The sequence below is a fragment of the Stegodyphus dumicola genome, chromosome 9 (genome assembly GCF_044657685.1).
Source record: "Stegodyphus dumicola isolate Sdum_Otavi_A_Nest chromosome 9, ASM4465768v1".
Classification (NCBI taxonomy): Eukaryota; Metazoa; Arthropoda; class Arachnida; order Araneae; family Eresidae; genus Stegodyphus; species Stegodyphus dumicola.
In genome coordinates, this window is record NC_140776.1 from 86,403,671 (window position 1) to 86,456,291 (window position 52,621).

General features: G+C 33.0%; 1 protein-coding gene across 1 annotated transcript; it reads right to left on the reverse strand.

Annotated features, from left to right (window-relative positions):
- Positions 1-22,864: 22,864 nt before the first annotated feature.
- Positions 22,865-36,183, reverse strand: LOC146995405 (uncharacterized). The gene is made up of 4 exons (XM_085823110.1): positions 34,588-36,183; positions 25,709-27,290; positions 23,850-24,143; positions 22,865-22,939 (listed from the first exon to the last, which is right to left on the reverse strand). The coding sequence occupies exons 2-4, from the start codon at positions 27,263-27,265 to the stop codon at positions 22,865-22,867; spliced, it is 1,926 nt and encodes a 641-aa protein (XP_085679236.1). The 5' UTR covers positions 27,266-27,290; positions 34,588-36,183.
- Between the last annotated feature and the right edge of the window lie 16,438 nt (positions 36,184-52,621).

Below are 52,621 nucleotides of genomic sequence, written 5' to 3' on the forward strand. Positions count from 1 at the left end.
CGTTCGACTGCTACTAACGATTGAGAGAAAACTGGTATCCTCAAGCACCTCTACTGTGCGAAACGTTAAGGCTTTCGCCGATCAAAAGAGGTATTAGCTCTCCTTCGCACCGCCCACATTTTGACGTCAAACGATAATACAACAACCAATGAGAAGACTTGTTAAAAAGTAATCGTAACTTTATTTTTTTTTTTATTTATTTTTATTTTTATTTTTATTTTTATTTATTTTTTTTTTTTTTTTGTAAACAGATTTGTAAACAACGTATCTTTTTCCATCACTTTAGAATAAGCCGTCATCCCGGATAACTTCCCGTCAGTTAGAGACACTTGTGTCTTTCATAGAAAAGCACCATGAAAGATACCATTTTATACACATCACACACATGCATATTTATGTATTATTATTTAGATTTCTGTTATTCATTTTCAACCTTGACTTTTCTTTCAAGAAATTTAGGATCATTAAATAACTAAATTTTGTGTAATCTTGTTCATTTGAAGTTCTTTAGGCAGTTTTAAGTTTTTTAATCTAAGATGTACAAAATAATTTGTTTATTATTCTTTTTTTTTTTTTAAGGGGAAAATCTGCCTGATTCATACACAAATTTTTAGTTTAGGTCAGTGAATTTAGATCACGTTTATACACTTTTTGTTACTTAAAAATATCTACATATTTTTAAACAGATCTCAGAATAGAAATTCGATTATTTATAGTTTTCATTAACAGCAATATCTTGCAGCACAATCTGAACATATATTCCAATAATTTATGTATAATTTGAATGACTAAAAAATTGAGGCTAAAAATATATCATTTAATTATGAATTCTTAAATTGAAATGCAAGTTTTACATGTAAGGCAACTTTAATAACTCTGTTGTGGGTTGTTTGCTAGAGACTCTGAATCTATTGTATTCAACAGAATGATTCATGTGTTTGGACAAAACAGAAGCAGATGTTCAAGTAATATGTTATTAGAATTTGCAAATGTGAAAAAGATGATGTTAAATGAAAATGTACTGAGGAAACAAGAAAATATTAAATACTGAAGAAATCAAAAATTAGAGTAAGTGTTAGAAGATAAAGTATGTTTTTTAAATACTTAAAAAAATAACTCAAAAAGTTTTCAAGGTATATCATTTTAGTTTAGTACTTTTTCTAGTAAAGTAGCTAATATAAGAGACTTATTTCATTTACATATATCTTATTAATACGTTAAGAATATAGCTTAAGTAAGTTTTATGTGCATATGGAAAGGAGGGAAAAGAGGCCTCAAATTAAAGCTTGTTTTAAAGCAATAAGTAAATAAATAAAATACACTGGTTCTATTAACACCTCAAAAAAGTACTGTTATGTAGTCTGAAAGCAAATCCCAAATATCGCATCATGATACATAAAACATACTCTTACGGAAAAAAAAAAAAAAAAGAAAAAGAGAAGAAATATGTAAAGAAATTCTCCTTTAGAAGAGTATAATTCTTTAAAAGAAGAAATATGCGATTAGGAATATGCTCTTTTTATTTATTTGATAACAAAGAGTAAAACACATGCAACATCACATTATGAAAAATCTTGCAAGTCATTACAATACTATAAGACATTAATTAGCAAAGTAAACATCAGGTGAACATTCTTTTACAGTAGCAATAAATTTTTTATTCAAAATTCTTAATACGCCAAAACAAATTTATGATCGGTGCCTCAGATGTAAGGTCACACAAAAGTAAATTTGATTTAGCAGACCATGAGAAATTTATGAACAAATTGACTCTCTTCAAAATGTACCAGCAAATTTAACATTAACATTTAAAACACTAGTATTTAATTACAGTTACAGGTATTAAATGAATTTAATTACGCTTTTAAGAATGCAATTTTCTGGTAAATTTTAATTTTTATATGAAAATAGAACAAAATTAAGAAAAAGTAAGTTTCTAAACCTACTTAAAACATACTTCCACACAATGAAAACAAATTAAAAATAAATTTAAAGTAATTATAGTTAAAAGTACAACATGAAGATTTACAACTAGATCATGCATGATAATGGGATTAAAATGATTTGTCAAATATTTAAATTAATATTTTACTTCTTCAAAATACCTTAAAAATACAGAATATATTTATCTTACTATAAAGAAAAAGCAAAATCATTTATAATATAGATCATACTATCCAGTTTTTAACATTGGCACCAACTAACAGATTTGGCGACAATACACCATAATCAAAACATAGAATGTTACTTTAAATCACCAATCATATAGTAGAATTAAATAATAATAATAATAATAAAAAGAACGTCCCTTTCCTACGTGCTGTTTACAAAAATAACAATTTTACAAAGAGTATAAACTATTCGTGATAATAAAAGAACAATAGCATCACAAACAATATTAGCAATATTTTACTGCACAAACTCACACACTCCATAATTGATTTTATATTTATAAAAATCAGATGATCATCAATAAGTGGCAGTTAAATGAAAACATACATTTTGAAGAATTACAAAGAGTAATTTTTCTAACATTCTATGGAAAAATACCAAGCTGAACTCACCTCACAAATACACGCTCCTGGGCCGGGAATCTATTGAGCTTGACAAGAATTAATTATCCATTTTCTTCGTCTTTCTTTATTTCTCGGAAAACGTAATATCCTTATACTATTTTTAGAATGACTGGAACAATTTGGTGCAGCACATCCACCCATGTTTCTCAAAATTAGGTCGGAATCAATCAACAAACATGTCAACATAACAATGCTGATCCAATGGCGGATAGCAACAAGTGTGCTTTGTTGGCTACAAAATGGACTATGAGTCAGCTCCCTTTTATAGAAGCCCCTTTATAGCGTTGGGCTGTACATCAACACTCTGTGATGATGTAGGCAACGAAACCTTGATTTATGTACACCACTGTATCTTTCCACACAGTTCCTTGCTACTGCACGCTTTTGGTTATAATTTTCTTCTATATATGAAGAGGGATTTATATGTATGGTGTCAAAAGCCAAAGTTCCAACGGATAACCTTTATCACTTGAAATACAAAAAAATAAATAAAAAAAAAAAAAATTCCTTGTACAGTTGGAGAAATCTAATATCAGATTTCAAAAAGAAAAAAAATTGTCACCCATTACATTGCAAAATCATTTTAAACTCATTAATCCGAAAGATAAAATGCATAATTTTTAAGTACAACAATTTGATACATGGAAGATAGAAGTCTATAAAAGAATTGTCTTTTATCTGCATTTATTGAGAACACACAATTTTTTAACTTGCATGTGTATCCAAATGCATATAAATTAGGTACATTTCATGTTTAATAAAATTTAGTAATCTATTTCTTTCACATTCCACCAATATTTTAATTACTACTTACTGAAAAAAAAAGGGTATGGATAAATACTACTAAAGATTTAAAAATGAAATCATACTTTTATTAGCATATATCCACTCGCATGTTGATTACTGATAATATAATACTTAGTATAAGATACTGTATAAAATACTAGCACATAAAAAATTATGTTTGTTTATTATTTCTATAACAAGATATAAATAATCCATCTATAATTTGAAAGAATAATATTATAACAATAATATCAAATACATTCTAAGTGCAGACAAAATTAATCAAAACGTGCTACAGACTGAAAAATTGGTACTCTGTTATCGGGACTGGATTAAGGAATGCATATATGTATGCATGTATGTATGTGCCTATATGTGTACACATATACATATGTATGTACATATAATATACATATACATTCATTTCTGAATCCAGTTCCGATAACAGAAGAGTACCGAAAAATCTTATTTCAGGATTAAAAGAATTGAGGAAGTATTGATAACTGACATTCAGTTTCTTCCCTTGTCCCTGAAAAATACTTATTTGTGCTTCATTTAATTTCTCAGAATTCAAATATGTTTGACAAAATGTACTTATTTCCTTCCTTAAATAATTTTATTATAAAATTTTGGGCACATATCTATAAGCCAATATTTTGTCCCTCCCTGCAGTGCCAAGAAGTTATGAACTGCTCTGTCTCCATATGAACGTGTCATGAACACAAGAACATTTTGCATTTATTGCCAAGATCTTCATATTATAATCAGAAACCTGCAAAATATTACTGTCGTACATAAAGATCTTATCTAAAGGCTTAAACAAGAATAAAGGAACTATATGCTATCAATAACAGGAAATATAATGTTTATCAGGATTATAGAAATACATATGTTTGATTACTTTTAAATGCTTTGAAACTTATTAGCTAAATGATAATAATCTACTTAATATGATATAATATTCTACAATATAAAATTATTGAGGAGTGTTAATTAAAATCCTTGGGTTACTAATAAAATAAATTACATAAGCATTATACAAATCTCATTTCAAATTTATGGAAAGATACATGTTTATAACATTATGAAAGCTGAGTTATTATTCAAAACTAATCTTACTTCAGAAAATTCTCAATGTACAGTTTTATAGTTTTACATATATGTAACAAATATGAGTAGAATCTCGTAAAATTAACATAACCTTCTCATTTGTGGTGTCCAAAATCAAGATCCGAAAGAGATTAAAATGACTTGCTGACACCTACTAATTGTTTTTATAAGCTGTATTAATTTATCACACGAGAAACTTGCAATATTTTCACATGATGCTTCTAAAATAGCATAATAATATACTGGTAAAGTAAAATGGAGAAAAGAATATTCTTTTTTCAAACAATTTCATAACAACATATCCTTCATAAGAAGAAACAGGGTATTTTACATCAATAGGTAAAAAATTACAATCCCTTTTCACATGAATTTTTAGGCACTATAATTAGATAAAATATTAACAGATGATTTCAAGAATAATATCAAAATCTAAAATCCCAACAAATACTGTAATTCGTTTTTAACCCTTTAACTGCTTAAGACGTGTTTAACCCCTTCGCGCCGACTGTCACGTATACGTGCCAGCAACGAACGCACTTATCTACCAGCCGACACGCAGGCGTGCCAGAGGATTGTTGCGTTCTCTACCGACTGTCACGTATTTGTGCCAGTATTTTGGAACATTTTTCAAACTATAATTTCTGCCACAAGATGGCACTGTATGTCCATATGGTTTCAGATACATGTAAATTTAGACCTTCTACTCTAAATGAGAGAAGCATGACTCACATACACGTGTTTTTGATTATATAAACAAACGGGGAAATAAATGTTTCCGAATGGCGTGATTTATGACGTCTCTTTAAATCGCACTTTATTCGCACGTGGTAGTTGTTTACTGTAAGTAGAGAAGTTTTATTTGCTCTAAAGCGTTGGGTATTTCGGTTTGCAGTTCAGTTTTTAGAAAATAATTAAATCTTGTTAGACGTGAATTCTTTGTTTTTACCCTTGCAATGTCGAAGCGTCGAGAATGATTAACAGAGCATGAAATAGCAGAAATGATGCAAAATATTTCAAATATTGATTCTGAAATTCTGATATTCTGATATTGATTCTGAAAGATTAACTGAAAGACATTTTCCAAAACTTTGTTCAGAAGAGACTGATAAGAAAATGAGACGACGATGCTTCGTTTGTTCACATTCCCGGAAAAATCCTCCAAAACGGCAAATGAGTTATTACTAGTGCAAGGAATGTAACGTAGGACTGTGTGTAGATCCCTGTTTTCAAATTTTTCATACGAAAAGAGAATTTTAAGTAATATATTTAGTTTTCAGATGTATAGTTTTAAAAATTCATAAAATGGTGAGTAATTAAAATAAAATGTGTAAAATATGTATTTAAACAAGAAATAAGGTAATTACAGTATATATATAAAAATATTTATAAAGCATAAGCCGTTTAAATACTCTATAGAGCATTATTAAACAATGCGTTGATACTTCGGAAATTTCATGGATTTAGGCTTAGTAGCAAAAAAGCCCCCGGCCCTGGAGAGACGCTCGCGTAAGATACTGCCGGCCTCAGCGATAAGCGCGCGTTTTCGCTACCCGGCTCGAAGGGGTTAAACGTTTTTGGAATTTCTTTAAAAATGCTTAAGACGTCTTTACACGAATTTCAAATCGCACGAAAAATGCTTAAGACGTGTATACACGAACCTCGAATTTCGCGAAGATTGCTTAAGACGTGTTTAGACGACGCGATCTAGTCTTCCTTCCCCTACCTTTCTGCAGGCGGCTGTCAGTTGACACAAAGGTCTTAATAGGATGTGAAGTCTCTTTGAAAAGAGCACTTTAGGAAAAAGTCCTTAGAGTGAAGTATCTTTGTCAGACAGCAGGTATGTATTATCTGTGTGCCGACTAATAGTTTGCGAAAGAAGATAAATCGTTTTACAACTGTTTGCCTTGTGGTACTTTATACAAATGAAAGTCAAACAGGATCCGACGTTGTTATAGTACATTGTCGAATTTTAGTAGAAACAAGAAAAAATAAGAATTGTAACGGAGGACGCCTTTATGCCGATATGTTATAGAATCAAATATTTTATTTTTGTATTGAAAAATGATTACAATTTCTGATTCGTCAGGAAAAAATATAAAATGTTGCAACGAGCTTTCTTGTTCGTATTTCAAATGCGCGTTATTATAATGGTATATTTTTCTTTTTACATTCTTAAATGTTAAAACTGTGCTTTCAGCATGCCTGAGTTTTGTACTCGTATGTGTGGCTCTATGCTCTGTAGAAATGGCGAACTGACATATAAAAATTATATGAATGTTGAAAGGAAGATATTCTACTCGAAACGTCAACTAAATGGAATAAATGAATACGCCTAAGGAATTTCTAGAAATATTTGTTTTAAATATTTTACTATTAAGATTTTAAATCCAAAATGTTTTGAAATCTAAAGAAAAAATATGTAATCCTTGAAACATTTTTGGAAAGAAATCTATCGATATAAAATCTCTTAAAATTAATGGAGTGTAAATTAATTAAAACAGTTAGTGTACGGAAGGGTTAGATATACTCCGCACAAAAAATTACAGTCAGAAGATCAATTATTTAAAGATATAAATTAATTACATTAAAAGAATTTAAAATAAATTAACATCTGTCCAAATGTCAATGCTAACAGCAATAGCACGGATGAAAGTTATTCTTTAAATTCCGAACTTAATTCATCCGTCGGTACGCAATGATTGCTCTTTGCGATTACTTTTCATATAGATACTACAAAAGGCCGCCAACGAAGTAGCGGTAAAATCGTTGAATACTAAATAGTTTGAAGCGGCTTCAAATCCTGACGAATGGATTGCCTGCATAGCAGTTTTAGTGAATTTTTCCTGCCCATGTTTAATGTGAATATGAGCCAACTTCAGTTAGCTTTTCATGATGACGTGCCTTGACTACGAGTTCTCGCTCGGGTTGTGTTTGGTTTGGCTTGTTAGATTATTAAGCACGTGAAGGCGATCTATCTAAGGGGAGGTATGCTTTCGTGACAGATTTTCTAAGGGAAACAATCTCGCACTACAAAAAATTAAAACCATAAAAACGCCCATGCAATCAGCTTGTTCACGGGGGTTTGAATGCAGGTCAAACTACCAGTATGTTAAGAGAAGCTATTTCAAGAATGTTTAATTATTTTATTTAGTTTGTCATAAGCTAAATAAAATAATTAAACATTCTTGAAATCTCTTCACATTACTGAAATGGCAATAACTTCGAATTATAGTATGCTACCACTTTTCCTCTACTATGAAATTTTCAACTTTTCCGTTATCGGACAGTCCACCAGCGACTGAGCGGAGTCTAACGGAACAGCTGGTGGTTCTGTCCGGGGTTCGAATAACGGCAAACGGGCTGGTTGCCAAGATGATATTCTTAGTTTTCCATATCTGTAACATGTATGCAAGCCAATTTCCGTTAGGCAGTCCTCGAACGAAGGCATCCTTCACCTTAGGCAAATAACCATCGAGTACTTTGCCATAATCAAATAAACCTTTATTCATAACATGCTTCAAATATTTTTATGTTGAAAAGTTTATGCGCCAAAGTTGGGCCCCGTTGAATGAAGTATGTTGTTTATTTTTCTTTGTTTTTTATAACAACAATGTTCTTGTTTTCAGAATCTGAATTATCAATAAAATTCTTTTAATAATATGCGATTCTATTTTTTTTTTTTTTTTTTTTTTTTTTTTTGTTTAATGAAAAATTAATTTAAGCGACAAATTTCTTACATCTAGAAAAATTTTCAATTTTCGAAACGAGTTGCTGTCAAAAGCGCATCTTCTCGTTGCTGCATATATTTATTTAAAGCAAACTGCTTGGCGCGTGTGCTTTTATATTTGAAAAGATTCAGAGAATTTTCAACAGGGAAATAAAGTTATTAATTTTACTGAATTTTGTGGATTCTTTGTGTTTTGAGGTAAAAGTCAAACCATCAGATGTGTGACAACCTTAAAATAAGGGTATATATAATCAGGATTTTGCGGCCAGACATTCCCAGCGAAATACATTACAAAAAATTATCTATGTAGAATTAATGTATATTCTGTTTAGTATTTTAATTTATCAGTGTTATTAGACATCAGTTTATCAGTGTAAGTTATATCGAGTTTTAGTTGTGTTCGATATAAGAATTTTATTTGGTTTATATAAATCCGATTCGTTTAATAATATTATATTTATTAAATACTATTTATTAGGTTTCCAAATCTGTCAAGCCCAATCAATGGCCTCCTGGCTAAGATATCTGATTATCGCTATTTCGACTCATATTCGAACCCAAACAAACGAACTGGTTGAATTTTGTGATTTCCCCTATGTGTAACATGAACATGATACGTTTTACTTAGAAAGTCCTCCATGGAGACATTCATTGCCTTCGGCTGATAGATCTCGTTTCCTTTGCTATACTCAAAATCTAAAAATTTTTCAAAAAGACTAACAGATGCATATAACAAAATAAAATTAAGTAAATGCATATAATCAAATAAAATTAAGTAATTGCATATAAAAAAACTGAAGTAAATGTATATAACGAAAAAAAAATATGAGGTAAAAACAAATTTTCAATAATTTTTCAATACAGTAGTTTTTAAATTGCTTGTTTTCAAATTTTATTTCATTTTTATGTATGTACTAATATACAGTGTATGTGTGCGAAAGTGTGCTTGTTCGGCATATCCACATATATTAATTAAATAAATCTGATTTGAAAATGCATGCACTAACGCGCTATTCTCGTAATTTGAAAAACACTAAAGTATTGTCTGAGAAAAATATTTATAAAGAAAATTAAATTTCGTCTCCTTACTCGGTGCTGTATAAAAAAGTTAAATAAGCTTATTAATTTTTTTCTTCTTTATTGAAAACAAATTAGTTTCTTTTCATCTATATATGAAAAATAACAAAATCTTGCTGTCAGAATGGAAATTCTTAAAAATATAAAACTCGTATTTTTCGAACAAAAGTTTCTGAGAAATTTCTCTAGGTCAGCAGGTAGTAACAGGACCACTGACTGCTTTGTTTGAAAAACCCGATGAAGTGGATGATTTTACCTCCAAAAGGTTTTCTTTAACAAAGCAAATGCGGTCCAAATGGCTTTGCTGAGAAGAGTTCGTATTTGAATAGCTTGAAGCTTGAGTTGGAAGACTTATTGTTCTCGAAGCAATCAGTCAAACAGCAATAAAATTTGTTATAGATATCCCTCTCTCTCTCTCTGTGAGTTCTTGAAATCTTGTAATGGGTGAAAGTTTATTTTGTTTTACATATATAAGGAAACTGCATGTAAAGCAAAATAATTCAAGGCACCCATTGTATGTTAATCATTGTACGTCCCCTCAGCTCTTCGGTTGGGTATTAAGAAAAGAAATTCCTATACTGCTTTTGTATTACTTGTATAGTGAAAGATTTGAAAAAAATAGCTTCATATGAAAAGATTTTCTCCGATGAACGAATACAGCTGAAACATGTTTCTGTCTTCAAGTATATCCACAAAACATGAAATAGTATTGTACTTTTTTGTATTCTTTTGCATTTTTATATTACTTCGTGGTAAATTTTTTGATTCTTAAATTTCTCTCTCTCTTTTCTTATAATACACAAGTACTCTTTCAAATACGGCTGACCTATGAACCTAAATTTTTATACTATAAAATTTTATATAAAAATTAGCCGTAATCATTAGACACAGCTTTGTGTATATTATATTCTTGAATACATGCCTGCAATAAATACTAAGAATACTATTGATAAAATTCGTCATATATAAAATAATGAAAATACTGTTTAAGCTAAAAACCGATTTGAATCTTTTTTTCATTATAGGGCAGCATGAGCCAAACAATTTTCGTTAGAAATATACAATTATGCTAACTTGACACATCAGATAGAAAATATTTTATCGCCGTCATCGGCTATGATAAAAGATTTTTACGCTTAAGATTTTGGATTATGATAAAGCACACAGGACCTATTTGTCTAAGGAAAAGGAAGTCTTCGTGGTAGATTTTTTTTTTTTTTTTTTTTTTTTTTTGTGGGAAACAAGCTGTTAATTCACAATCAATTGTACTTATGAAAAACCTCTAAACCTCCCATGCAGCCGCTAGAATTTACCGGTGCTCAGCTATCTTACCGCTTGGAGACTAGTTGGCTTTCTGAACTTACGCAATATGTATCTGAATTTGAATATTTGCATAAAAAACGAGCAAAATAAAATGACACATTGTAAATAGTACACTTTACTGAAATCAAACTTTCTTTGAAAAAGGAAAATTAATTGTAAGGAATAAGATGGATGCATTTAATTAAACGGCGGGCAATAAGAGCGCTGATCATTTGTTTCGTATAAGAAATCATTTTCTTCGTGTTGTCGTATAACGGAAAATATCCACAGATTATATTTTACAGTTTTTAAGAAGTCATGGGTTATCTGCTTTAAGAGCACACCTTCGTGGGCAATTTTCTAAATAAAATTGGCTTTAATTCACGTTACGCATCGGGAAAATCATAAAGACCACAAGCAGCTAAACTGTTCAGTTGCCAACAACAAACTACCAACATCCAGCAATCTTATTCACTCAACTATAGTGAACTTAAACTAATGTAAGTATAATTAAGACACAATAACACGCCGAATAAATACTAATTCAGAAGTCAAACAATAAAAATCACCGTTATATTCACAAAATTTTCACAGGACTAGTTTCGATGGTTTTACCGAACCATCATCTTCAGCTGCAAAACCGCAAATGAACAAGATAGGAAATAATGATTAGATAAGATAAGAAAGCCTGGACAAGAATAAGCAAGTGGCGCCATCTGTTGGCGAAACCAGAACTAAAACATAATTTCTCTAAAAGCCGAAGGCAAATTTGGATTGGAATTAGGATCGTTAACTAGAACAGAAAGATTTTTATGAATGTGAAATGCCTCTAGAAAATCCAGTTCTCCAATGGAAAATGTTTTTTGAATAATTTTGGCAGCAGAAAAATTGAAAGTGTGATTTTCGGACCAACAATGTTGAGCAACAGAAGACTTCTGTGTTTCCTTTTTTCTAACATATGCCTCATGTTCTTTGACGCGAAATTTTAAGGCTCTCTTAGTTTGACCAATGTAAATTAAACCACACTGGCAAGGAATCCTATAAATACCCCAGGAATTCATATCCGGAATGGGGTCCTTGAGTATAGAAGTTGGAATTTTATTGATGGGAGAATAAACAACCCGAAAGTTAAATTTCTGCAAAATATGTGCAACTTTATAGCTAATTGATGGAAAGAAGGGAATGACAACAGAATTTTTATAATCTCCTAAAATAAGAATGTGGCTTTTAGTGTGTTGAGATGAAAATTTTTTAACTGCTTGATTAATAATGTTGGGTGAAAAGCCCCTGTCAATAGCTATTGCTTTTAAATAATTTAGTTCTTCATCAAGGGCTAGTTTGGAGGAGCAAACTTGAAGAGCACGGAAAACATAGGAATAAAATGAAGCTAACTTTTGTTTAGTCGGATGACATGATTTAAAGTGTGGTGGAAGGCAAACCGATGAAGATTTACGGTAAACTGTAGTACTGAAGTTGGATGTGTTACGTGTGACCAGAATATCGAGAAACGGAAGAGAATTGCAAGTCTCAAGTTCAAAAGTGAACTGAATAGCAGGATCAATAGAATTCATTGTTGAAAGAACTTTATTTAAATCATCTTTATTACCTTCAAACAGGGTAAAAGTATCGTCTACGTAGCGGAACCATGCCGGGAAGTTTAAAGTTTCAAACAATTTTGATTCATAATAATGCATGTAGATATCAGCCAGGATGGGACTGAGGGGGCTTCCCATGGCTAATCCCTCAGTTTGCTTGTAATATTTATTTTGGAAAACAAAATGTGTTTGTTTCAAACAGAGTAGAGTGAGAGAAATTAGCTCATCAATTTCGATGCAAGAGAAATGAAATTCGCGAAGTCTGGTTTCTAGACATCTTAATGCACCCTCCACTGGGACATTGGTGAATAATGATTTTACATCAAAAGAAACCATGAGTAAATTACTAGGAGAAATGTTTTTAACCTTTTTTACAAACTCTATTGAATTTTTTATGGTGTAAATGTTATTGTCTAATAGAGTGGAAAATCTAGAAACTAAATATTTAGCTAATGGATACGAGGCAGTACCTAAATTTGATACAATAGGGCGGAAAGGAATACCACTTTTATGAATTTTGGGAAGAGCATATAATCTGGCACAATTCGCAACAGATGGGATAAGCGAATGTTTTAAGTTGCTTGAAATGATTTGCGAAGATTTGATCGCAGTTTTTATTTTGGATAAGTATATTAAGTATATTATTAGTAATGTAAGTATATTATTAGTAGTATTAAAATAACGAAAATATTTATTCTAATAAAAATTTTTGTTTGAATAACCTCCCTAGTAAGGTATTTCCTTTGGTTGGAGATTTGTCAACAATAAATGCTATGTTCAAACAAGACATTTATTTAGAGCATAATGCTTCAAAAATGTATGCTGGGATCCCTAGGAAAAAAATATTGCCGGAAAATATATCTCCGAAAAAATATTTAATTATTCATATTCTTATGATTAATTATTAAATAATTAGTAACTTTTATAATTATTAAATGAAATGCTTATTTATACTTTACCAAATGTACAGCAACACTCTTTCTTTACAAAAATACCATATTGAATAAATTATATTGTAAGCAAATAAGTAACAACATTACATTGTTTAATTAAGAGACAATAACAAGCCGAACAAACATTAAATTGGAAGTCAAACAACAAAAATCAGCGTTATATTTTCAAATTTTCACAATCTAATTTTCATTATATCTTATCTCGTTCATTTGCGCTTTTGCAGCTGAAGATGAGGATTCGGTAAAACCATCGAAACTAGTCCTGTGAAAATTTGAAAATATAACGCTGATTTTTGTTCTTTGACTTCCAAATTAATTGCTTTGTTTGTTGTTAATATGTCTCATCTTTCCTATTTCAGATAAAATTTACTAGTGTTTCTTGGACAGGAAAACAAGAATTTTTAATTTGAATCAATAAATTTATGATACACTGAAAACGGTTTCAAGTTATAATTCCCTTTCTGAATATCTTGAATGTATATGAAAAAGTAAAATGCAAATTTAATATTAATATTATCACCCTTAAAAAACACCCAAATATTTCGTTTATTACTCTCTTAAAACTACGTAATAATTAAGGAAAAAAGAAATTATTTAAAATAATTATTAGTTGCATGCAGTTGAAGAATATAGGAAAATGCTGAAGGTTTTAAAGATTTTTAATTAATGACAAAAATACAGAAAATCGGAAATAATACGAAATGTTTCAGCAATATCTCAGAAGGAATGAAAGTTGCACCAGATATTTGTCAGAATATAATTTTAGTGATAGCAGTTTAATCAGTCTGCATTGAAATTCCGGTGATAATCAGTGACGAGATTTAGGTTACTTAGGTTAAAAATGCGTAATAATTTAAAATTTAACCGGGTAAATTTTAAAACCAATTTATTTGAAAACTAGCAGCTTCGCTGCGAGCCTTCGTCTGGCTTTTAAATGTACCGGGAAAATGGCTGAAGGGAACTCCAAACGTTAAATTTAAAAACTGCGTAGGATTTTACTCTGCAGAACAACTTCATAAAAAAGTTATTACGTATAACAAAATTACAATGAAATAAGCAATATCCCTTAATACAAATATTAATTATCCCAATAAATAAATTAACCAAATTCCCTTTGCAAATCTTAAGAACTCAAATGGTATAAAGGAGGTTAAGAACTTTGTTTCCTAAAAAAATCAGTCAAAACTTTTCAATATCTTAAAAACAGTGAAATGAGCAATAAATAAAATAAAGGAATGCAAAAAACAAAAAAATTCTGAAAAGCAAAGTATAATTAATGATATTTTATCTTATGTTTTCAAGGTAAAAAATTACAATGAAATAAACTATATCTCTTAATACAAATATTAATTATCCTAATTAAAAAATTAACCAACTTTCCGTAGAAGAACAAAAATCATGCAAAACTTTTCAATATCTTATAAACAGTGAAATAAGCAAAAAATAACATGAAAGCAACTCAAAAAACATAAAATTCCGCGCAGAATTTTACTCCACAGAACAACTTTATCAAAAAAAAAAATCAATAAAAATATATTATATTTATATAAAAATGACAATGAAATATGCCAATCTCTTAAAAACAGTGACATAAGAAATACGATGAAAAATTGTTGCCAAACCCATATTTCTAAAAGAATGACTATTCAAAATGATGCGATTTCATTAAAAATCTATCAACAACAATAAAACAGGAAAATTGTTGCCAAAATCACATTTTTAAAGATGTGAGATGTGAGAAGTGTACTCGGAAGCTTCATTTAAAAAATCTTTTAAAAATACAAAATATTATCATTTTTCCAAAATTCTTTTTGTAAAAGCATTCACAAGGATGAAAGTTTAGCGTGTCCAAAAATCAAAGAAAAATAAACTGTACATTTTTAAAAATAAACTTTTTTAGAAAAAATCCCATTGAAAAAGTGTTAAGCTCCCTTTGTTCAATAAATTCGTATTTAATCAATTTATTATTAACACGAAATTTAAGTGCCTACGTTTCATGACGATGTGAAAATGGAGTGTGTAGAGTAAAATCTCGCTTTCCTATAGCCCATTATGTTTCAAAATGACACGATTTCGTCACAAAACATGAAATAAAAAAAATTCGAATTCGAATTTTTTTTCTTCGAAGTGCTCGGCTCTTGTGTAGATGTACCTTTGTACCAAATTTCGTAGCGGTGGGTCTATTAGCTTACGCGCAGCGCGAACCAAAGGCACACACACAGACAAACTCTTTCTTTTATTATATGTAGAGAAGATATGTAGAGATAAGATTGTTTAAGAGCGTTTAATACCCCTTTCTCATGTCGATTTTTAATAACAGATGGCGCTACGAACGTTGAGCGCTAAAGACTCAAATCTGTAAGACTACCTACAGCCCGGTTACTATGGCAACGACGCTTGCCTTTCTCTGTACTCGTTTGGCGGGAAAGTGAGTAAGCCATAAAACACTTAAACACATCCCCTCAGTTGAACAAAAGGACCTGCTGTCATTTCTTCCGTCTGTGACTCAGACTGCAGGGTATGTTTTGAACAGGAATAGAACTTTTTCACTTTTGTGTTGAATGAAAGATATCTATGAGATACGTGCAGCAGTCGCTATTTCTTTTCGCAAAATTTGTTCATCACGCTTTTCAGTGTTGCGTAATGTTTCATAATTTTCCGTTATTCTGCGGAAGAAAACAGTTTTTAAAAATAACTAGATTTTTAAGTATTTCGGTAATTTCATCGCGACATAAAAATTATATATAAATGAATTTATACTTGATGATATGTGTATACATATATAGCATGCACATAATATTCCATTTACTTATCCATCCATAATATTCCATAAATATGTGTTAGCACTTTCCAAAGCTTTATATATATTTTTTACTTGTATTATAAAATCGTATAACACTCCTAACTATTATTTTTTTATTTCAAAAGTGGATAAATCATTATCAAATTTTTCTAGTACACGACACATTATCTGAGATCCGCTTTGAATGAAAACTACATAAAGTGTTATAATGAACAATCAGTTTCAAGATTTCACTTGATAAAATCAAATTGCGTTTCTATGTTTCAGGTTTATAAAATACAGCTGATAATTGAAGGGGTAAAGTACAAGCTGATAATACATGATAAGGGGGAAGAAATTCCTAAATTACAAAATTGAATATTATATTTTACTAAAGTAAAATGATACATATTATAGATATATCCTAAAAAACGATAATATATATATATATTGTATATCGTATATATATATATATTATATATTTATATGTATATGTACTCTTTTCCGGATGCAACTGTAATTACGTACTGAGCTGGTTTATCATCTTCCTGTAGCGACGCATTTGGATTTGCTGTAAATGAATTTGTTTCATTGAACAGGAACAAATAGGAAACAGAATATTGAAAATTGAATTTGTTTTAAGCATTAGTAATTTATATATGTTAGATTGACTAAAAAGAGTATATTCATGCATAACGTATAAATAAGCGAAGTGAATACTTTTTGGCAATCACCTTTCTAGGATGATCATTTTTGAAAATAACCAGTACTGTTGATAACATAAACACCGGTACGATCTATCTGCCTAAGGAAAAGGATGCCTTCGTGGAAGACTTTCTAAGGAGAATTGACTCCTATACACGTTACACAGGGTAAAACCACGAAAGCGCAGCCAGTCGGACCGAGCTACTCAAGTTCAGCTACTTTACTGCTTCGTGCCTTATTTCAGAGCGGATTCGCTATATATGAAACAGAGCAATGTGCTGTTACCGTATTTAGCAGCCTGCCTTTTTCCTTGACCTACCATAAAAAAATAAAATAGCAAAATTATAACAGCGTTTCTAAAAAGATGCTTTGCTATATTCTCATTAAATCTTTATCATTCTGCGCTACTAAAAACGAAGTACGATTATTTCAAATTCACAATTTTATAACATTACTTTACAGAAAGTGATCTCATGTCTTCTAAAAATGAAACCCCACATCTGTTTCTATCCAAGCGGCTTACTTTCTAGACAAAGTAATTTCAGTGTAACGTACGTTCAGTTTTATCTAACTTTGAACGAAAAAAAAAAAAAAAACTATGTACATAACAGGCAAAGATATTAACCAGCACATAAATTTACTCAATTATATTGGATTACCAGAGGAGGAAAAAAATAATCCGATGAGATAATTCTCTGAGAATTCATAAACGCTAAATTAAGAATAAATTTTATAAAATGTTTGCTAATGAATACATGTATTTGCATAGTAAGTTTCCTTTTTTTTAAATTTTTCCATCTTTATCACGTTTATCAGAGTGTCGTATTTAACTTCACAATTATGCTCCGAAATTTCATTGCTGTAGATTGGATGATTACCAATATATAATCCTACTAGTAACCAGGGCCAGTATTAGAGGTTTTTGCTGCTCACTACAATATCTGTGGCTCTTACTTCTGCCACGCGCCGCCAGTGGCTGAGTGGTTAAGAATATTGATTACTGGAAGTTAGACCTGGTTTCGGTTCGATCCCAGGCGAACCAGCTGGCTGCGTGGTTTGTTTTCCTGTTATGCAACATGAATACGAGCCAGTTTCCTTCAGCAATTAGGCTCACCCGCGCCCAAGCGGTTAAATCGTTGAACACTGGTAGTTCCGACCTGGGTTCGAATCAAGGCGAACGGGCTGGCTGTATGGGCGTTTTCATAATCTTGCCTGTGTGTAACGTGTATGGGGAGCTTTGCTATAAACTAAATTAAGCCTTCAGAAACTTCCTCCACGAAGGCATCTGCTATCTGCCACCTCGTGGCTTTGCTATATTCAAAGAGCCTAACCCAATTCTAGCACTCAGTTCCTCTCTAAATTCTAGCGGGCGAGCGCTAAAGTCGCCTATTACTGGTAGTTCAACCTCGGCACATTATCTGAGTTCAGCTTTGAATGAAAACAACATAAAGTGTTATAATGAACGATTAGTTTAAAGATTTCACTTGATACTGAAATGCATAAAATCAAATTGCGTTTCTACATATCAGATTTATAAAGTACAGCTGATAATTGTAGGAATATCAGGTTCATAAAGTACAGCTGATAAATACATAAGTGGGAAGGAATTCATAAATTACAGAATTTAATGGTTGTGACGAAAATTTTTAAACACGAACGTTCTTCATAAAGTTAGGAAAAAAAAAAAAAAAAACAGTCAGTATCTTTAGTGCGGGTAGTAATCACTACCAAAAATCTATGCTTTTCTGCCAATGTTTTGATAGTTTTTCAAAACCTTCGGCCCGGAAACTTGGTGGCCCGAGTCCAAACACAGGTCAACCTCCTTTCGACATCTTGTGCAGAAGTGAAGATAGGACCAGCAGGATGTAGCTGCAAGTGTGCAAGTATGAAAAAAGGTAGAAGTCCGAACGTGCGATGTCGGGGTTATATGGTGGGTGTGGTGAAAGATCCCTTTCGAGTCCGTACAGATGCCAGCCAGTGAATGCAGACACGTATGGTATTATCTTGATGGAACGTTACCTTTTTGCGCCAGAACTCAATTCGACTCTTTTCCTTGATAGCAGCGTCAACATGCACTAGCATCTCGTTGTATCCTTTACTGTCAAGGGTTTTACCTTTTTCCATATACTATTTGTGATTAATACCACGGCAATCCCACCAAATACAAAAGAATGATCTTTTTGTTAGTCAAATTACGCTTTACGATGCTGCCGACGGACTCACGGGCGCAGATCAACTAAATTTTTGGCTTATGTTGTTAAAATAAATTTATTTTTCAACACAAGTGACTATCTGGTCCAGAACTTTAATTCTGCGTTGATATTCGAGAAGAATAGTACAGGCTCAAACACGTCTGACCTTATCTGCTTGAGTCAGCTCATGCGGCGCACAGCTGACGTTTATGTGATGCATAGTGCGACTAATGGAGAGATTCATTTTTATGGGGCCCACCAGCGGCCGAGCGGTAAAGTCGCTGAACACTGGTAGTTCGGTCCGAGGTTCGAATCCCGCGAACGGGCTGGCTGCATGGGCGTTTTCGTGGTTTTCCCCTTGAGTAACGTGTATACGAGCCAGTTTCCCTTAGAAAGTCCTCCACGAAGGCATCCCTCCCCTTAGGCAGATAGCCCTAGTGTGCTTTGCCATAATTAAATACACCAACCATTTTTATGGATAATACCACGGCAATCTCACCAGATCCAAAGCATGATCTTTTCGTTAGTCAAATTACGCTTTGCGACGCTGCCGACAGGCTCACCGGGCGCAGACCAGCTCCCTTTTCGACCTGTATTGTTTGTGTAATTTTGTCTAACTTTGAACGAAAAAAAAACTATGTATATAACACGCAAAGATATTACAGAACATAAATTTACTCAATTTTATTGGATTACCAGAGAAAGAAAAAATACTCAGATAACTCTCTTAGAATTCTTAAACGCTAAATTAAGAATAAATTTTATAAAATGTTTACTAATAAATACAAGTATTTTAAATAATAAATTTTTCCATCTCTACATATACCATGTTTATCTGAGTGTCGCATTTGACTTTGACGAATCAGCTGGTTGCATTGTTTGTTTTCACCGTGTGTAACATGAATACAAGCCAGTTCCCTTCAACAATTAGGCCTTCCCGCGGTAGAGGAATTAAATCGCTGAACACTGGTAGTTCCGACCTGGATTCGAATCAAGGTTAACGGGCCGGCTGCATAGACGTTTTCATAATTTTCTCCATGTGTAACGTGTATGGGAAGCCAATTTCTCTAAGAAAGTTCAACATGAAGGCATCCTACTGTGCTTTGCCATAATAACCTAACCTAAGCCTTCAGAAAATTCCTCCACGAAAGCCTGCCATCTTAAGAAGGTAACCCTTGTGGCTTTGCTACATTCAAAGAGCCTAACGCAATTCTAACAATCAGTTTCTCCCTAAATTCTAGCAAGCGAGCCGCCGAACACTGGTAGTTCATCCGGAGTTCAAGCCTCGATGAACGAGTTGGATGCATGACCGATTTTGGTGTTTTCCAAATTCACCTGCTTTGGCGTAATCAAACTCTATAATTCTAAACAAACTGGCGTTCGGTTCGGCTCCAACAGCTCTAGCACCACGTTCCAAATTATAATTACAGCTCAACAAATAAATGTCTGGCGTATACATTCGAATAATCTAAGTAAAAAAAAAAGGGGGGGGGCTTTTTAATTTCTTCCTCAACCAAGCATGCATGCACATAAAGCAAATAAAGAAAAACTTATGGAGTGCAATAGGCTTCTAATCCATAACATATTTAGTTAGTGATCGCCATAATTGGGAGCTATAAATACGCTATATTGACGGGAAGGAGAAAATTTTACTTCCTGAGTGAGCTAATTCAGAACTAGTGTTATTTCATCTGTCATCTTAAATTTAAGATGCCTAGTTACGTGACTAACAAAAACCTAGTATTTATATGAAGCTTGATAAAAATCAAAGTTTTGAAGACGGTATATGTGATCACGTTCGGTTGATTACCATTATGATCAGCAAATAACAGCAATTTACTGATGTCTTTCTTATCTTTATATTCAGATGTAGTTTTCAGGGCAACTAGAGAAAATTTATTAATTACTTTTATTATTTTTGATACTTTATACGTACGAAGATACATACTTGTAGGAAAAGAGATCTAACTATTATATTCGAACAAATAAAAATAAATCGTGACGTGAAGACCCTAGAGATACGGCTTCTGATTGCTATTCAAATTTTTCGTATTAGTAGCGATATAATCGAATAATCTTTCAAAGATTATTGTTTACCGATTTTAGGTAACAACTAGAAAACATTTTTTCGAACTTATCCTCAAACAAGTTTGCTATTGGTAATGAATACTGCTGTATCATAAATCAGGTACGGCGCTATGCATTTTGCTGACTTTGTATGCAATAAATTCTGTTGTCAAGTGCCCTTCCCCCAAAATTCTAAAATTTTATTGCTTGATGCTTCGCTGAATTTTACAATTTTGCTGTACCTAAATTCTGCCGTACCGGCAGTGATCATGATTTCAAATCCCCCCTCCCCGAGATTTACTGTGTTATCTGAAAAACAGCTCTCAAGTTGCTAAGCCGTCTGTGGTCTGTGACGTCACGAGCACTAGGCCGTATAATATGAAACGGCGGAACTTCCGATAGCGATTTCTCCGTGCATACGAGTATGAATTTGCGTTAAATAATGAACTCTCAGAATAATCCAGAAACTATATTTCCGCAATAAAAAATTTATTTTACTATCGGAATATCTTTGAACATTACAATGCAAGAGCAATAAAACTCATTAAAGATGCATTAAAATTTCATATGTAATGTAATAAGATTTGATACTTAGTCCAGCAAAACTTGATCTTGAATATCGAATTTGGCTTTATAAAACGATTAGTAGATGCTGAATTTTCAAATCATTCAATTAAAAATTAGTTCTGAAAACCAAAACTCCTCAATATCTTAAAAATTTCTGATATGTTGTTTTTATCTCATCTATAGACATAATATCATGTTTTCATAAAATCATATTCCTTGAAAATCAGAATTTAAAATTTCATCAAGGAAAATTTACATTTATTAGTCTTAAATATACTCTCAAATGTGTGGAAATTATATCATATATATATATATATATATGATATAATTAAATACTCTGGCTATGTTAAGAAAGGATTGGTGGACAGACTTCTTGATTTTCAAGTAGAGGATCATAAGGCAATTTTCCATACATTAAATAAGATTGCGGGAATTTGGCAACACAATGAGGTGTATTATTACATTATTCAGTAACTTGAGGTAACAATTTTGTCCATGCAATATTAGCCTGATAAGAATTTAATTTACAGTTTAATTATATTTGTTTGAGTAACTCGTTCAACTTTACCATTAGTTTGAGGCCCGTTAGTAGTTAATAATTGTTTTACATTATGATTTCTTAAAAAGTGCTTAAATTTGGAAGAAGCAGCATTTCTATCACTTAAAATTTTCTTTGGTACTTGAATTTGAAAAATTTGTCTTAAACTATTTATGTAACTATCTGTAGTTACACTTTTAGAAGCAAAAAATCCATATTTAATGAGTAGCATGATCAATAATTAAGTGAATATACATTTTAATATAATTATAATAGTTTAAACCACCAACAGTATCAATAGATAATAATTCAAAAGGTTCACATTAAACCAAATCTCTTTTGTTTACTTTTCTTATTAAACTGACATACTTCGCAATGTTTACAAAAAAATTTTAGCATCTTGGACAGACAATTCCTGACCAATAATATTGACAAGATTAATATGAGCCTTTTAAAGTAATTTAGTACAAAGAGAGATTGCTATTATGATTTTGTATAATCCTTGCTTTTTAATAGATAACACATCATTAATTTCTTTATACTTAGGATTATATACATTATCTAAATTTTGATGCTCTTTAATTTCTTCTAATGAGAATAAATTAACTTCCAAACTTAAATGTTGACAAATAGGATTTCTAGTTAACATATCAGCTTCAATATTAGTAGAACTATTTTCATATTTTATATCAAAATCATGCATAGATAATTTTAAAGACCATCTAAATAACCTACCTGTAAGATCTTTAATGTTCTTAAGCCAAACTAAAGCAGCGTGATCAGTGTGTACAGTAAAATAATTACTGAGTAAGTATTAATAAAATTTATCTGCATCACCAATACAAAACATTCTAATTCAGTAATTGCATAATTTTGCTCATAAGACCTTAATTTTCTAGAATGAAAACCAATTTGAATGTAGGTTCCCATCCTGGTGCTTTTAACAGCTTCTTCAGATGCATCTACAAACACATAATTACATATGTAAGATATAATAAAATATGATGGCTATGTTAAGAAATAATTGGCGACCTTAAAATTGACTATCCTAAATTTTATTTTCTCCCCCCTCCCCAAGTTCATCTGTTCTCCCAAATTCAAGATCTTTCCAAATTATTCAATTATATTTCCGAATTTCTGGGTTTACGCATCCATATTTCTAACCCTGTGATTAAAATATCATGCATGTAAATATATACACATAGTACCTACTAAGTTTTCTCATCGTACAAACTTCTAATATATCACATATATATAATAATATACAAAGATTACTTAAAAGTAACATCCAAGCATACAGTTTATATTTTAAATGAAAAAATATTTTGATGTGAAAAACATTAACATAAATCTAAATTAATTGCTGGTATGTAATGGACAACTATTGCTGTTACCTATATAAAATAATACAGTACAACAAATGAAGTCTTTAAAATTATTTATTTATATAACATATTTAAATACAATTCCATGATTTTTAATATTTTAATACAGAAACAAGAAATTAAATTACAAAAATAATAAAATTACACATATATTTACTAATGCATGTTTAGAGAGCAATTAAAATTAAAAAAGTGAAATGCACTAAAATTATTTTCAGGCCAAAAAATTATATTGGTACATTTCTAATATATTCTTTGTTTGTTATGCTTACATAGTAAGTGTTTTTAGTTTTCTTTTATCTGAATATTTAGAAAAGCTATCATTTTTGAATTTACAATAATTGTTTAAAAGAGTATTTGTGCATGAGTATATAAGCAGTTGCATAATTTTACGTGACAAATGGTTTTTACAGGAAATAATTTTAATTTCCTTACACATAAGAATTTCTAATGTCATAGTGGATATTAAATTACGTTGGTTACATACTTGGAGGAAACTATTTTCATATTCAGGGCTTATGAGCTTCTGTATGACAATAAAATTATGCAGTATTACATTAATGACATCAGCAGATGGGTACTTTAACCCACCTCTATCACAATTATGAATATGTTTGAAATTGGGAGGAATTATTAGTGGTTTTTCAATAACTAAATTACCTCCACAGTCATCACATTTTAGCCTATTCATAACTGAGTGGCAACAATATCCAGCCAAGTATGCAATTAAAGGTAATTTATCAACCATAGTTTCAAGATCATTATCTGTGACATTAATATGCTTGAAATTATGAAAATATTTTACAATAGATTCATGGGAACTATCATTAATCAAATCAAAAGAGTTAGAAAAGTCATCGATAACAATTGTCCCTTTACTTTTCGATATCATAGTTAAATTTAATACAGAACATGCACGTAGTTTGTTTTCTACTTCAAAAACCTGTCGAAGTGATATATGATAATTTGTTCCAGCCATCCTGCGATATAAACTAAAACGATGTTCCAATTCATCTGTCTGAATTTTACCGGGCAAAAAATACGACATGTTGAGTTCACCTAGACTATACCTACACATTTCTATCATACACGTTGTTGTTAATATAAGAGCAGAAAGTGTCTCTTTTGTCAACCTACCCGTATCACTCTTCATTGGTGTCCGCCGATAACATCGCGGCAAAAACATCGCGGACGAAAACGTCGCGGAGAAAACAACGCAAGGCGAAAACGTCGTGCTACAAAACATCGTGGGAGAAAACATCGCAAAGAAAAAACATCGCAGTTCTAAAACATCGTGGTACAAAACATCGTCGTCGAAAATAAAGCGGTTCAAAAACTTCGCAGTTTAAAAACATCGCCGTCGAAAATATCGTGGTAAAAAATAAAGTATCTACAAATCATCGCATGACGATAACATCGCAGACATGCTTTTTTCAGGCTTTAATAACTGTAAATGGATATTCCCATAATGATTTGTGAGCACAAGATGTAAAGAAGGATAATATTTACTTTCATATTTTTTATTAGATATTAAATTTTTGCTGAGAAAATAAGAAGGAAACTTAAGCATAGAAATTAATGCAACTTATAGCACTTAATAGAATTTTAATCCTACATAGTTAACTAACAAAGGCCATTAATAAATCCTTTTTATAAAGTTTTTACTGGTAAATTTTCATAAAAAGTATAATCTATTAAGTTGCATTTAATTTTCTATGCTTAAGTTTCCTTCTTATTTTTTCAGAAAAAATTTATGAGTTAATAAAAAAACGTGAAAATAAAAATTATCCTTCCTTACATCACTTGCGCTCACAAATCATTATGGGAATATCCATTTACAGTTATTAAAGCCTGAAAAAAGGATGTCTGCGATGTTATCGTCATGCGATGATTTGTAGATACTTTATTTTTTACCACGATATTTTCGACGGCGATGTTTTTAAACTACGAAGTTTTTGAACCGCTTTATTTTCGACGACGATGTTTTGTACCACGATGTTTTAAAACTGCGATGTTTTCTCTTTGCGATGTTTTCTCCCACGATGTTTTGTAGCACGACGTTTTCGCCTTGCGTTGTTTTCTCCGCGACGTTTTCGTCCGCGATATTTTTGCCGCGATGTTTTTGGCTGTAACCCTCTTCATTTCTTTCCATTTCATCAACCAATCAAGAAAATTATTTAAAAATACAAACTTCTTGTCTGATTCATTCCATACTAATGGTTTACAGAAGTCATCACAAGAATGTACCCCCTTGTTTGGTGTTTTAACATTCATTATTGAAAACCACGACGAAAATATTTTAATATATGCAGATGTTTCGTGAAAATTTAACAAATTATGCTTTACTCCTAATTCTTTCAGGCCTTGTGATGTTTGATCGTTGAAAATTTGTAAAGCCAGTTTCACACTTTGACGTTCTAAATTTGTAGGCCACAGAGCTTTACGAGATATTGTATATCCATATTTTAACAAATTACCACTTTCAGCTTCATACATATTTTTTAAAGTAAGAAATGAAGAGGTACATACATTATTTGAAGACAAGTCAAAATTTGGAAAATACATAGCTTGTTCAGGGTTTTTCTGGTTTAACCAGTTGTTACGAACACTTTTAATAATATGAACAGAATCAACTGCATAAAACAATGGACGAGTTGCATCAACAGGATGAGGAAATACAAAATTTGATATTGGATTATTAAACAGAGATATACATCTTCTATTAATGGAATTATTGTCACTAACAACAACAATTACTTTGAAATCTATTGCTTCAAGACCAACAATTATTTTTTTCAAAACAGTGAACAAAACTTCAGCTGTCATTTTCTTCGATGGTAATATATGGACAACATCTTTAAAGCAGCACAAAATACTCTGTATCATAAATACATGTGCACTAGAAGCTAAGTTATCAACTTCCTGGCCAATTCCAACAATATCTCCACTTTTGTAGTCAAGAAAAGGTCTGATGTGAATTTCATCCATCATTAATGAAACATATAATTCATGCTCTTTCAGATAGCAAGCTTTTTGCTTAGCATATGCCAAAAACAACATATCATCTGTTTCCTTTTGGGGATTTTCATTTAATTTAGAACTTATTTTATGTATAGTACTTGGATGAGGCAAAATTAAATTACCAGATTGTCGGACAAATTTATATGCTTGGGGCGATAACAAATAAAACATAAAAGCTAAAATTAAGGTATTGGATGAATATTGACGATTTTGGGGCTTACATTTTACAAGAGAAAGTTGTTCAATCATGAACTCAAATAAAATTTTATCACCTTCATTTGTGAAACTTAAAGATTTCATCAGGTTGATTATAATTTCAATCGAATTCATTAAGTCTTTAGTTTCTAACATTTCAATATGATCAAGTATTTCATGAATTTCATTAATATTACTTACTTTTATAGGTAACTCATTATACTTACTACTGATATGAGTCAATAACTTATTTTGAAACGATACAGATAATAAAAGATCTGCAGTAATGTGGACTGCATAAAGCAATTTTACACATCCATCAGTGCATTTTAAATTCAAAAACATCAAGATATTGTCTTTGTGCACAACGTTCCAAAATGTAGAAAATTTATATTGCATACAACAGGTTAAAAGTTCATTAAAGTCTGAAAATGTCCTCGATTTATAATACTCAGCAGCTGATAATTTACTATGAGCAATAGCTTTCATCATGAGGTTTGCTTCTCGTTCCATTTTTTTCTCATTCGGACTTTTTCTCGAACTACCAGCTTGTGAAGATAAATACGATGGACAGCCATCAAATATGCTAGGAAAAGCGCCTTCTTTTAGTTTTGGTCTCTGCAGTGAAGCTTTAATGATTTTCCCATTTTTTTTCATCGAAAGCTGATGTTCCCCAGATGAGGTCATCAGGTTGAAAATGTTTATGGCACACCTATTAAGTAAAAGGAAGACATCATGTAACTAACTTCTTAAAACAACCAACTGTAAAGCAAGATTGAATCACTTTCTTTATAAATAAAAACATTCAAGCTTTGGCAATGCTTTGGGCAGGTTAAATTTTAAATGCATATATGCAAATTAAAATTTTTTTTCAAATATTTAAGGTATAATGTTGCGCGCCTCCAACTTGCACGCAACCAAGAGGTGACTGTGAAAACTTGTATAAAAGATAGAGCCTTGTGAAGGGTTTAAGTCCCTTTTTATTCAACGTAATAAAATTACAATTGCGTGCTCTTGACGCTCACAGACTGTGCCAACTTGGCAGTCAAATAAAAATAATAACCTGAAAAGAAAGTAAAGACAAGATTCTAACTACGAGGATCTCTAAAATAACTAACTCACCGCATTTTACAATACCGCTGCTAATTCAGCAGACTTGAAGCTCACTGGAACGATTACCACTACTTCCCGCCAAGCACATAGGCCGCAACGCGGGGTTCTTCAATTCTCGCTAACTATCTCCGCGCTCGTGCAGTAAGAATATCACACCGAACTCATTTCCTTCTATTTAAATCATAATACTTCCGCTGATAATTTGAATGCTTGCGCGTTCTACTCAAATTTACATATTCTGGCATTGACAGTTCCAGGGAAAGTAAGGCTTTACAGGAAAGATAGTTTAAACTTAAAATAAATGTTAGTTAAAATAAATATAAACCCTACATTTGCCGCTGCCAGAATTTGGAAAACTTGGAAGCAGGTCCTACAAACGACCTGTTGTAAGTTTCTCTAATTCTGAACTAACTGGCGAGAACCTCGTTTACACAAAAAAAAATCTTATGTAACAATTTGTATACTACAATTCTGTTGCTCGTTTTAACTCCTCTTCTTACAGCAACTTTTCCTGGACTTCATCGATCAATCTTGGTCTTTCCTTCCAGCATCTGGAAGGAATAAGTATCAGTATCTTTCTACATACATTATAATTTACACTTTCTTGACACAATAAATTTTTGTTTTTAACGATTCGTTTTTCTTAGTTATTGCTTACTTCACATTCATTCAATTTTTCAAGCATTAATTTAACTTTACTCTGGCTCTCCACCGTGTGTGGTGTCAAACGGGAATATTCGTGTTTTAGTCTTACAACACTTCCCCTAACCACCATGATTTGTTAGAAATCAACAACCAAATAGACACACCTTACTCGACATTCTACAACTCAATGAGCTACTTTAATATTCTTAAAAATTCAAATGTAGGTGGAGAACCCTACAAAACACATTCATTCTAACTTCCCCCTCATTCATCTTTAAACATGCAGGCTTTCGCTCTAAAGCATGACTTTACAGTTTAATACTTAAATTTTGACTTCATTGCTTTTAAGCATTCACTTTTAGCATCTACAATTTTATGCTTCTAGACTAAATTCTACTTTTACATAACCTTCAAGGATTTACGTGCGTTTACAAAATTTTAATACATATGCTTTTTACAATTTACCATAAAATGAATAAGAGAGAATAAATTTTTACTTTACTCATTCTTCGCCAAGCTGGCGGCACTGAAAGTAAAATTCTTATTAATACAAGAATACGAAGTTATTTTTATCTTCGGCCAAATTTTGGCTTTAACATAACAGAATTAGTCTTTCGACCAACAGAAAATGCTTGTTTTTAGCTTTTACACTTAAAGAAAATAATACTTTTGCCTTAGCTAAATAAAGTAAAACAAAACTAAGTCTCAACCGAGACATATTGACTTTCGTCAAAACATAGAACTTCGTACTTATGCATAACCTTTCGGAACAAAAGAGAAAAAAAAATTATAGAAGATTTTAACTTATCTTTGAGTTTTCGATGCTTGAAACTCCGTCATTCGTTTTTGGCAGAATTGGTCCCAAGTTAGAGGTTTCATGGATGTTAATCTTCTCCTTACTGCCCTCCGAGTGTCGTCCACGTTGCTTTATCTTTTGCGTCCTCTACATGCTGGCCTCTTGGCGGAGTAATCGTCTGGTTGTTGGCCTTTCCGTTTCTCCCTGGGACGGCTGGTCTTGACGTCCTCCGGTCTGGAGTCCTTCTTGAATTTCTTCTGTTCCTCGTATTTTTGTGCCTCCTGTTGGCGTTTCAGTTTCCGGAACGGCGGCCTTGCTGGCACCTGACTCTGTGGCCGTGTGCGCGTTCTCCTTTATGTGTAATTTCTCCTGCTATCCTTTGTAGGTGGTGTTTTTCTCTTTACCATGGTTTCTTTACCCGGTGCATCTGTATTTTTGTTTTTCTTAAACGCTGGAGTTTGAAAATTATTTTTTCTTTTTGATACCGACGTCCGGGTTGTAGAAGTGCTAGGTCTCTCTTCAGTTCTCTGTTTCTTGGGTGGTGGAATAGTTGTTGTAGTCTCTGATTCTTCTACTTCGTTTAGACTTGAGTCCTGCAAGAAACTTTTAAGGATTTCAAAATCATTTGGATTATAGTATTTTTTCACCTGGTCGGGACTTGCTTTACAGATTTCCCCTCTCTCGTTCTTAAGATATAAGACTACTCCTTTGATTTCCTGAATTACATAGGGGCCTTCAAACTTTGGAGCTAGCTTTGCCATAAAATTGTCTGGGGCACTTGATAAAGAAAATTTCCGCTTCAATACTTTATCCCCAACTTTAAAATCTGCTTCACGGCGTTTTCTATCGTAATATAGTTTCTGCCTATTTCTTGCCGTATCCGAGGTTTTAAGCGCCTGATCAATCAACTTTTGCACATCTTTTTGTTTAAACTCCTGCTCTTTTTGTTGCACAAAGAATAATTTATCTAAAGGCGTAATTAACTTTCTGCCTAAAAATAATTCTGCTGGAGTTTTTCCCGTAGTATCATGATGTGCCGTTCTTAAAGCATAAGCTAATTCATTTATGTAGCCATCCCAGCGCTTGTGATGTGTGCTCACGTAACTGCGAATTATTTTTACTATGTTTTTATTAACTCTTTCTGCTATGTTAGCCTGTGGTCTATACGGAACCATTTTGATATGGCTTATGCCAAGTCCATTGCATATGTTTTCAAATATTTGACTAATGAATTGTTTTCCGTTATCGCTAATGACTTTTATCGGTGCACCGTATTTTAAAATGTATCTGTGTAAGAATGCATCTGCGACTGTTTTGGCTGACGCGCGTTTAAGAGGAACAATTTCTATCCATTTTGAAAAATGATCTACTATTACTAAAAGAAAACGATTTTTATTTAACTCGCTCTGGGGGAAGGGACCAAGAAGATCTATGCCTAAAATTTCATTCGGAAATGTAGCGCGAATGCTATTTAAGTACCCGGCCGGGCTGTAATTAATATCATTTATTAACTGACATTGATTGCAGGACCTGACATACGCCGTTACTATTTTGTATAATTGCGGGAAATATACCGCCTCGCGTACCCTTTTTATAGTCTTTCTGACCCCGAGGTGGCCCGCTGTTTTTTCTTCGTGCAACTCCTTCAAAATGCTTAATCGAAGCGAGGCTGGGATGACTGGCTTATACTCAAGATTTTCGTTTGTTGTTTTCGTATAGAATAATAAATTATCTATTATTTCATAGTTTTTTGCTCTATTTCTTATCGCATCGATATCTGTGTGCTCAAAGCTTTCGGGGTCTTTCAAATAAGCATAGATATTTCCAAATTCAGGATCAGCTTTCAGTTCAGTAATAACCGTATCTCTAGAATCTAAAATTTTTGAAGTCAACACAGCGCATTTAAGTTCATTTCCTTCATCGTCCAGTTTTATACGAGAAAGTGCGTCAGCTACATTGTTTTCCTTACCCGGTTTATATTTTATTGTGATATTATATTCTTGGAGTTTTAAAGCCCATCTTATTAACCTGGGGGTTAGGTTTTTTCCCGAGTAAAGTCTACCAACAGCCGCATGATCCGAAAAGACTGTTACTGGCGATTTGCCGAAATAAACTCGAAATTTGTGTACAGCCATTAATACGGCTAATGTTTCTCTTTCTGTAGCTGTATAATTCCTTTGTGTCTGATTCAATGTTTTACTAAAAAATGCCAGCGGATGGTTATTTTGCATAAGAACCGCACCCACCGCATAGTCTGACGCATCTGCTGCAATTTCCAGGTTTTCGTCCCCCTCAGGGAATTTTAAAACAGGGGCATTAATAAGCGCTTCTTTTAATCTTTCAAAAGCTGTGTTAGCTTCCGCTGTCCACGTAAACTTAGCCCTTTTTCTTTTGATTACTAAGAGTGGTTCAACAATATTAGCGAAATCTTTTATGAAAGATCGATAGTAAGAACATAATCCAAGGAAAGATGAAAGTTTCTTGGCGGTGTTGGGCGGTGGGAAATTCTTAATAGCTTTTATTTTTGAATCTTGCGTTTCTATACCCTTTTGCGAAATATTATAACCGAGATATTTAAGTTCTTTAGTTGCGAACTTGCATTTTGAGGCGTTAATTGTAAGACCGGCCTCTTTTAATAATTTAAAAACTTGTTCGAGGTCATTAATGTGTTGTTCCAACGTACTACTCGTTATAATTATATCATCTAAGTAAATTAAAGTTGATTTTCCTAGGACAGGCTTTAGAACAATGTCCATAGCTCTCTGGAATGTTGATGGGGCCCCACACAACCCAAAAGGCATGCGTAAAAATGCATAAGTGCCCGATTTTGTTATAAACGCGGTTTTATGTATGCCTTCGGGTCTCATAGCTATTTGATAGTAGCCAGACGTTAAGTCCAAAGTAGACATATATCTTGTCGATTTGATCTGTCTAATGATCTCGTCTATAACCGGCAAAGGGTAAACTGGAAATTTGGTAATACTATTTAGTTTTCTGTAATCAATAGCAAACCTCCAAGCCCTTTTATCCGAAGGAGGAAACTCGTTCTTTTTCCTACATAGTACGACTGGACTCGCGTACTCACTATTTATGGGCGTTATTATTTTATTCTTTAACATCTCCTGAATATGTTCTTCGATGATTAGGTCTTTTTGTTTATCATAACGATACGGTTTAGTCCTACAAGGTTTTTCGGCATTTAATTGAATCTTGTGAGTCACGATTTGGCAGTTTCCTGGTTTTTCTGAAAACAAATGAGAAAAATTACTTACCATTTGCTGTATTGCTTTACTTTCATGGTCATTCAGATGGCTAAGGTCCAATTCAGGTGTCTCCACAGGTTCCACCACCCTCTGGTCCATCTCCAACACCACGGAACTATCTTGAAAATTTAATTTGGCCCTCGCGGCCCTTAAAAAGTCCATACCTAAAATAAGAGAGTGTTGCAGGTCTTTCACCACAAAAATTAATACCTTGAGATTTTCCTCTTTTACCTGTAAGTTTAATGATAATTTCCCGATGCAGTGACATGTTTTTCCTTGCGCTGCTATAATTTCCGTATTTTTGGGTTTAAACAATCGTATCCTATAAAAATTCTTTTTGAAGAAATTTTCACTCATAAAATTTCCTTCTGCTCCTGTATCGATGAGGGCTTCTACTGGTACATTGCCAACCAGGACTTGTATAATTGGTAGCTGTGAGTTTTTTACGATGACCGTGTTTAAATGTCTATTTGAGGATTTTTTTTAAACTTCCGGGGTCTGGACCCTCCCTTTCACAGGCCCCTCTACTCGTTTAAAGCTTTCCTTTCAATCTGTGTCTTCTGGGTACGCGGATGTTTATTTTCAAATTTTCTTTTTGGGCCTTGACCTTCGAGTTTCGATGCGTTAGCTTGATAGTTCTTTCCCCCATAAGAGCGATTTCCATTTCTGGTTTCCTCCTTCCTTCGGTTACTTTGAGAATATGTTTCCCCTCTCGCTTTTTCCGCTATTCTGCGATTTTGAAACTTCACCGCCAATTCGAAAAGTTCCTGCAATGTGCTTGGGTTTTTAATTTCAAAGTAGTCTTGGACAGCGGGTAACAATCTTGGTAATATTATTTCAATAATCTCCGCATCGGGTTTCTTTCCATACAGCATATCCGTTAGCTTGATTTTTCGTAAAATAAAGTCCGTCAATTGTGCTGTATCCCGTTGATAGAAACTATATAGCTCGGCTTCCAGCCGTGCGCGATCTTTCACTATGGGGACGGCCTTTACTAACGATTTTTTGAAATTTTCAAATGTATATGTCTGGCTTGCAAATTCCCCTAATAAAAATTTACCTATATTTTTCCACCATAGCGCGGCCTGTCCTCTTAGTGCTGATGTGGCGATGGCAACTTTTTGTCTTTCAGGCACAGGGTAGAGCTGAAAGTGGTTTTCTAGACCTTCGAGAAATACCGCCACCGAATTTTTTCCGTCGAAATGGACGTTTGGCTTGATTGACGCTCTCAAAGTCTGGACCAGGTATCCAAATCCTTCTAACTGAGTTGTCATTTCTTGGTGTTGTCCAGCGGCTTCCATCCAGTTTTCGGCCATTTCAGTTCGATAAGTGTTCGGGCGCCAATATAACGTTGCGCGCCTCCAACTTGCACGCAACCAAGAGGTGACTGTGAAAACTTGTATAAAAGATAGAGCCTTGTGAAGGGTTTAAGTCCCTTTTTATTCAACGTAATAAAATTACAATTGCGTGGTCTTGACGCTCACAGACTGTGCCAACTTGGCAGTCAAATAAAAATAATAAGCTGAAAAGAAAGTAAAGACAAGATTCTAACTACGAGGCCCTCTAAAATAACTAACTCACCGCGTTTTACAATACCGCTGCTAATTCAGCAGACTTGAAGCTCACTGGAACGATTACCACTACTTCCCGCCAAGCACATAGGCCGCAACGCGGGGTTCTTCAATTCTCGCTAACTACCTCCGCGCTCGTGCAGTAAGAATATCACACCGAAGTCATTTCCTTCTATTTAAATCATAATACTTCCGCTGATAATTTGAATGCTTGCGTGTTCTACTCAAATTTACATATTCTGGCATTGGCAGTTCCAGGGGAAAGTAAGGCTTGACAGGAAAGATAGTTTAAACTTAAAATAAATGTTAGTTAAAATAAATATAAACCCTACAAAGGATCAGTTAACACTACATATAAAAAATCTGATCATGACAGCATTCGACCTCTTGCCTATTCTATGGCTTATACAGCAACGAGCTTCGAAGTATCATTAGCCCTTGATTGTTTGTAAATTAAATGTAATTTGTTGATTCATCAAATAGAAAACTATACACTGAAACCTATTTATACATGTTGGCGGGAGGTAAAAATTATAGCTTGCAGAAAGTTTCCATAGCAGACTAAGAATATTCTACCAACAATTTATTGAATCTTAATAAATTAATTAGGATTACACCTACCCGAGAATATGGAGTTGCTGAGAAGTCCTTCCTAGGTATATTTCTTAGCCACCTCTCTCTAAGAGCATCATTTTTGGGAAAGGAAAATGTATGCACCTTTTCAGTACCTTTATAATTTTCCCGACAACCAGTTACACAGCATTTAAATGGCATATTTTCTGTAAAAACAGTACAAAAATCAGTTATATAAATACTAAATGTTATAACAATTTAAATTTGCATAATTATACATTGAAATTCGATACACCATAAACCAACGGTGGAGAATTTCAAATGTCATTCAAACATTTGAATAAATGAGACTTCAAGAAATTCGTATCTGAAGAACACCTAAGCTTCTATTAAGATATCTATTATTATACTGAAATTATTACTTGCATCAATGATGATAATTTTGATATTTAAAACATGCTGAAACAGTCAAATGAAAATAATATCAAACTTCAGGCGAATCATGTTTAGGATATTTAGAATATTGAACAGTAAAATATATACGTGAAATCTGAAGAAAGACTTTGTTTGGTAAACTAAACACTATTTATGGAATGTTAAGATGAATTTACTGCTTTAATATTTAAATACATTGTATGCAAATACACAGTATAAATTTAGAAACCACATAAAATACATCTTTCAATAGTGATAAGTTAATACATAATTAAACTCACAATAAAACAAACGTTTTTACTAGACTGTTCTTCAAATACTGAACGCTTTGATCACATAACTTTAAAAGTTTGCCATTCTCACTTATACTTACACTCATTATACAATGCACTCACATATTAGCTATTATATTTATTCTACACTCACACATTAGCGTACATACGTTTGTTAACTGATATACGTAATTATTAATTTAACTAAATTTATTGTATAGGTTTACTTTCAATTACATTTTTAAAAACTGTTAAGCTTTGTATAAATGATTAGGTTAAAAATTCGTAAAACAATAATGAAATAATAAAAAAAACTTTTATAAAAGAAAATACGTAACATTAGATACTGCACACATAAAATTAAAACTTCGGTGATGCACTTAAACAAAATATATTAAGTAAATTCAGAAATAAGATTAATAATAATAATAATGGCTAATCAATACGGAGATAAACATAATAAGTATACGTGTGTTACTAATAATTAAGCAATTAATACTTAATTTAATTCAACATTAGTAATAGCAAGCGTTTATTTCAATGAACAAAATATAAAGTTACATTTCAATAAATACGAACTTACCAAGTATTTCTTCTCCCCGACAGCACGTGCTAACATTCCAGTCTATGTACACCGCAAAGCAATGGCTTCCCAATTGAGAATCCAAACCTCGAGAACATCACGTGGGCCTACTAACCTTGACGTCACACTTGTTTCTACAACCTGTCCATTGGCTTTATAATCTAGGAGGCACTGCTAAAAATAGCTATAAAACTGGTTCCACAGCTTTTAGCAACGGCGTTGTGGAAACTCAGCTTTTGAAAGAAAAGGAAGGGGAATAATTTCTCCCTCTTTGACTACAGTATAGATTAGGTCCGTGACTTTGTTTGAGCTACTGCAAAATGTTCTGAAGTAAACTTTTTTCTGTTTCGGCAACATTCATCTTGAGAATTCAACACCTATTCATAAGCCCTTAGTAATTGACAGAAATGCTTTTAGAAAGTAGTGAGTTCATTGATACCAACAAAATGGTTGGTATCAATGAACTGGGGATACGTTAGTTTCAGTTGTTGAGTTCAAATGAACCTTTCAAATATTAAAATAGTCCCTTTGCATAATCGAAAGGATTTCATCTGAGAATAATTTTTCTACTTAAAAATGAGTTTTGCAGTACTTTTTAAATACTACTTGTATTTTTATTTTCAAAAATTTTCATAAATATTGTAATTAATTATTTCCAATTTTAATAACTCGCAGAAAAAACACAATTTTCCAGAAATTTTTTTATTATGGTTATTCAAACTTATACTAATATACAGCATCTTTTATATTCCTTATACATTTGACACAGCATGCTTCAACCTGCATGTAAGTTTCTCTTTCTTAGTAACTCCTTACCCAGAGACGTCTCAATGAAAGCCAAATCATGCACAAAATTTACACCTGAAAAAAAAATATGATAAAATATTTTTAACACCATATTCTCGACAACAGAGTACATCACATACCCCCCCCAAAAAAAAAAGAAATTACAAGAAATACAAATTTCTAACAGAAAAATGCATTTTCAAACAGCTGAAATTGTTTCACAAATTAATAATGCAGATAGCAAATGTAACATATGGCACTATTGCCACTCAGTGCAATCTCTGCATATCCTAAATTCTGCTGGCTGATGTCTTCGTAAGTTCTGAACATTTTTTTGTCTCTAAATTCTGCTGCTCAGTGCCCTCTGCTAAATTATAAAAATTTTGCTATGCACTATTATCTAAATTCTAAAAATTTTGACTACCACTGGTTGCACAGGCCCTGATCAAAGCAAAGAGGCAAGATGCTACCTGCTATTGATAAACTGCCTTATAAATACCACAGATCTAAATAAATATCAGTTTTATTTCCGAAACAGAATTATCTCACAGCTAAAGCATTGCCTTTGCAGAAAATCTTCTAAATGGAAATAGAATTGCATCCACATTACATGTGCAGAATCCCAATAATTCATTATAAACACAGTTCCAAACCATAGTTAGGCTTAGAACCCACAACAGTATTCTTCTTGAAAGTCTTCCTAAGGAAATGGCAGTATATTCAGGGAACATGTGGGCAATATCATGACAGTATATCACAAGCCTAATTCTTGACCATACATACTAGAAAGATCACAGAAATTCCTCAGGAAGAGCTAGATTCATATAACAAAATTTCATGCAACATATGGCATATGGGAAAAAGCAAGGACATTATAATCACTAGCATAATTTATACCCAAATGAGTCGCAGATGGTGCACTATGTGCTCACAGCTGATTATCACTAATGCAGATATATATCTACTAATATTTAGAAGATGATGTCAGATCAGAATTGCATGAGAAATAAATCAAAAAACATCAATCAGATGCAGGAAATTGGTTTCAATCTGAAACAGCAGATGGATAATTGAAAAGGTTAGTAGGATTACCTTTTTTGCAGAAGCAGTATCTTCGCAGAGGATATACTAAGAGAAAACTAATATACACATCACACTTCATTTATACCATAGTACCACAACATAAGAATAAGTTAGACCCTTTATACTCCAGTCTTTCAACAGAAGTAGTGATTTTGAGATCTTCCTCACAGAAATGGCTGGCATTCATGTTACATAGGAGTAAAACCACAATACTTCACTGCAAGCGCAATTTACAGCAATAAATGGAAGGAAAGGTCTTCAGAGATGTCACTGAGAAGCCAAATGGCTAAACGGCAAATTCAAGTTAGAATTTTTAATAATTAATGTTGGCCAGATTAATTTGGAATAATTCTGCCTTCATATGTTTATTCACCTCACCAAACTCTTTATTATTAAACAATATTTACAAAATATATGTAGTTTATAACAAAAATTCTACAAATTCAAATACAGAGATTTCAAAATACAATGTTTGTACTGATACAATAAAGCTAAACAAAAATACTTATTCACACCCAGAAAACTCAAATATACAATTGTTATTCAGAAGAAATGCAGTAAACAAAAAAATAAACAAGAGACTTATAAAAGATAAATACAGTTAAAAGTCGTTAATTTGGACACCCATAATCCGAAATGATCTATAATCCGGACCTCAAAGCTAAAATCTTTCTGCGCATGCGCCGCGTTGACGCATGCACATAGGCGTTCACGCGTGCGCTCCAGACCTTTACGACTGCGCATATGCGTCTGTGCCGTTGTATAAATGTCATAATTCCCAACTAACAACGCTTCGTAGTCAGACCTTGCTATGTCACAAAAACTAGTTTGGCCATTAAGCTTGAAGTTTTCAACTTTGTGCCGACTTGATATAAGAGTCGGCCAATCAGAGCATATACATGAAACCTATTGAGAGAGAAAGCTGTAGACACATACATGCATGCACAAATTTAGCTTCTTTAATTGGCTATGGCTTAGACCCTCTCTCGCAGGTGTGAATGGAACTCCCACATTTTATGCCTTATGATTATGCGTCTATGACATTTATACCATCATCTGAACAGAGCCTTAGGATGGCATACTAAGAAGATGCAATTTCTTGTGGGGATAAGCAATTTATACTCCTAAGCCTAAAAAAAAACTTGGGGAAAAAAAGATTACATGACTTAAATTTGTTGTCTAATTGCTCTAACTTGAGGCACATTACGAGAGGAAAGCAAAGGTAGTAATCAGAATTATTTAAAAAATTTTATCCTTATATTTTTCTTAAAAATTCTGTAAAATAATAAAATTTTTGGCTTTCCTCAAATAAATATATATGGAAAAAATAATAGCCACATAATCACAGATTTCATTTTGTTATATTTTATTAACAAAATTTAAATTATTAAAAATCTCTTTCATGAAGGGAACATAAAACATCATGAAAACAATGAAAAAGAAGCAATATTTAAAAAAGATAGTAAGCTTATTGATGAGGCTCCCATCAAAAGAATCGAACCCCAAAATATTTTCATTTGCTTCAGTGTCCCGTCTGAAAATTTCACTGATTTCAATGAATATATTTTTAAAAAAATCTTATTTTCAAGTTCTTTCATGCAAAACGTCCAAATTTGGTACAAATCAAATTCATCCCCCTCTTTTTGATAGCTACAATATTATATTTAACAGTTTTAATAGCTATCAGTATGTAAACAACATAATGTAACACCATAAAAGAAAAACATAAATGATGACATTTTAATTTTGGCATAGAGAAATACATATTTAACCCAAAAGAGTGCTTGTATTTCTACCTTCTACGTCAGAGTCAATAACTGAAATGTCCAGATCAGAACTGAGAAGAAAATAACCATAATTAGTTTAATTAAGGTACAATAACATGCCGACCAAGTATTAATTTAGAAGTCAAGTAACAAAAATCAGCATCATATTTCGAAATATTCACTATTTGAAAATATAACGCTGATTTTGGTTGCTTGACTTCTAAATAAATACATAATTAGTTAACCATAATTAAGTAACTGTAAGAGTTTCAATATCATGCACAGCTAATATCTATTTTTGAAATAAACCAACTTACCTCAAGAAAGCCTGGTTTGTCTTAGGAACATTAGCTGTAACTTCTGGCGTAGAAAAGGCAAATTTTTCACTTCCAGACCTAAGAATGAAAGAAATAAACTGCTATAACATAATTTAAAAAAAAAACATGAATAAATAAATAACACATAACAAATTTAAGCATTAAGCTATGTATGACTACCACCTATCTCAGACAGTGCGACAGATATTGCTGTATACTGTTTCGCCATACCTTGTGTAGCTATTATATCATGCTGTATAACCGCAGTTTAGAAAAATTACAAAATGTGTTATTTATATCTATCTAAAATGGTACATTACTACATGATTTGTAAGAATAAATTAGAGGGCTCTGCGAATGAAATTCATTCCAATTAAAAAATGTAGGAATAAAGAAAATGCAGGAATTGCAAATGCAGAAATGAAAAAGGGATTATATTTTTTGCACGGAATCCTGATGACATATTTTTCAACATTTTAGAAAGTTCAATATTAATTTTAGGGGCCTAAAATATTAGGCCCCTAAAAGCAGAATATAGTTTTTAAATGTTCAGACAATCTTCCTATGAGAAGAATTCCTTTGAGAAGTACACATCTGAACCACAATTAAAAAACATGTACAAGAACAGAGCTAAGGACTTCTGTTTGCAGAAAGTCTGTCACATAACATATGAAAAGTTTCTTATTGGTAGATTTTTTATCAGACAGATATTTTATTGTTATACAGAGAAAGCATTCACTCCTTTTCTACTAGAGATAATTCAATTTGGACAATGGCAAAAAGGCTAAGCAAGCCTGAGCGTATTGGTCCCATTCTTTGCACTAGTATGGTTTACGCTCAAAATACACAGCAGATATTTTCTAATTACCTGCATCCCAATATCAATTCAATTCAGCTTTTGGTGGAATTTACCATTTGTGACATATTTTTCAAAAACTACACTTCACAACATGCATACATGACAAATACACAGAACCATAAATAAACAAGCAATAATATATATTTATATATAAATTTTACTAAATGATTATAAAATGTTTCAACGCTAAAAGATAGTTTTAACATCCAAGTAAATGACATAATAAAAAAAAGCAAGTTGAACAGCGAGCACATGAATGAAACGTGCATACACCTGTAAAAATATACCATAGGTAACTGACAAAGCATTTCGTAGCAAACATATGACTATAAAATTTCCAATAATACCATGTAATGATGGTGAATTCAATTTAGATCGCAAGAACATGCTCATACTTTTGAAAAGATTCAATTATTTCAGCAATTCCTTGTGAATTGGAATTTAACCTTTCAATATTTCCCATCAATTTAGTGTGAATGGAGGAATAAATTGTTATAAAAGAATTGAACAATTATTAGCATCCCCTCATACACACACACAAATACATACAAAAAAGAAAAAAAAACCTTACTTTGTAAAAAAAATCATCCGGGCAATGATTCTCCTTTGACACAGATGCAGTTGTATCAATAATTTCTGACCTTCAATAAAAAAAATACGCATATTTTACTTCGGAATTAACTTACTACGAAATCATAAACGCGGGCTAGTCGATATAAAGAATAAATTATTTCTCACCTTTCGAAAACATCCGCTTGTTCGGAATCTTCCACATCTCGGGAATTTAATTTCATATTTTTTTCTTGAGCTCGACGTTTTCGCTGAATTCTGGATTTTTTCTGTCGTCCTTGATATTTTCGCATATTTTTTTGCTAACTGACCACAGTGCAAATAAATGTAAACAAAACGAGTGCGGAACAGCAATACAATAGGGTTGCCGTAAACGTCATTCCGCTGACAGCTGACACTGTTTAGTGAAAACTGTGTATAAAGGAATATATGAAACGCTTCTAAATATTATTTAGAAAAAAATATGATTTATAACTGATATCAAAATCAATTACTTCGTGAATTTTTGCAGAAATAAGATTACAAAGCTAAATTTTAACTCGTAGCGCCATCTATTGATGGCTTTCCAAACTACACATTAAAATTACGTATTTCAAACTAATTTTTTAAAAATATAATATTTAAGTAAATTTCATTTCAAACCTGATTCTAACATTGTGATTCGAAAACTGACCTATTGCTTTATATTTCTGCCAAATTTCACGCAACATAGTTTCTTAATTAGCGATTCTGCGTGTAAACAAATTTTTAGTATTGTAATGCTGCTGTAGTAGACCACCTTAACAGATAATGCAAACGTATCCAGTCTGCTTCGGAACATTCTTCTTTGAATTGAATTACGATGATGTATTCAATTTAAAAGATACATCACTAAACATTCATCCGACGCCATTACTTTTCGATCGTAAGATTTTTAAACGGTTGCACATAAGCAGCCGAAAACCAGACGATCGCTACGCCGCACGAAATGGTTTCGATCGGTGCTCGAGGATTGCAAATTGTCGCTCCGCACGAAAAACCCGTCATATGTGACGTTACTCTAGTATCGAGATCTCGTCGCACGCAAGGAGAATACGGCCCTTGGTGTCAATAATTAAAGCTATGTTCAAACAAGACATTTATTTAGAGCATTATGCTTCAAAAATATATGCTGGGATCCCTAAAAAAATATCGCCGGAAAATATATCTCCGAAAAAATATTTAATTATTTATATTCTTATGATTAATTATTAAATAATTAATAACTTTTATAATTATTAAATGCAAGCTTATTTATACTTTACAAAATGTACAGCAACACTCTTTCTTTACAAAAATACCATACTGAATAAATTATATTGTAGGCTAATGAGTAACAATATTGCTTTGTTTAATAAGATACAATAATACGCCGAACAAATATTAATTTGGAAGTCAAACAACAAAAATCAGCGTTATATTTTCAAATTTTCACAATCTAATTTTCATTATATCTTATCTCGTTCATTTGCGCTTTTGCAGCTAAAGATGATGGCTCGGTAAAAGCATCGAAACTAGTCCTGTGCAAATTTGAAAATATAACGCTGATTTTTGTTGTTTGACTTCCAAATTAATTGCTTGCTTTGTTATTAAAATGTCTCATCTTTTCTTTTTCAGGTAAAATTTACTAGTGTTTCTTGGACAGGAAAGCAAGAATTTTTAAATTGAGTCAATACATGTATGATACACTGAAAACAGTTTCAGGTTATAATTCCCTTTCTGAATATCTTAAATGTATATAAAAAAGTAAAATGCAAATTTAATATTAATATTATCCCCCTTAAATAGCACCCTAATGTTCCGTTTATTACTCTTAAACTACGTAATAATTAGAGCAAAAAGAAATTATTTAAAATAATTATTATTTGCATGCAGTTGGCCCACCAGCGGCCGAGCGGTAAAGTCGCTGAACACTGGTAGTTCGGTCCGAGGTTCGAATCCCGCGAACGGGCTGGCTGCATGGGTGTTTTCGTGGTTTTCCCCATGTGTAACGTGTATACGAGCCAGTTTCCCTTAGAAAGTCCTCCACGAAGGCATCCCTCCCCTTAGGCAGATAGCCCTAGTGAGCTTTGCCATAATTAAATACACACACACACACACATGCAGTTGAAGAATATAGGAAAATGTTGAAAGTTTGAAAGATTTTTAATTAATGACAAAAATACAGACAGAAAATCGGAAATAATACGAAATGTTTCAGCAATATCTCAGAAGGAATGAAAGAAATATTTATGAGAATAGAATTTAGTGATAGAAGTTTAATCAGTCTGTATTGAGATTCAGGTGATAATCAGTGACATACAGATTTAGGATACTTAGGTTAAAATGCATAATAATTAAAAATTTAACCGGGTAAATTTTAAAACCAATTTATTTGAAAAGATTGTTTTAGGGAAGTAAACTTTTAAGTTACGCAGCTGTACCCTGCGGCATTGAGGCGGGCATCACGGAGATACTAGTCTTGCAATTCTCTTGACAGCTGACATCTACGGTACAATATCTAGTAATCAATCTCACTTAGCGGAATCATTGAAGTAAAATTCTGGGAGGGATGGGAAATAACAAAAGAACTGCCTGACAATTTTCAGAGGTTTAGGGTTATTTTCGCGACATTTTATGGGAAGTTCGGTCCAAAACCAGCGACAGTTTTAAAGGGATTCTCAGAAAATCGCTCGACAGGCTAAGTGGTACGTTACGTAAGGCGTTACGTTCGAACAATGGTTAGCTCAGAAGGGATTCGTAAGTCATCTACCCGATGAATTAACAGCAATCTTATCATACCACATCATGCAAACATCGTTCTAAGCTAACTAAACCGGAACTGTTCGTTTTCCTCTGATGTCCCATGACGTCAGTCTCTATCTGGCTTTTTTATTCGCTGGCTTAGTGATGCCATTCCCAACATCCTCCCCCCCTTTGAGTTGCTGGATAGCTACTCAAAACATTCAAGTCTATCAAGTTCAGTCTAAGTGGCATCTTAACAGTTCTACGTAAAAAGAATGTTTCAGTTTTTGTGCTATAGCATCAAATTCAGATGGTACATTATCTAATAAATGTGTAATTGAGGCTGCTAATAAAAATGGACTCGACTTTAACCCAAATACTACTCTGCGATGTCGGTAAACAATCTGTTCACTCTCGGACGGATAAAAAAACCTCAAGAAATCTCTATGTTGAGGGGCTATACTTAGCATCAGAAATGCTTTCTCAATATCTGAAGATAATCCTATTGGATGAATTCGAAACCTATCAAGTATTTCTGGAATTATTTCTAGTAAGTTCGGACCCTTATACAAAAGGTCATTTAAAGAGCATTTACCACTTTCTCGGGCTGACGCGTCAAAAACAGGTCTGATTTTTGTATTGGTACTGTCCTTAATTACTGGCCGATGAGGTAAAAAATGTCCCGTCTTAATATTATCAGTTACCTTTTCAATTATATTTAATTTTTCCCATTCCCGGAAAATCGTAGTATATTCTTCTAAAAAGGCTTTATCTTGTGCTCGCTGGCACATCCTTTCATGCCGCTTCCAAGTTAAATCTTTATTTGTCGACAAATCGGCCACATCAGATTTAAAAGGTAAACAAAGTTCATATCTACCGTCTGAAAGAATTTTCACATATTTTTTAAACTCTTCCAAAACTCTAGAATGTTCTAAATTCTTTCTATTATTTTCAATGGGATCTGAAATACCTATTGATTCTAAAGACCACAAATCTTTTATCGAATAATTACTAACATACAACGAAATTGCATTCAAAACAGTATCATCATTGCTATCTCCAAATGACTCATGCTTCCCAGTTAACACATGTCCCAAACAAGTGTCAATCAAAAATAACCCTGATTCCAACCGAACAGATTTATTAGTAAATAAAGCACCCACAATATCCGCTCCCAAAAGCAGATCAATCTCACGATCAGAAGAACCCAAATCAGACAAACTGACGCCTCTATCTTTCAGTTCATTAATAATTTTACTATCGTTCACTTTTGGCACTGTGCCACAAATTTTGCTCTCGGAAAGTGCTTCGATTTGAAAGGAGAAAGTTTCATCTATTGCCGAAATCAACAAATTATAAACATCGTGAATCTGCGTTCGCGTTTCTCTTCCACCGAATAACGAATGCTTCAATTTACACTCATGTCCATAAATTAAGGATAATTCGGAGTCACGCGAAAATCGAACTCTAAAATAAATATATCACCTGTAAAATCACTACACACATCTTCAAGAATCATATGCAAATTTCAGGAAGTAACCAGATGACACCGATGGTACGTCACAATGACGAGAGTGTAAGAAAGTAATATATAAGGAATACGGCAAAGAAGTAAAATTGTTCGCAGGAGCTTTATAAGCATTTCAGTGCAATAACCGAATAGTTATGACACAAAGGACGGATTTGGATGATTTTTTACGTGGTAGAATTATCGGCCGTCTGGAATGTGGGCGTACCCAACTGGAATTATCAGACGAACTTGGAATTCCCCAGAGTGTCATCTTCAGGCTTTGGCAACGATTCCAAGATGATGGTAATGTGAGTAGACGTTACAGCACAGGTCGCCCCAGAATTACAACGCCGAATGAGGACCGGTATTTGGCAGTTACTGCCAAAAGAAACAGGCGGAGCACAGCCTCAGACCTGTCTCGTCAGCTCTCTTCAGCCACTGGTACGACAATTTCAAGGCAGACAGCGTACAGACGCTTAGGGCAGATTGGTCTATATGCTCGTAGACCTGTCAGATGCGTTCCACTTACTGTAACTCACTGTCGCCTGCGGTTAGCCTGGAGTAGAGAGCATGTATTGTGGACACCACAACAGTGGGCTTGTGTGATGTTTCTCGACGAGTCCAGGTTTAGCTTGCAGTCTGATTCTCGCCGGACTTTCATATGGAGAGCTCCAGGTACCCGTTACCACCAAGAAAACATCATTGAACGACACCGTTACGGTGGTGCAGGAGTGCTCGTTTGAGGTGGAATTATTCTGGCTTCCAGAACTGACCTGCATGTTCAAATTGGAACCATGACAAGCCAAATCTATCGGGACGTCATTTTGGAACAAATTGTACGTTTGTTTCGGGCGCCATGGGCGCACAATTTGTGTTTATGGATGACAACGCCCGTCCTCACCGTGCAAACATCGTAAGCGAATGCCTTCAATCGGAGGATAGCACCCGTATGGACTGGCCAGCATTCTCACCGGACTTGAATCCAGTAGAGCACGTGTGGAACATGCTTGGCCGACGAGTTGCAGCCCGTCAACCTCCTCCTACATGTCTACCGGAACTTCGGAGAGCATTGCTTTTTGAGTGGTGTAATATCCCCCAAAATCAGATCGATAATTTGATACTCAGCATGCCTAGGCGTTGTACGAACTGTATTGCATCGTCTGGGAGACATACAATGTATTAACAATCATACTAACCATGCAATATTGGTTTTTTGTAAACAGATTTTTTTGTAATTTGCTCCAGGGATAAAAATCGCTAATTTTTTAATAATATCAAACATATAGTATCTTTTTTTGCTCTTTACCTTTTGTGTAATAAATAAGTTTTACAAATAAGTCAAATTTGTTTTGCTTCTAACTCTTCCTTTGCCTGATTTTGCGTTATACTTAATTTATGGACATGAGTGTAATTTGCCTTAATGTTTTTAAATTTAAATTCTCTACTAATTTTTTTACTGACATACGAATGCTGAGAACCTGTATCCAGTAATGTGCGTACTTTAAGCTCAACATTTTTAAATTTAATTTTAACTATTGTTATTATATAAACATTTTTTATTTTACAGTTATTAGTTAATGTACTGGTTTCAGTTACGTCCCTTTTAGACTTTTCATGTGCGCCTTTTTCTTGGCGATTGGGACACATTAAAGAATGGTGATTTTTATTACAGTACATGCAAGAATTTTTTACTCGACATGTTTTAAAAGTGTGTCCAAATCTGAAACATCCAAAACAAGCCCCTTTTTTAATTAATATATTTTTCTTAGCTTCTAATGTCATATTTCTAGCAGAAAAACATTCTTTAGTTGGGTGCCGTTTTTCACAAAAGAGACAGTTAAAATTGCGCTTACCTGGGCTCTCAGAATTTGATGTACTTACTAACGCAGCTGCGGTGGTGGAATCTAAATTTTTATTTAGTGTATCCTTTTTCTTAGAAATATGGTTAGAACCAAACCCAGTGCGGGCTAACACGACCATCTCTTCTCCTTTCACTTCTTGTTTCAGAAAATTCATCAAATTTTCAAGGCATCGGTCATCAGGCTGAGGTGCTTCTTTTAAATTTCTGTTTCTCTCCCAAGCAATTAATACTTCTTCGGGCAGGCAGGATTCAACTAAAGGCGTTAAGAAATCACCATACTTCTCTTGCGTTCTTCCAAGACTTTCTAAAGCTCTAATCTTGGTTTCTAAATCATCGTAGAGAGTCGAAAGATCCATCTTCACACGTCCACTGCTTGCATTACGCATAACCATGCTTAAAAGATCTCTGACGTATATCTGTACAAGTAAGTCTTCTCTTCCAAACCTCTCTCGAAGCTGGGCGATTACTTTCGGATAATTCGACGCCGTTGCCGGAAAGCTCTCCACTACCCGTGCGGCTTTGGACTGAGGAACAACTGCTTGCAGGAGGTACTGGAATTTATCTTCATCTGGAATCGTCGGATCTTCATGGATCTTCAAAAACTGGCTCCAAAACGTCAAAAATTCTTTTGCTTCGCCGTTGAATTTCTTTAGTTCTATTTTCGGCAGTTTAAATTTGCGCTTCTCTGGTAATTCAGTAGGTAAAGGATTCTTCAACAGCTTTTCGATTTGAGAACACAGTTCAAAATATTTATCTCTATAAGGCTCAGACGAAATAAAATCTTCTTCATATAGCTTTTCAGCTTCTTTAGATTGTAGAATTAGCGACGTTACTTCCTTTTGGCAAATTTCAAGTCGATTAAACTTGTCTCTAAGCTGTTGTTCCAGAATCGAAAGTAGCTTCAAATCAGGAATATCTGATTTCAGTTCTGCATCAATTTTGTTTGCACATGTGGTAAAGGAAGTTCTTTAGACATTTTCTTTCGGTTTTCAGGTGTGTAAGCTCCATTTTCAATTTATTTTAGCTGTTATCGCGCCCCACGTCTTGGCGCCACAAATGATACGTTACGTAAGGCGTTACGTTCGAACAATGGTTAGCTCAAAAGAGATTCGTAAGTCATCTACCGATGAATTAACAGCAATCTTGTCATACCATATCATGCAAACATCGTTCTTAGCTAACTAAACCGGAACTGTTCGTTTTCCTCTGGCGTCCCATGACGTCAGTCTCTATCTGGCTTTTTTATTCGCTGGCTTAGTGATGCTATTCCCAACACTAAGGGTTAAAGATATTTTTAACTAATTACACGCCCTCGCTTGCAATTAGAACCATCATTAAATCCCTATTTTATCTAATCATTTTCTGAACATTATCATGTATATAGATTGACCTCGTTTTTATAACTGATAATTATTACTTGCAAATTATTCTCTTGCTGGTGAACTATTAAAAACCCTTTCTATTGCTGAGTTAAGGTTAACAATCTTCGCTCTCGCTATCGCCTGCCTTACGGAAATCGGCGTAAAATGCTGGTAACTGGGCTAATCGTGCGCATGCGCAAACGTAGGTTGTGTGAATAACCTCTTAGCTGTTCGCACCGTCGATGCGATTAGCCACTACGGATAGGACACTCCAGTCCAGGCGCCCGTTGCAAAGAATGTCTCGTTCAAGTAGCTTTACCGTAAACGAAGACGTCACGACAAGGTATCTACAGCCGACTAGTTGGCTGTGGCAACTCTGATAGAGCAAGGCCAACTAGATATCTACAGGCCTGCTCCAATCTGATGATCACATGATCTGACGTCATAATCTTAGTCCTTCAATTTTGTAAGTTGACATTGCTTCGCCGTAGGACTAGTGCTAGTGAGATAATTGTTTACATGTGTTTTTTCTTCTGAAAAATTTTGTATTTTACCGGAAAGTAAAATATTATATTGTGAATTCGAATTTATAAGAAAAAGTTTGTTTTAGAATGCCAAGAAAGTGTAGTGTACCTAAATGCTGATCAAATTAAGATAGCAGTAATGAACATGTGTCGACTTTCAAATTTCCTTCGTATCCTGTACTCTCTCAGAAATGGATAAAAAATATTAATCGCAAAGATTTTGTAGCTGGCAAACACAGTAGTGTATGCATTAAGCATTTTGAACAAAAAATTTGTCGTTCGAGAAGATAAAGCTGTTCGTGATGATGGAACGGCATTAGTAATGGTTTTGCAAGAAAAATAGATCTTCCCTCTTCATGGATATTCATAACCAAAGGTAAGATCTTTTGGCTATCGAAATTAGAATTTTTAAACTGTTCAAAAGTGCTTGTATCTTTAAAAATATTGAACGATTTAAATGTAAGAGTTTTTTTCAATGAAAATGAATATCCCATTGAAAAGTTCAAATGGATATTTGGAGAAGAAAAACTATGTGATAAATGGTTTAAACTTGAGACAGTGATTAGCCATTTGGATGTTTTTTCTGCTTCTGATATTCATGATGACTGCAATTAAAATTTAGATAAAATATCAGAACTACTGTTGAAATGTGCAGAAACAGAAAATAATCCACATTCTGAGAAATTTAAGTTTTTGTATGAACAGATTCAATTAATGCAAATGAAACAGCATTCGTATAGTGCAGAATTCTTTGCCTGGTCTTGTTATATATTTTATTGTAATCCAAACAGCTACAATATTATACGTAACAGTAAGTATTTTATATTGCCTCATCCGTCATACTTAAGGAAGTTATCTCTGAAAATTGGCCGAGCAGATTCTGGATTACAAGTCACTGGATGTATTTGAAAAAAAAAATGTGAAATTTTAAATGATTCTGAAAAAATTGTCAATTTATTATTAGATGTGATATATATAAAACCACAAGTTTCGTATAAAAGTGGTCGTGTTTTAGGTTTTTCGGATAATTCGCAGATGGAGGCCACAACTCTGCAAACATTTATGATAAGCTATATTAGCAAAAAACAGAGATATTGTAGCAATGTTTCCCGTAAAAAACTTATCATCACATCAATTATTAATATTTACAAAACAAGTAATTGATTATGTACAGTCTTGTGGCTATCGAATCATAACTCTAATATAAGACAATAATAGAATTAACAGAAATATGTTCAAAATGCTTTGTGGTGGTGCATTAAAATCCTCATTTATAAACCCTACCATGCATAATCTTCTTATATTTACATTATTTGATACAGTTCATTGGTAAAAGTTTACAATTGGATGCCCCTCGTTTATTGGCGATTCTTTCTTGACGCCAAGATCGGCGCCAGGAAGTCACAATTTCAAGATGGCCGCTACACAAAACCAAAATAAGAAGTCGAAGAATTGCATAAGATCTGTGTCTATGTACACATCGATCTGTTTTTACTTAAAAAAATATCCTAGAATTGCACAAACTAGGCATTGCGCCTTAAATATGTCCATGTACACATCAATCTATTTTCATTTAAATAAAATCGGGAAGCTAAAACAAATTTAAAACTATTGTGGTAACCAGAAATGAGGTTTCATCGCCAAAAATTTTTTAAAAAATGTCACCAATCGAAGGGGCACGCAATTCTACACTAAAGCCAGTTCATTTATCGAAATCTATACGAAACAACTGGTTCAATCAGAACGATTCAAACCAAACATTTTTTATACCGTCATTTGAAAACTCAAATATTGTTTACAATTCCAGTGTTCTACATTTAAAGAAATTGTATAAAATAGAAAAAAACGATAATATTAAAATGGCTCCAACTTTATCAAGGAAAGTTTTATTTCCGTCTTCTATAGAGGAACAGAATGTAAGTACTGCTATTAAACTTTTTGATGAAAAGACTTTAGCTGCTCTGCAAATTGAATCGCAGAATAATAGAACTCGGTATGGAAAAGATGTCTTAAGAACTAAACATTTTATTGATGTAATTTTAAAGTGGTGGAAAATTGTGAATGTTAAACACTCTAAAAAGGCCTTACAGTTTCGAGATGTATTTATGCAGCCTATAAGGACAACAGAAGATAAAAGCTTAGAATATTTATCACAGTTTTGTTCGTGGCTTATATCATGGAACGATTTTTGCCCAACAACAAAAAATTGTAAGTCACAAATTGGGGAAACTGTCAAAAGAAGCCCAAGTTGCTCTTCTCCATACAACAGCAACATTGAATGAACTTTCAAAGTATTTGTTAAAAGAATTTAAATTACCTTTTATTCCTTCAGGAAAATTTCAGACAGATAACCTTGAGCTACGTTTTGGTCAATTTCAACAAATGAATGGCTGTAATTATAATGTATCCTTACAGCAGATTATAGAGTCGGAAAGAAAACTAAAATTAGTTTGCTTAAAATGCAATTTCTGAGAAAGGTTCATTTATTTTACAACATTTTTCTTGTAATGATATTGAAGATTTTAATGATGATCAACTTATTGATAAGGAATTTGGTGATGTTTTGCATCAATCCAACGATGTTAATGTTACAGAAAAAGATACAATGTGTCTAATTTACATTTCTGGTTATGTTTGTAGATCTGTATTGAAGCATATAAATTGTAATCTCTCCAGGAAAAAATTAATTCTTGACAAAGAAATGATAGTTAAATATTGGGAAGATTTTGCGTACTTTAGCTGCTATTGATCGAGGTGGTTTATTTTGGCCAACAGAATTCGTGCTTTTCATTAATACCTCTGCATTTAAAATATTTTCAATCCTAATATCTGAAATGTATGAGAAATTATATATTTCATCAAAAAATCAACATTCTATATTAATAAGTCTCATCACAGAGAAAGTTGAAAACAGGATTATTTGGAATGATAGTATTTGTGAATGTGGCAAATCATTGCATGATTTGTTGAAAAGTTGTGTCACATGCATTTCCAATATATTGCAGAATATTTACTGTAAGGTTAAAAATAACAATTTAAAGGAAACCAATGACCAAAAAAGAAAAATGGGTAAATTAAATAATTCTGGAATTTAGGTGAATTTTTTATGTAATTTTAAAGTTAAATAATTAGTATTTGCAAACTGTGCATAACTGAGCCATAGAAACTTGCTGCTGCCTACTAGTGGCTGAGTGGTAAAATAGCTGAAAACTGATAGTTTGGTCTGGAGTTCCAATCTCGGCGAACGGGCTGGCTGATACGAACGGGCTGCCTTATACGGGCAAATAGAATTGATAATTACCTTATATGATCAAATAAAATCAAAAGTTAATTAAGTTTGAAAATATTGACAAGTGTGATAGAAGCTGATGAACCAACAAAAAGGAAGATGTTAATTTTAAAAGTGAAATAAA

What these genes read in the sequence shown, in the direction of transcription:
- LOC146995405 (XM_085823110.1), bottom strand. Translation starts at nt 27,265, where the DNA reads ATGACCTCATCTGGGGAACATCAGCTTTCGATGAAAAAAAATGGGAAA. An exon ending in AAGGCCTGAAAGAATTAGGA is followed by an intron (nt 24,144 to 25,708) that starts GTAAAGCATAAT and finishes CATAATTTCAAG; the next exon opens with CATATTAATGTCACAGATAA. An exon ending in ATGAAAATAGTTTCCTCCAA is followed by an intron (nt 22,940 to 23,849) that starts GTATGTAACCAA and finishes ATGTGTTTGTAG; the next exon opens with ATGCATCTGAAGAAGCTGTT.